The 72,089-nt window shown below is 37.0% G+C and overlaps 1 protein-coding gene and 1 long non-coding RNA gene across 3 annotated transcripts; one reads left to right on the top strand and one right to left on the bottom strand.

The window, feature by feature from the left end:
- Positions 1 to 533: 533 nt before the first annotated feature.
- LOC140149698 (uncharacterized) lies at positions 534 to 4,073 on the bottom strand. The gene is made up of 3 exons (XR_011858704.1): positions 3,881 to 4,073; positions 1,820 to 1,907; positions 534 to 1,283 (listed from the first exon to the last, which is right to left on the bottom strand). It is a non-coding gene; the product is annotated as an uncharacterized lncRNA (long non-coding RNA).
- A 20,886-nt stretch (positions 4,074 to 24,959) lies between these two features.
- On the top strand, positions 24,960 to 67,400 carry LOC140150614 (uncharacterized). Of its 2 annotated transcripts, XM_072172665.1 has the most exons (8): positions 24,960 to 25,100; positions 34,441 to 34,545; positions 51,221 to 51,340; positions 52,841 to 52,954; positions 54,893 to 55,012; positions 58,124 to 58,243; positions 62,045 to 62,173; positions 63,976 to 67,400. In XM_072172665.1, the coding sequence occupies exons 2-8, from the start codon at positions 34,464 to 34,466 to the stop codon at positions 64,014 to 64,016; spliced, it is 726 nt and encodes a 241-aa protein (XP_072028766.1). In that variant the 5' UTR covers positions 24,960 to 25,100; positions 34,441 to 34,463; the 3' UTR covers positions 64,017 to 67,400. The 2 variants fall into 2 exon arrangements, with proteins under 2 accessions (XP_072028766.1, XP_072028767.1); XM_072172666.1 differs by lacking the exon at positions 52,841 to 52,954.
- The last annotated feature ends 4,689 nt before the right edge of the window (positions 67,401 to 72,089 follow it).

Genomic DNA, 72,089 nt, shown 5'->3' with positions numbered 1-72,089 from the left:
CCGTTCACATGGCTAGTAAAAACAACAATTCATTAAAAAGCTATTCAATTTTCAAAATAATACTGAGTGCCATTCTTTTACTCATAGAAAAGATAGGAGTGAAAATAAAATAGAAATCATGGTGTTGCTGTCTAAAGTGGACAAATTTGCATATTTAAGTGTTTCCGTACTATTTTTAGGGGCTGTGCAATAATTATGAGCCTTGGTGGGAGGGTAAAATGGGAGGGGCAACACATTTTTGGCCAGCTGAAAGGGAGGGATACATTGTGGTTTTTAGCAAGATTTGACCAAATTTGAAATTTCACCCCCATTCTTTTACTCATAGAAAAGATAGGAGTGAAAATAAAATAGAAATCATGGTGTTGCTGTCTAAAGTGGACAAATTTGCATATTTAAGTGTTTCCGTACTATTTTTAGGGGCTGTGCAATAATTATGAGCCTTGGTGGGTGGGGGTAAAATGGGAGGGCAACACATTTTGGCCAGCTGAAAGGGAGGGTGCGTGCATATTTTGACAAGCGGAGTGAGCGGTAGTAAGCGATTTTTGGCTTACATTCATGGGGCACCAAAAAAGGAAATGGTTCGGAAATGCTTAAATATGCAAATTTTCCTGCTCGCTGCGATCGCAACATGTATCTAGACCAATGAAGGTTTGAACAAGGGGGGAGAGGGCAAAGATTTTTGGCAGGCTGAGAGGGCAAGCGATTTTTGGCAGGCCGTGAGGGGGGGGGGCAAGTGATTTTTGTAGAGCCGTTCAGAAATTTCATTGCACATGCACAGCCCCCATGAATGTCAAAATCCCCCCCTTGGCTTGTCAGAAATGTCTACCCCCCTGGCTCGCCAAAAATATCCCCCCCAAAAAAAAAAATTACCCTCCCACCAGTGCTCATAATTATTGCACAGCCCCTAATTGCTCTGCCACTTGAGAGAATATCACAACACTTTTTTCATGTAACCATGGACATGAACAGTGTTATTGCACTTACCTGTAGGTGCATTTTGCAAAATTTGTAAATTATATAACATTTGTAACTTTAAGTTCTAGTCCATCTTAAAGATAGTCAGGTAATATGTATTGCCATTTACTTCCAATTTTAGAGATAAACTTATCCAATCCTTATACTGATATTTATAGTGTCATTTAAGAATTTACTTTGTACCAGTCATGTAGCCAGGACATGTAGATTGCATAATCATCAAGAATATGATCAGTCTCTTGAGTCACCTATTGTGTTGTTTTTCCTGCAACCATGGCAGCCGTAAGGTTGATTTTTAAATCATGCCCCTGTAAAATAAGACAAAAATAGTAAGAACATATTAAAAAGTGTGAATTAAATGGAAAACGTTTTGACATATGTTTCTAAATAGGTTAGGTCTCAGCTAGCTAGCTATTATGCAATTTGCAATGAATTCTGCCAACATGAATTTCAATTTATTGAATGAAATTAGTCAATTACCATCTAAAATTATTTTCCAACGCCTAATCTGTGAAACGTACCGCTTAAAATATAACCGACCAACTTTCTAAGTCATGACACAGACACATATTATTACATAATTTGTACTGAAGTCTGTTTACCTTTAAAAGATCCCAATTAATTTTATTTTGAATTTCTTTAAATTTTAAAAATAATTTTGATTTAAATCATGGACCTGATACTGAAAAGAAATACAAGGTAAATTTTTACAAGAGATTTTACCCCAATTCTCCAACATCCTTCATATTGTGGATTTCATCATTACATGTAAATAAAGAGTTCTAAATTCTCTGTTATCTTTTATCTGCATGGGTTTGCTGTTTGCATTCATTATTCTACTTACCATTGATAGATCCACTGACCACTGCGTCTTCACAGACTCTTCATAGAAATCAAACCAATCCACTTAACACATTGATAACCAGCATCAACTGCAAATCAAACACACAATTAAGCATTATGATCAGTTAATTTAAAAAAAATCAAACTTTATAAGGGGCAGCATCAAAACTCGACTGCCAGTTGCCCACTGGGTCATTGGGTTCAGCTTCTAATCGCTAGTGTTCACTCATGTGCTGATGTCCACACAAGCACATTTAAAATCAACGGCACATTGACATCAAGGATTTTTCAAGATTTTAGGCCTAGTAAAGCTTTACGAGGGCCTAAAATCTCGATAAAATCTTGATTTTACTGTTCCGTAAACGCTACGGCACATTGAAATCAAGGATTTTTCAAGATTTTAGGCCTCCTAAAGCTTTGCGTAAAAGCTACGGAACATTGGAATCAATTAAAATTCTCAATTTCAATTTTATTGAGATTTTAGGCCTGATAAAGATTTACGAGGCCTAAAATCTCGATACAATTCTTGATTTTACTGTTCCGGAAAAGCTACGGCACATTGAAATCAAGGATTTTATCGAGATTTTAGGCCTCCTAAAGCTTTGCATAAAAGCTACGCAACATTGGAATCAACTCTCAATTTCAATTTTATCAAGATTTTAGGCCTTGTAAACCTTTACAAGTTTAAAATTCTTGATTCTACTGTTGAAAAACATTTAAGTTTAAGAGGCCTAAAAATCTTGATAAAATCCTTGATTTAAATGTGCCGTAGCTTTTAATTTATGGAACATTGAAATATAAAATCTTATCAAGATTTTTAGGCCTCTTTACACCCGTTGGCGTTGGGTGTTTTTGACAGCATGAAATAAACCAAACAATTATTATTGCAAAATTTCTCCAAATCTATGCTAAGGCTACGCATGAAATAGAACCGAGAACAATATTGATCACGGGATGAGTACGAACAATATTGATCACGGGATGAGTACGAAGTAGGAAACCAAATTTATTCCTGTGATTTATTTATCTGGCCAGCTATCTACTGGATCGGGAGAAAATAATAAGAAGCCCTTTATTTCAATTTCGCTGACATTTGTGTGCTAAAACACCCCTATTTTTCCAATTTCACAGACAATTTTGTGCGCGGACAAGCCCTAAAAATGACCCCTTTTTCCTCGATTTTGGTAACGATCGTGCGGTCAGTATTGCAAGTTGAGTGACCCCACCGGGGGTTTACAAAGCCTAAACTAAACTCTCAATAAAATTGAAGTTGAGAATTTTAATTGATTTCAATGTTCTGTTGCTTTACGAGGGTTAAACGAGGCCTAAAATCTCGATAACAGTTCTCATTGTACATGTGAACGCTATCGGTGGAACAATAATCGGGACATGGCAGTACATGCATGATTGAAAAAGGAATTTGGTACTCCCTACAAGTACAAAATTATAGTCTGTCCACATAGAAGTACAAACCAAATTTTGTGGCATCGGGGGTCGATGGCGGGGACGTCGATGCTTTGCGTCACACGCGAATGTGACGCGACGCGTAAATAATGAGCGTGGTGCGCTCGGCAAGTACAAATCGTGCAGCAGTTAGCGCGCCAAGAAGCATTGCACTGAAATAATTATTCTCATACCTCCAGTTTCCGAGGTCTATTTACTTTGTACTTCTGTGGACAGACTGTATGCATGACGTGCCTAGCCTATAAATAATATTTTAAATTACTCCCCCCTATTCCCTATCGCAATTTACTGCCTGAAAACTTCACAATTCCTGACCGCGATGTGTATGGTAAACTGTCCAGGCAAAAATAAAGGCATATTCAATAAATACGAGTCAGCCGTGAAGACATTAAAAAGCTTAAGTTTACCCCTATACATTTGCATAGGGTTTTGTGTGCCTCCACAGACGCCGATTTACTTCCTTAAAAATGTCACGTTTTCTGACATTTTTATGGCCAGACAAAAGCACATAGGTAAAATAATGTCATTTACTAGCAGAAAAAAGAAGAAAAATCCTCAAATCATACATATAAGCCATGATTTGAGGCAATTTACTCACCATTTCACTTTTGTGTGCACATTGAAAAAGCGGCCATCTTGGTTTCTTCTCTGGATAAGCAAACTCATGAATATGCAAATTAGCTTCTTCCACAAATACATGGCATACTGTTGAACTATTTAGGAAGAATCAAAATAGGATTCTTCCTATCCTAAGATCAATCATAAGTCCTGACTTAGGATGAATTGCATTGGAACTCTTCCTAAATAAGTTAGGAAGAGTTACTTAGGATGAATCCTAAGTCTAGCTTTATGAAATAGGACCCTGGTTTCAAACTAGCGATCCAATGACAAAACCAAGGCAGCTTACATAATTCATTTTACCCACTGGCGAAGGTCAAACTGCTGAGTTTGAGGCGCACCCAAGTGTGAATGGAATTAAAGTACGAATTAATGCTGGTGAAAAAGGTAAAAAATTTTAAGGTAACACTAAATGCAAAAAGAAATATTATATGGTGGAACAATTCACCCTTTGCACGGATCCGCCATCTTGCTACCAAAACGAGGTTCTCCCTCTAACGCGCCAGAAGGCTTTTGCAAAACGTACACGGTAGCTTAAGCATGCGTTTGACAGGCGTACGCACACACAGCACCCACTTTGTGGATAGAACCTTGTTTTGAAATACACTTGCGATCGGCGAATGCATAAAAGATACTCGATTATTGTCCTATATTTGAGACCGTTTTCTGCGCAGTATCGCAGCGTATGCGACACTGTACAAATCTACTTGCATTTCCGGATGCAGATAACAAGTCAAAATCTAATGTCGGAACAAATGACCGATTTTTAAGTTAATAATCCCTCATTTATTGATGCTTGATTTGGTTTAGTGTTCCGATCTAAACCCCGGGATTTGAATGCCTTCTTGCGAGATGCATTCTTTGGGTTGCAAACGTTCCCCTTTTGAGATGATTAATTTGGGATTTCAAATGTTCTCCTATTGGGATGCATGACGCCCCTAAAAGGATGTTCAAGTAGGAACTTCGTCGACATATGTGATTTAAAAAATAATTAATATATAGCATAATATAGTAGCCTGTGCCCATAAGGAAGCTTAATGCTGGTCTTAACACTGGAATTATTGCAAACTTACACAAGTATACACATTTAGAATAGCAAAGATTTAATGAATCCATATGCGAGGTCAAATTTGCTAAGTTTTGAAGAAAATACTCCTTAAAGCGTTTTCTTTTTGTCCAATAAAAAAAAAGAGAAACGAAATAAATAGATAAATATGAAATGCAAAAAAGAAATTAATAATAATATAACAAAATTCTGCTTGTAGCATGCGATTTTAATATGATGCTATTAGTTTCAAAGTTCGGCACCACATGACGTAAACATTGTCGTGTATAATTAAACATGTTTTTTGAATGTGTTCTAAATGGTATATCAAGTCAAATGATATACCATTTTAAAGCTTATGATATATATTTTCTAAACACAAAATTGACCGGGCCGACTTAACGGCTGATTCCTGGTGTACAATCACATATATCCTACTGTTATGTTTAATATTGGTAAAGGGTCTGTGTCTGTGTTTAAAACTTTAAACTTCAAAAAAAATATTTGCGAACCCTCTATAAAACATCAACAAAGTTTTGCAGCATCTGTTTTTTAAATGTAATGAAAATGTGTATGCCGTTTTATAACACGACAAATTTTAACGCAAGCTTTTCTAGCGTTTTGCGAATAATTCCAAAAACGTGTTTGTTTGCTGGGATGTTCGTTACCTCTATATCCATGGCAGGTAACCACATTTCACTCCTTCGTAAATGTTCTTTCTTAAAGATTTAAAACCTATTCTCATTTTACTGTTATAATGCCAGTCAGCAACTGTGCCACTCTATTTGAGTGTATCTCACTTTGTGTCGATTGGAAGTTAGTCTGTGATGGATATGCGTCGTGTTCTGATGGCTCAGATGAGGAACACTGTGATAAGGGTAAGAGCAAAACATGTTCCCGGATTCGTTAGGATCGGGACACATTATTTACCCTATGATTTAATCATGAGGTCGCCTTAGTTTCATGGTCCCCCGGAAGGGCACTCAACACAAATGACCATACGGGTATGTTCCCCGGAAAGACGCCCCCTTTTTGGATCTCGCAGCTCCGAAAGACCTCTATCCCTGGAGGGGATTCTACATGGTTGAAGGTATACGGAGATGTGCCACGGTTTTGGGTTACCTTTTCAGCGATGTTGGTATATTGATGGGTGGTTTTTCAGTGGAGACCAATGCGCCCAATTGGGCGTATTTTAGCAAAGTGCCCCTAAAAGTGTCCAATTAGGGCAAATTTGGGTGCTTTTTGGGTGTTTTGGTGAACAATTGGTATACTGATGGGTGGGAAAAACAGGAAAAAGTAGAAACCCGTGTGTGCAGCTACAAATATGGGTGGTTTTATTCGAATGAGTATAGCTTGGGTTTGCTGTGAGCAATTACAACAAATAATTTAGTTATTTAGACGTGTAGACTCTTTCTAATGCTCTTTTTATTTACAAAGGATTCCTTATAGATCAGTAATTGAAGACTTGAGCGCAAGAAGACCGTAAGTCCACTTGGGCCCTCAAGATGTATACATTTTTTGCTTGCTTCTGTAAGGTATCATTGCATTTGCTCACACTTGTAAAAGGGTTAGACACGAAACGTCGTGTAATTTAATGTATTTTACATTATTATCAGGCGCTGTGCCAAACTTTGTTTACCCAACTGTCGACCATATATATATGTATATATATATTTCTATTTGACTTGTGCATTAACTCTGAAGGGGGACTTGACAATACACGTTGCACCAAAATTGCGAATTAAGCATATTGTTTGAGATTTCTTTGAGACCAGTTTGGATGAATTCAAACCATTTTTAAAATTTGACCTCTGTGTATGACACTTCTATAACCTTACTCGACTTTATAACCCCTGAACTATGCACCATAGAACAATTCTTAGCGATGAGAGGAACAATTTGAGATATATTTCAACATGATAGGACCATTTTGGAGTTTTGGCCCCATTATGAACTTCGAGGTTTCGATCCCTCGTGGGAGTCATAGGGGGCATATAGAAAAATGGAACTTATTATAGTTTTCTTATTAGAGGTGTAGTAATGCCAAAAACATATGTTCTACTAATGTATAAAACCCCAAACACATAGCGACATGTACTACACAGTCTGCCGGTTGCGAAGAACATTTCCTATTGTGTAGGTCGTTTTTATTTTGAATGGCAATCAGCAAGAATGACGGTTACGAGATGTAAACATGATCCAAATCGCTTTCGTTTTTTTTTTAAATGCAAATCACACATTATGGCTTTAACCAACCACAACCCTTGACCCATCATGACAACCAGCCTCGGTCCACGAAAATTCTTGTGTGTTTTCGCCCTTTCTCAAAATGGCAGCGAAACTTCTTCTTGCCACATATAAGTTATCATATCGTGCAGAGTGTAAATGCCGCGTAGACACCCACAAGACGCACGGCAGAAACTACCGAACTTGAGGTGAACTGAAGAGTAAGTGCTGTAAAGGTTTTAGGGGCTGTAGAATTCATATTTACCTTTAGCTAAAACATCAAAACTCACTATTTATTGAAATCCAAGATGGCCGCCAAAATACCTGTCATATAAAGTATAATAGCATTTAGAAAAGTCAAATCGGTATAAATGACAAGGTTTTAAGGGCCAAACATTTCATTTCTGTCTTTAACTAAAACATTGATGCCTTTCTGCCACCCAAACACCCTAACCATGTTTAAGTTTTACAGCACTTACTCTTCAGTTCACCTCAAGTTCGGTTGTGATGTAAAGGCGGTTTCTGCCGTGCGTCTTGTGGGTGCCTACGCGGCATTTACACTCTGCACGATTCACACTGGAATTATTGAAACTTATGGTCTAACGTATATAAAAGTATACATATTTAGAATGGCAAAGATTTGATGAATCCATCTCTGAGGTCAAATTTGAGCAAAATGCTCACTTCATGGGGGGGTGGGGGGGGTGGGGGGGGGTGACCGCAGACCAGGCATGTGCCCTGAATGGGGGTGACCTGCAGAGGGGGCATGTTCCCTGAAGACAAGAACGAAGCGCATAAACCAACACAAAGAAAAGTAAACCAGTAATCTCAGAGCATAAAATAACAAAATTATAACATAGAATAATATGAAGAATATAAAACAAAGTAAATTACAATTTATATAACTGCTTTTTCAATTTTATATTTTTTGAAATCGTTAGGAGATTGCGATAACGGGATATTCTGTAGGTCATCAATAAAGATTACACTTTTGTTTTTAATGTAATCTGATCTATTATTTTATGAAATAAACTTTGGGGTGACGAGGAATGCTTGTGTGAACATGGTGAAGTGCAAAATTCCCGATTTGAGGAGCATAATATGAGAAAGTGCGATTAGAGGTTGATATGATTAGAGATATTCAAGTCACAACATGTTTTTGACATAAATGAAAAATATTAAAACATTAAAAGACAAAAGAGTCTCGTAAATTGGCATACGCTATGTTATAGAAATCCAGAGTACTAGTATGCAGAAATCATGACATTATGTTTGGATCCCAAATGTCACCACATGTTTTCGACATAAATGAAAAACATAAAACAAATACGTATGGAATGGTCGATCAATATCCATTAATAGACAAACGAGTCTCGTTAATTGGTATAAGCTATGCTATAGAAATCCAAAGTATGCAGAAATCATGACATATGTTCTGCTATAAAAAAGTACTTTGAATGTTTCGTTAATGTCTTGTAATAAAACATTTTGTTAATATTCATCTTGCATGTAGTACATTTGCGATCATGTTGTACTGAGTTCACGGATCATAGTAACATTCGTCGATGTTACAAAACAAATATGTAATTATAAATCTTGAAAGCACTAGCGATATACTGTTGTTGAGCGATTTAAAACATCTGTTTATAGTTTTGCACTTTCGGGTTACAAAACGGATTAAAAGTTATGTTAAACATTGTTTAAGCATTATGAAACTTTCTTTGTCGAAGACTGTCAATATGCCTAGAATGTTTTTTTATTTAGTTTTTGGCTTTTTAAAGGTCTACATGGTGTCCCTGAAAGAACTGTATAGTCGGAAACTTAATATTTGGGTATTTTACCTCATAAACCAAACATAACTAAATAACCGACGTGGTTGAGAAATATATCAGCTATCACATACTTTTTGAATTTTGACAATTGACCGCTTTGTTTTTGAAATAAAAGAATTTTACGAAACTACCTCATTTTCAGCTCGTTCCACGGAGTCATATATCTATCATTGACAATAGACGCCTCATGCACTGATGATGCGCAGTGATTACCACTACGAAAACAGATCATCGATTGATATTTGAATCCGTGGAAAGGTTCAAAACTAAGAGAGTTTCGTAAAATTCTTTTATTTCACGAACGGTGTGTTCATGTGATTTAGCTGATTTATTCTTCAACCATACCAGTTATTTGGTTATGTTTAGTTGTGGCGTCAGAATACATAAAGTTCTTTCAGGGACACCCTGCAGGAACTAAATACCACCAATTACTAAAATGTTTACACTAGAATTTGGGCAGGTAACCTTGTCCTTACATATCACAATGTTCTTTGAGATGGTCAAGACCTTTGCGAGTTGGACACTTTCATTATCATGGATTATGTTCTGCCATAAAATGCTGAGTTTGTGTAACACTTTATGAATAAATCCAAATGTGTTGGTAACTCTTTAACGACCATCATCCGCCATTTGTTTATATATTTCGTTATTGTATCACGAAGAGGTTTCTTTTAACGTTTTATTTTGCGTTAAATTCGAATTGGCTTTCAGGAATTACCAATATATCTAGCTCGAAATGGTCAATTGCCATGTACTAATAGTGTAGCATCACATTTCTATTCGGTAACCTAATTTGAATACTACTAAGGACTTGGCAATGAAGCCATATTGTATCAAAATTCTCACGCAAGGCAATCCATTTTACATCAGTGATATTGATTTACCTCAGCAAGAGCAAAGAAACTTCAAACTTCAAGTGCACTAACTACATGGATTTAGTAACATCTGAGAGTAAGTATTGAGATAATCTGACCGGTCTCTCCACCGCGTGCTGGTTTGTTACGAGCCGTAAGACCGAAATCACACTTTTCTCAAGTTCACACTAATGCACAACAATAATTAATACACTGTTTGATTAAGTTAACAATATATCTGTTCGTTGATTAAAAGTAAAATATGATTGGTACATGAACAATAAATGCACATGCAATATAATCACGCAATCACAATTTTCATATTAATTAGTACTTAATCAGCAGTCTTCTTCTTGATGATTATAGTGTTCTGGTAGAATGTTCTGGCTGGCTGATGTATATATCCTTGTTCGCTTATCCTACGAAAATCACTGTTCAGCGAAGTCCATTGTACACTTGCATATAGACATCGTTTGCGTAAAATCCTCGCACAGAAATGATGATGCTGCTTTCTCCAAACGCGCAAGTCCTTGCACAATTGACACTTTCTCCAGCTAAGATGCTTCTTTCGCCAATCACTCTCTTTCTTCAGGAAACAGGTTTCTTTCTGTAATGATTCTTTTTTATTGACAGATGTTGTTTTATTGTAGTTATTCCAGTAAGTCGACAGAAGAACTTTGCACCTCTATGTACTCAAAATCTCCTTCGTTGCTGTATTAAAATAGCACATTATTGGCAATGCAAACTGATACAAATGTACCTCCGTTTGAAGCACAACGACGACCAACACATTATAGAGAATCTTCAATCTCCCTTCATATTCTGCCAAGAGCAAACTAAATTGCTTTCACCTTTTATACTCACAATCTATTAATAGACCATTCTGTCACATTCAGCTTATGTTAGAAATGGGAATTTCCAATTAGCATTAGGCAATGTACTTAGATAAGCAATCTGGGAATTCCTAAGATTAATTTTTAAACATTAACCTTTCTTTTTACATCACTTCCTGGGGTTTCCCAACATGATGTCATATTCACTTTACATTATCGGGGATTCCCTAATGGTGCAATACATTGAACATTTTAGAGAGAAGGGGAATTCCCAACAATCCAAAATTCAACGTGATGAATCATCATCATCATCATCATTATCATCAGCATCATCATCCTAAGCCATCGTCGACCCACTGCAGGGTGAAGGCCTATCCAAGGTGACGCCACTCTGATTTATTCCACATGTTTCTCATCCAGGTTACATCAAGAATCTTTGTAATTTCATCTCTCCATCTAACTTCTGTCTTCCTGGGTGCCTAGTACCATTTCTAGGTATCCATTCTGTAACCAGTTTGGTCCATCGTCAATCTGATGTTCTAGCTAGGTGACCAGCCCAAGACCACATATTTTGTTTCACAGTCTGGATGACATTGGTGACCTGCGTCCTGCTTCTGATCCACTCATTTGTTTTTCTGCCTCTTTTTGTGATCCTTTCCATACTGTGTTGAGCCACTCTTAACTTCTGCTCCATTCTCTGAGTCATGGCACAAGTTTCTGAGCCATATGTCATGGCTGAGAGGACACACTGGTTGTAGACTTTCCTTTTAAGACATAACGGCATACTGCTCTGCATCACCTCATTCAAGTTTCCAAAAGCACCCCATCCTGCTCTTACTCTTCTTCTAACTTCGTCAAAGTGGTTGTAGCTCAATTTAACAACTTGACCCAAATACAAATGCTGTTTGGTGAATGTAGATTTGGTTCTTGATGACAAATCTGTTAAACATACTTTTGGTCTTGCTCATGTTGATCTTCAGCCCCACTTAGTTACTTCCATTGTTGAGGCATAGACATAGCATAGACTCCAGATCATCAGAGTTTTCTGCAAAGATTACAATATCATCTCAAATCTCAGGTGGCTTATCCTCTACTCATTGATGTTGATCCCCTTCTTTTCCCAGTCAAGCTTTTGTATGATGGCTTCCATTTCTGCGTTGAAAAGTTTTGGTGACATGGTATCTCCCTGTCGAACCCCTCGGTGAATGTTGATTTGGTTGCTCTCAGAGTGTAGCCGGATGGTAGCTGTTCCTTTGCTGTATATGTCCTTGATTATGTTGACATATGTGCTCTCGATTCCTTGGTCAACCAGTGCCTGTAGTACAGCTGGAATTTCAATGCTGTAGAAAGCCTTCTGAGAGTCTACGAAAGCCAAACACAATGGTTGCTGATATTCATTTGCTTTCTCTATGATCTGGTTAACTACATGCAGGTGATCTGTGGTAGAGAATCCGCTTCTAAATCCGGCTTGTTCTTGGGGCTGGTTGAAGTCCAAGGTAGCAGTGAACCTATCAGTGGTGTAGCTGCCGGGGGGGGGGGGGCACCTGGTAAAAATTGTCTATTTGGGCCCCCGGCCCCTAGTGCAAGGGAAAAAAGAGGGAAAAGGAGGGAGAGAGAGAAAAAAAAGAGAGGAGAGTAGAGAGAGAGAGAGTCCATACGATATGCAATACCATACGATTATTATCAATAAGCCTGGCAAAATTGTCTATTTGGGCCCCCGCCCCCCTAGTGCAGGGAAAAAAGTGAAAGAAGGGAGCGAGAGAGAGGAAAAGAGGGGAAAGAGAGGGGGGGGAGAAGGAAAGAGAAAGAGGGAATCCATATGATATGTAGTTCCATACGATTATTATCAATATACTCGACAATATACTTGACTTCTTGAAGACAAAGAAATAGAAAGCTTTTGAAATGCTAATTGCACAAAAGCACCTATAGGAGAAGTATATTGACTAATAAAAATAAAACAATAAAAGGGCCAACCCAAGAAGAAAAGTCGAAAAAGGTGGTTAAGAAGGCTGTGTTTCTTGAATTGCATGCCCCAACCCAAAATTGTCAGTATCAACACAAAATTGGCCGATTTAGTATTTGCCATTAAGCATTGAGTTTTTCAAACTTATGGCCGGATTTACCATTAGACCAGATGGGTCCGGGCCCAGGCCCCTAAAATTGCCTAATGTATGTTCCCCAACACACCATGTTTTGGAATGAAATATGGTAAAATGTACCTTCATTTTGAGCTAAAATTGTCTGAAATTGGAAATTTTTAGTAAGTATTATGGTCAAAATTCATTTCTATTAAGACCAAGTTAGTAATAAAAAAGCAAATTTTTCTCGTGGAGCGCGCAATATCTTTGAAAAAGTAATAACCCAGTTTACAATTTTCACTCTATTGCAAAATTTAAACTTATTTCCTTTGTTTTTTTTAATTTTCCTTTGATATTTTTACTCTGAAAGTACACTTTCTTTTCGATGGGGGTACGACGCACCACCTGCACCTACCTCCATTTTTTTGGTGGATTTGGGCCCTCGCCCCATACATTCTTGCCCCCCTGGAAAAAATCCCAGCTACGCCACTGGAGCCTATTGGTGATGCTTTTGGTGAAAAGCTTATAAACATTTAATAGAAGACTGATTGGACGATACTTTCCTAGATCTGTGATGTTGCCGTTTTTATGAAGAAGGATGATAATGGCATTACTCTAATTGTCTGATATTTTGCCTTCTCGGATACACTGTGTGAAGAGATCAGCTAGCTTACTAATTACAACTTTTAAATGTTTTAAATTTTTTGAATGTTGGTTTGCTATTTCATTTCCCTCCTCTTCTTGAGAAGCTTTAGAGTGGTTTCTGTGGTTTGTCTTCTTTTTTACTTCCTTTCCAGCTACTTCCCTGGCACAGCTATTGATTGTTTCTACTATTTGTTTGTTTGTTTGTTTGTTTGTTTTTGTTTTGTTTTTTTATTTCTTCTTTAACCTGGGACACTCAATCAGTTGAAAACACAATTAATCATCTGTTCTTCCTTGAGGCCCAGGGAAACTATGATTCTAAATCCTTTGTTGACAGCAAAGTCTAGATGTTTTTCTCCTCGGTCAATCCTTTCGCCAATGCCAAACTTGCCAATTACCTGCTCTCCAGCTCTCTGGATTCCCACCTTGGCATTAAAATCTCCCATTATGATTGTATGGCTTGCTTTGTCTTGGTTGAGAAGGCCAATATATACTGTATCAAACACAAAATATACTCTGACTTCCTTCAATCAATGCCATAGAGAAAATTGTACTGGTCAGGAAATATATCAAAAAGTTGTTTGGTCATCTTTTACTCTTTGGACTAAGTTCATTCCATCGAACACAAAAGCATAGTCTTCTGGGAACTGGCAAAGCACTGTCACATTCTTCTGCAAATTTGTGGTTAAGGCAGCTTTGTTAATCTTCCTGTGTCATCTGTCTGGTGTTGACAGGGAGCAAGGCAATGGCCCCAGTAGATGACAGAGAATTCCCCCATTTGCAAATTGCGCCGTTGTGCTGTCTTGCGGCCAAACGGAGATCTACCTGCTTTCAAGATGATCTCCTTCCCACGTGATTTAACAACTTTCTTCTTACTCATACTGGGGAAAGTCTTCTTGGCTGGTGGATATTTCGCTACTCTCTCCTCCTTGAAGGTAGAATATCGTTGCTCTCCAATCTCATACGCCTTTATCAGATCATAGTCAAGTATCTGGGGGCTTTTTTGCTGTAGAGATCCTTGTGAGGTCCTCCTTCTCTGAGAATGGCTTGATCCAATCTTGGACGAGGCCGATGACAGGCGAATGACAAAGCACCATGAGATAAGAGTTCTTATGGCAGTGAGATGCAAATCCCAGTTGCCCTCTCGAGAAGAACACAGACGACCAAGCATTTGACGAAGGTGTTCCAGGAAGTCTCTCCGTAGAATCATCAACTCATTTTAGAGTGGACTTTGCAGGAGACTGATAAAGGTTTCTAGATCAAAATCATCAACCATGTTGCTCACCTGCTCTAAAACAAACTTGATTACAGCGATCTCGTCCTGTGTGGTGTCAACCCATAGCCTGAACGCTGCCATCAAGGACCCCGATAATGGCTCCTCACACAGTGTCATCGCCCCGATATCTTCATGGCAGAAATCGCCATGGTAGGTTGAATCCACCGCCACGCATGGCCATTTTGTATCGACCTGTTTAATAGTTTTGAGTCGCATAATGGGCCGAAGGTCATCTGACTAAGGCTACTGACAATAGCCCCGATTAGCTCGGTGACTAACCTCGCTGTGTGTGAGTCGAGCATGGTACGCCATAGGTCATATGCTTTTAGACTACCTCCACGATTGGTCTATACACTGCGCTATATAATTCGGCACATATAAATCAGAAGTATTGTCAGTTTTTGACTCAAGACGCAAGCTACTTTCTCAAGACGCAAGCTAACGACTATCATATCTGTTCAAAATATATATTCAAGTGCAAGGAACCACATCTGGTTTCTTAATACGAAATCATTTACGGGAGATATTCATCATTTTCTACCCCGGTATCCAAAGATTTTCTTCTCATATCAAACTCGTGCATAGCAAATTCACGTGTATCGATCCCGGGTATTTATTTTAGTATCTCTGCTGACAAAGTAATTATTAGCCAGGCGATGTCGGTGTGCCTCAGCAAGGTATACACCCACAGAAATAAGCCTACTGTTTACTTCTATAATTGTCTCTATCTTGTGTGACCCACAAATGTGACCTAAAGCAGCGTTACATATGTGTAAGTTTTGGCGGCCGGCTATGTAGAATTTTAATATAAAGGAATAGTTATCTCACAATAAAAACTTAGGTTTCAATGTTTCAGGTGAAGGCAAATGAAATCTTTGGTCCCTTACACTTTGTCATAGGCAGTGAATTCACTCTAAGTAAGGTTTCGATTATGTTAGATAAAGGTAGAAATGAATCAACCTGCTAGCCCCTGATCATACACACCACTCTAACTGTTCTGGGAGCTAGGATGTGGCTACTTATTATGTTAAAAGAGGCAATTTGGCGGTCATTTTGCAATACTATCACATATTCGTCAACTCGAGGGTCGCATACCTTACCAAAATCACTATAAGCATCATTCCATTGATACCTACCAACCCCCAGGCTAATGGGCTATAAAAGTGTCTTCTTAAAAATTGTGCAAAAATTATCAAAATCCGTTCACGTGTCACTGAGATAATTTGGAAACTACAAATAGACTTATTTTGAATTTTTTTGACCTTTTCACATTAACAACAATATGCTGCATTGTATATAGATTAGAATGGAAGTAATGAAGTAACCTCCCAGTATTCCACAGGCGGTCATGTTCAAAGTTACTCAAACTTGCTGTTAACCAACACCATCGTCATCCTCTGGCCGTAAGGATTCAGACACAGTATACCTTGATCTATCTGTTACGTACAGTTATGGAGTTAAAATGGGGCAAAATTGTAAGATTGTGACGTCATATGTCTAATTTTGGCTCCGCATGGAGCGAAAATGAAAATTGCTCTGATTTTATTGAAAATGGTCTCAAATTATTCATCTTGTTATAACACTCAGAACGCTACTGACCATCCTCTAATGTTATGCATAGTCGTGCTAAAGGTCGATCGATACATGTTGAAATCAGCACAATTCAGAGATATACCTTTTTTTTTTTAAATTACTTTTCTCGGTCAAATAAAAAACTTTTTTCCAGTAATGTCGGATAAAAATCCTGGTGTTAAAATTAGGAATGAAATTGTGTCTTTTAGTGTAAGATTTTTGATTTTTATAGTCCTCAACTTCGCCCGTGAGCTTTATTTTTAAATTAACTTTTTAGCGTTTCAAGCTTAAGAAATGTTTTACCCACCTCTATAAGCCACATCGTGGGGGGTCTAGACATTATAGTTTGTCAGAATATCCGTTTTGATATCACCTTTTTTCACTTGTGACTGCTAAAATGTCCAACTCAGTACTTCATTTCGAATATAACCAGCAGAAATAATCGATATTTCTATTGTTGCTTGCAAAATCATCCATCCATGGCTACAGTCGCGAGATGATTTTGACAAAATTGAAATTCAAAACCGAAATTCTGACAAAACTATGATATATACTGCAGGGGCTATTCTAACGTGCCTCCTGGCACGTTCGTGCAGTGTGAATAGAAATCCGTGCAGCTAGAATTAAAAATCCGTGCTTAAAATATTTCTATACTAGTTTCAGCCCGAAAAATGACTAAGAAATTAAAGAAGTTTCTCCACAAAGTAAGACTGATCTAGTCAAGAAATCCTATATCCTATATTGTACAGTTTGTGGTGTTCAGTCAAACATTCAATTGACAGGGGAAATCAAGCAAATATTGCCTCACAACGCCTCTGGTAACGCCCTTTCCTCCCAATTTTTCGGTCACTCGTGGGGGAAAGCCTCTGGACGAGAAAATCCGCAACAGGCGTGGGGGCAGCTCCATCTACCGGACAGAAATCGTCCAGAATTGCCATGTGCATCTTCATTTTGTAGACCGTTAAACACCTTAATTTGGGGGCAAAATAGTGTAATGTTGGAAATTACCACAACTTTGTTTGTGCTACAAGGTTTTGTGCGTTTCGTGTGCAATTGTCCCAGTAAAACAGGCCAAAAATTATGACCATTAGGAACATTTTCATCGCCGCTCACCGCTGATATGCCCTGGTAACGGGGCAGCTTCATAATCCCTCTTTCTCAATATCGGGACTTTTTTTATAATCAAAATTTACAATACTTATGGCCAAATTAGTGTGAAAAAGGCTAAAAGCGCGGCTTTCCTCAACATGCTCAAGGAAACCTTTAAATTACCATATAATTTATTTATTTGCGATATATTAGGCCTAAAATATTATTTGATTGGCGTAACATAAAACACAAATTAGGGTAGGTAGGTAGGGATTTTTTTTTAAATTTTTATTTCTTTAGTATATTCAAGGACATTCTCTGTGATAAAAAGTTACTAATGTAACTTCTAAAGCTGTAAATTGCGTTTGACAAAGGCCTTGGATCTTTTTTTCTTCTTCTTTTTGTAAAATTAAATTTTGTATTTCTTTTTTTTTTTAAATTTCTTTCTTTCTTTTTTTTGCAAAAATAAAAGAAAAAGTCTAGGGTCGGGCCTAATTTTAGGGTAGGTCGGGTTACGCCAATCAAACAATTTTTTTAGGCCTTAGTAGAGAGGAGTCCCGATCAGTGAAAAAAAGCGCTGCTTAACCATATGATAATTATTAAAAAATTGATTTTTTTTTTCATTTGCTAAATGCATGTGAAATCAGCCGGTTTAAACTCTTCTAGGTGCTTACAAGGTAAAGGTATAGAGGTAAATACTAAATTGAACACTTTCAATGCTAAACTAAAAACTAATCACTTAATGATGAGCACATCAAATCATTTGGGTATTAAACGTATATACAGGGTGTCGAGTAAAAAGTGCAATAGGTCAACGAATCAATATTCAAGTAAGAACCAAGTTGAACTTTCCCATTATTGAAACTTTTTTTTATAAATGCCACACTCAATATTCACCTTTTGTGAAAAGAGAAAGTGAACTCTTTAACTTTTATGAGTCATTTTAGGGCGAAACCAATTTTAACTCTTTGTCCACGAGGCACCATGTAATTTGAATGAGAGCACACCAGATCTGAAACTGGCTTTAACTTAAATAAGGTTGATTTTTGTATTCTTTTTGTATTCTTTCAATTCCCTTTTCGGTTCAAACTAACTTTCTAATATTACTTAAGTCCTTCATACCTTACCCAACTCCAACTCCAACTGGATATTTTGTAATTCACACCACTTCAATTTTCACGCATTCCTTTCGACATTTGAAAAACCCGCCCATAAATTTGTATGTTTCTTTTAAGGAGAATGAACATTTTTAATGTACGGGTAAATATGAAAATAACAACAAATAAAAGTAATGTTTCCTCTACTTGTACAAGACCAGGGACAATAAAACTTTGGGTGCTCCATTCTACTTCAGTGCCAACGAGATTAAGGGGGAATATGTTTTAGTTCATTCTATAGCCTAACTAATATGTTTTAATTTGCTTTTTATCCCATCTCCATAGGGCATATCGTTTTTGAGAAATCCTGCGCGCAGCAATGTCGCGTTGTTAAAATTCACTTCTGAGATATCGGTAATTATGTATAGAAACACCGTTTTTTAATTATCTATATAGTTTAAAAACGCTATTTTATTTTAATATTTTGTGAAAAATAAGTACTTGAATTTTCATAAATATTTCTGAAAACTTGAAACTAAAAGCTTGATTAGTTTTTGAGATAAACATTTTTAAGGTGGAAACATTAATTATCGCAGCTTGAAAAAACAATAGAATACATACGAAATATCACATGTTGAAAAACAATAAAATACATAAGAGATTCTAATTCACGAAGTTACATTTTTGACCATAACTTTTGAACCGAAGCTCCGATTGATGTCAAACAAAAAGCGGAAGAAAGGTAATTTTCCCCTGTCTGTTAATGTATCATTTCTAATTTAAGCACTTGCAAAGGCATATTCCCCCTTAAGAAAAAGGCAGTTGTTCCAAATCTACCTTACAAAGAGTGTGCTGACATTCAAACTTTATATGTCTCGTGGACAAGCATTAAAATTGGGTATCGCTGTAAAATGTGTCATAACAACAGAACGATAAGTGCTAATTACTTCGTTTTTTCACACAAGGCCACTAATGAATATATCATGTGTTTTAAATCCTAAAAGTTCAACCTGGTTATAAAGTAAGATGGATTCTTTGCACTATTGCACTTTTTTGACTCACCCTGTATATTGCTTGTAGAAAATAAACACACTGTTTATGGACTGAACATCTTAGTGTTTTAAGTTGAGCACTATAGACATTTAGTTCATGAAGAGTGTGTTTAATCTTTTGTAATGCAATTTGTATGCACATTTTTTATGCAATTTGCCGACAACTTATGCACCTTTGCATCACTTAAGTTGCAGAAATCTTATCACATTTTGAGAACTTAATAATAATAACAATAATAATAATAAAACAGCATTTACGTAGCGCGTTGTGATCGCAGATTCCTCAATGCGCTTTACAGTAAAAACGAAATATTCACATAATGATACATCGAGATATAATGAAATCAGTATAAAAATCTAAAAGGCTTAAAAATAAACTGCTCAAATAAAGAAAGTCCGCAGTCATGTAACCCGTCCTACACCAAAACTTGATCTTGTTATGAAAATTTGATTGATACGGTTGTTTGCAGAATCTTGTTAGCTCTAATTTGATACCAAATTTGATACCAAACACTCAAAAGTGACAAAGACTGATACCAGTTTATGGCATTTGGTGCATTTTCAAAAGTTGCAAATCAAAACGATAAGGCGGTCGAAATTGCTTAGCGTGGAAATGTGGTCAAGCTTGCTTGCCCACGATGAACCCATGTCGACTATCCCAAGTGCGCGCTTTATTCAATTGTTAATTTAAAACGCATGGGTTGTTACAGTGCTTTACTGATGAATACTAGGGCACGATGCGATCGATATGACCTAGCGGTTGTTTCGGGCTCTGTCAATGGTCGCACTGTGCCATTCACCTCTACAGCTCCGCGTGGTCCATTTTTAATTTGCAACTTTTGAAAATGCACCAAATTTCATATACTGGTCTCAATCTCTCTGAATTTAGAGTTTTTGGTGGCAAATTTGGTATCAAGTTGGAGCTAACAAGATTCTGCACACGACTTTATCAATTAAATGTTCATAACACGATCAGGTTTTGGTGTAGGACGGGTTACATGACTGCGGACTTTCTTTATTTGAGCAGTTTACTACACCTATATACATCATCAGCACAATAAAATATATATTTTAAAAACCAGAACCAGCTGTGAATACAATTAAATAATTACAGATTTAAATAGCATACTAGTACAGAATTGCACAACAAGCAAATAAACATGATAAAATAGCACAACATTCATAAATAACAAAGTAAATTTCAGACAATAATAAGACGGCTAGACTGAGTGCACACAGCCACTTCCCACACGGAGAAGTGACTGTGTGCAGACATATCAAGAGAGATGTGAGGTCCACCGACCTGGCTCAAAAGGGCCAGTCGATTCACCTCACATGGAACAAAAGCAGAAAACAAAATATCTCAATACTCTAATATAAAAATAACATAGCACAACTATCATTCAGCCAATAATTAAATGGAATGACATTTTAAATGAAACCTACCCTTCTTCTTTTTATTATTATTACATTTTACAGATATTAATTTCGTGCAATTGTAGGCACCTGTGTGCATTTTAAGCATTTTTGCAGAGTTTGTATTCGTTTTTGCATATCAATAGCATAAACTTAATGACATTAGTGATCCTAGTGTGTACTTTCAAGGTAATTAAAAGTTATGACAAGTCAATTAAATGAATTTGTGAAAATACATTAGTGAACCAGACATGTATCATCAGATTGAAAAGGTTTACTTCGAGGGCTGTTAAATGTCAAATTTTTTTTAATAAATTGTCATAAAATTTGTATTAGATCGCAAATTTCACAAATTCATAATTATTTGATATCAGTTAATATGGCTATTCCTCGTATTCAGAATGTAATTTGGTATGTCCGAGTGATGTGCTCTCAGCTCTAAGCCCTTAACGTCAAAAATGAGTCAGTAAAAGCGTGATTTAACGCGTGATTTGTAAAGTTTACAGAACTCGAGGGAGACAACCCTCTACCAGCAACCCCTTCCCTCAAGCTTGTCTCCGCTAGCTGATCTTTTAGATATTGTTATCTATTTAAAAAAAAAAAAAAAAAATCGTTTTTGGGATTTTCTCAAAAAAAAAAAAAGCTTCTTGGCCCAAATTTGACTTCACAGATGAATTAACCAAGTCTTTATCATTCTAAATATGTATACTTTTATATACTTTCCCAGCAAACACAAAACGTTTTCGACATCATTCGCAAAAGGTTATACAAGGTTGTCAGAAAACGTTTAAATGTTGGGTTATATAAAGGGTACATTAGTGGTATAAAACGTTTTCATAACATTAAATAACATTTGTTGGTAATTTACTGCACAGCAAACACAAATGTTTTACAGAAAACATTTAAATATCGGGTTATATAAATGGTATAAAAACGTTTTAATAACATTCCAAAATCATTTTTGAAAACTTGGTACAAATCATTCTAAACAGAATGTTATTTTGGGGTTGAAAAAATATTTTGCAAAAAATTTTTGCCCACAATATTTACAATAACGTTTTTAAAATGTTTTCACGACCTTTATATAACCCGACATTTAAATGTTATTTAAGTGTTGACAAAATATTTGGCCAAAAATGTTTGCAAAAATAGTTTACAATGACCTTTCGAAAACATTTTTAAAATATTGTTGTAGTGTGTTTTCATAGAAAACGTTTTAAAACGATTTCATGACCTTTAGGGAACAACCCAAAAGTTCGATGAAGCCCTAAAAACGAAAGTCCTTTCGTTAGTGGGGGAGGGGGTCAGAAAGTCCGATTACGTTAGTAAGAAAGTAGTTAAAACATCGGTCAATATTGATCTTTTTTTAAGGAATTAATATATCATTTTCCAAATTTTAGTATTTTCCGAAGTACGATATTGACAGTGGTTTCTTCAAAATGATTTCAAATCAATACTCGCAACCATCAACGTCATTAAAGTTCATTTTTAAAGCAGCTGTACCAGCAAACACAAGACGTTTTTCAAACGTTTTAAACATGTTATATTGTGGGGTTTTGGTTTTGGGATGAAAAACGTTTTAATAACATTAAAATGTCGGGTTATATCAGGGAACTTTGATATCTGGGAATTGCGACTGAAGGTTACGATTCACACAAGTGGTATATCATCGCTACGAACTGATATGACATAGGTCAGTTTATTTCCCGGCATTTGATCACATTAATCAATAGGATAAAATATTTTAAATATATTTTATGGTATAAGAACTATAGGGTCCACAACTTTCCTATAGTGGATGTATACTTTTCTCACTATTGTTCAATAGTGAGAAAAGTATACATGTATAGGAAACTTCCAATTATTTATTTATATCATTAGTGATGTAAACTTGTAATAGGGAGGAAACAATATTTGCTATATATTTTAATTGTTATTGTCATACAGGGTCAAAGATGTCTGAAGTTTGACTTTATATTTGACTGAATAAGCATTAGTATTTGAGAATTTTTCGTCATTTTTAGTATTGGTGCCAATTTCGGTGGCCATTTTAGGTGCTATCACAGAAGGACACTGATGTCCGGGATGCTTTTTTCCTTTATCTTATCTTAGAAGTATATTAGGCCCTAAATCAGACCAAACAGTTATAGTTTGGTTCAGAAAAATCCTCTTATATGCTAACTTATAGTCTTTTTCAGTATTTGGCGGCCATTTTGGGCGCCATTTTGAAATTATACTGACGGTTGGGAATTCTTTTTCTTTATATCAACTTGAGTTTAAACTTGGCTCTTTAATTAAGCTAAAAACGTTAGTTTGATTCAGAAATAGTATTCATATTTGGTCATTTATAGTGATTACCTGCATTTGGGACCATTTTGGACGCCATCTTGGAAAAACCCACTTGGGGCCAGTTTATATTTTTGGGAACATCCTGATTATGTTTTGGGGTCATCTCAGGAACCTAAAAAAGTTGGTTTGGTTTAGTCCTGGGGGATGCACAGGATGTACCTCTGGCTCTCCGAGTACAATGTTTACAAAATGTTATTGTAAAATAATTTTTAAGAACATTATGTTAGAATATTTGCAGGAGGTTATCAAAAAATGTTTTAAAATGTTTGATATGAAAACGTTTTTTACCCTTTATATACCCTTTACATAACCCGACATTTAAACATTTATACCCTTTATATAACCCGACATTTAAACGTATCCTATAATATAGGCCTACGGTATACGATATTTGTCACTTACGTTAGAGGGGAGGGGGGAGGGGGTTAGCCTTCTAACGAAAGGACTTTCGTTTATAGGGCTTCATCGAACTTTTGGGTTGTTCCCTTATGGAGCTACGGGTAAAATTGTAACATTGTGACGTCATTATGTATATAATTTTGCATAGGCGTAGAACCCGGCGGGGGATGGGGGATAAATCACCCCCCCCCCAATATTTTGATAGGGGGATGGCCCATACAATCAACCCCCATGTTGGCGCCTGTATGTGGGTTTCTGACCAAAATTAACCACATACCATTTTATGATAAGACCCTCCACTTTCTTTGAGTTTCTTCACTGTGGCCGCATCATCCATAAGTGATGGACGTCCACTTCTTGGCTCATCTGTGAGGGACATGCGGCCAGTTTGGAAATTCCTTTTTCAAAAAGCAACAGTGCCATATGATGGGCAATCATCACCGAGGATAGCTTTCATTTCATCATAGATTTTCTGAGCATTGTAGGCCTAACCCTTCAAATGCAGGAACTGAATCATGCTGCGTGCCTCAATTTTCACCATCTTGCAGGTTATGCGCCTACTGCCCATCTAGCGCCACCTGTAAAGAAAGTAAACATACTTATGAGACCATTTTTGGACCATAATATACATAAGGACCAGTAATTACACTGACAAAATGTCATTGATATAGCTCCTTCACTTCTGGGTGATGTCAAAAACTTTTGGATACCCCCTCGTATTTGGCCATTTTAGCCTAAAAAATCACCACTTTTTGCGCACCATCTTTCACCAGTTTTGCTTTAATATGTCAATATTATGTCAACTTATTCTGTTACCAAAAGGGCCTGCATTTCACTATACTCACTAATTGTTGTTATGAAAAAATCTACGCCACTGTAATTTTGGCTAGTTTAATGAGCTTGACTCACATAACACGGTGGCATACAAAACTTGTATAAGATGGTGTATAAGGAAATGGTAAATTATTTACAAGAATTGTATATTTGTGAATTTTATCTCTTTTAAAGAAAATCACACGTCGCGAGACCATTCCCCTTTAAGGGGAATTTTAGACCTCTGCAGATTTCACGTGTACGTTATTGCCACCTGTAATTAACGTGGGTGTCGGTGTTCAAATTGACGTTGCGTTTGCGCTGTAACGATGGGCGTATCCAAAAGTTTGAGACCTGACATAATGCGGTGGTTCGTTTCTTGTAGGCAGTTTGTTAGGAAAGAACGATGCATCTGATTGGTCAAAAATGAAGTGCTGTATACATTTTGTTTATAATTTACATGTCAGTTTTATTTCTCATAAATATAACTGCATATCAGTTATTTCAATCACTTACAACTACCGACACAACCTGCATCGGTTCAGCTATAGAGTAGGCTATCTCGGTTTTTGACGAAGCATCTGAATTGGCTCTATAGAACGACTTATACAATTCTTTGTTACGGTGAGTGTTTATTGCATTACTTGCATTAGGCCATCTTAATTTAATACATTTAGTTCGTCTCATCCCAAGTTAAAAACCTAATGCGGAATCCGGTTTTTTTATAGGTTTTTTTTTACTTTAACTTTTTTTTATCTGTGGGACTTTTCATCTCTAGCTATCTCTGAAGGCGGTTTCATTGTCAGTGGTCAAGATAAAGAATTGTATTGAGATTTACGATTTATAGTAGGCTATTTTGACGTCTGGCGATGTCAGACGTGAGATTTTTGTGTGGTGGATTTAGAAGAAAAAAATAGCGGAAAAAACACTGAATAACGCGCAACAAGCGGGCGATTTTACTAATGCGCGTGTGGGCTTTGACACGAACTATTAAATTAAGATGGCCTTACTCTATTAAACATAACCGCCTTGAATGCTAAAAAATATACAACACCGGGAAGCGACTGTGAGCAAAAGTATCTCGTAATTGCGCAATAATCCGAGCACATTATATAGGCACACACACACACACACATATGACGTTGCTATCACGTTCAATGTGCTCCAAAACCGAGGGTGGTTCAAAACCAGGTATAAAAGACAAAAATAAATTTACTCTTTAATTGCATTAATTCTTCCGTCTCCCTCCGCCCACAAAAGCCATTAGGTGTGATGTCTAATAACAGTTTCTTGCCTTAAGGGGTGTAAAGAGGGCGGGAACCTGGTTTGGATTCCAGAGGGAGTGTGCCTGTAAGAGACACAACACAGCTCTGATCGCGCGCCAAATAAGTTAGCAGTTCAGAAATTGCAATTTTTCCAGCCTTGAAACCTCCCGTTTCCCGTAACCACCCGGTTGTAAAACTCAGTGCATTACCACTGAGCCAATTTACTAGTTAGCTGTGAGAAGTTTGAAATGAAATAAACTACTTAAAGGAGGATTTCGTGATCCTAGCATCCTCTTTTTATGACATGTTTCAGTACATATCCACGAAAAAAGCCTATTCCCAAAATGTCAGTTGATTCCGATTTTGCGTTTGCGAGTTATGCATGATTATGTGTATTACACTGCTCCATAGACAATGCGTTGTAATTTCGTTCTGGTGCACCAGAACGAAATTCAAATTTCACGATATCTTAGCTAAACGAATTAATGTCCAAGAGATATTTTGTACATAAACATTATGTAGCCAGAGGTTTCCAGTGATATAAAAATCTCAACTTTTTTTGAGAAAAGTGGGGGGATGAGGCTGTGGATCACGAAATGCCCCTTTAAATAAAGAAAGTCCGCACTTATGTAACCCATCCTACAACAAAACCTGATCTTTTTACGACAATTTGATTGATAAGGTCGTGTGCAGAATCTTGTTAGCTCCAATTTGATACCAAATTTGGTACCAAACACTCTAAATTCACAGCGATTGATACCAGTATATATGAATTTTGGTGCATTTTTGTAAAAGTTGCAAATTAAAAACGGACCAAGCAGACCTGCAGATGTGAATGGCAAAGCGCGACCATTGACATAGCCCGATACAACCGCAAGGTCATATTAATCGCATCATGCCCTAGTATTCATCAGTAACGCATTGTAACAATCCATGGGTTTTAAATTAACAATTGAATAAAGCGTGCACTTGAATAGTCGACAAGGGCCCATCGTGGCAGTGATGTATCGTTCGAGTCCGGACTCGAGTCCGGACTCGAGTCCACTTTTTGTCGGACTCGGACTCGGCTCGGACTCGGACACAAAAAGACTCGGCTCGGCTCGGACTCGGACACAAAAGGACTCGGACTCGAAGCCGAGTCCGGTCCGAGTCCGTGCAATTAATTCCATGTTAAATGTGAACTGATTATACCTAAAAATGTCAAAATAGATCTAAAATTTGATTTAAAATTGGTTGACTTCACTTTATTTGCCCTTTTTCCTACTAAATTGGGGGCTGTCAAATCAGTCATCTGTCATGTATCCTACATATCCACCATATTATTTGGGTTAATATCTGTGAATTAGCATAATTTTTATTAATTGTTAGCATTGATGAAATAAACAGGTCTTGATAATTAATTATGCATGATTTTAATAAATACTGTATCTAAAACTTCTTTCATGAAACTTTCTAATTCATGAAACTCAATGAAAAAAATAGAAAAAGTGCACACTGGACCATACAGTATGCATGGCAGCTCATCCTAGTGTATAGTAACTTTGTGCTCCACATGTATGGGTATGGTTATTACTGTATTTTATATCTGCCGGTCGCTCGCGATAGATTTGGCTGTTCCATCTTGCGCCCTCAGACACAGGGGACACTTACCGTTGTACTCACTGGGGGAAATCACAAAACATGTCATATGATAATATACCTCTTTGTGAAACAATTTAAAAAGTTTGATTTCTTATCAGGGGAATACGCTCCCAATAAATTACAAAAGGAAAATTAATGCACATTGATGTGTTCTATGCGGAGAAAATTGACTGGAAATGAAAGGCCCTGTACATTGTACAATCCAATAGGGATGTCGTGAGGGTGTCCTCTTTGACAGATTTGAGAAATGGGTAAACGCACTAGATGGAACAACCTGACCGAGAGAATACATGTGTAGTTTGTATGTGTTCACTATTCGCTGTACATATTTTGTTCAGTTTTGAAAAGATATTTGGAATTAATATCACAGGTTCAAAGCATACCACATGCGTGAACTTTTGCTTGGTAACAGCATAATCCCCCAGACTGACTGATAAAAGTGGGGGGATATGGGTCCCACCCCTAACTGATTTGTATACATGTGTAGTTATTCCAAATTCAGTTCTGCTTTAATGAATGTGGTAAAAAGTAAAGAGCTCTGTTTGCATACTGGTAACAAGATGGCAAACTGGGAAAACATTTCAACACATTTTCTTCTTGATATTTCTGAAGGGTGAATTTCTATATATGATTATCATTATCATTTATTTTATTATTTATCATTATTATATTTTTTGTATAATTTATCCCACCCCCATTGAATACATTGCTCTCCGTGTACATGTATGCTGCACACAGCCTGGTGCCCCTTCCCTAGTCTCCGTGGCCTGTGTACATCTGTGAGTTACATGCCACTAATGTGACACACACACGCCAACACCTCCACATGTACATGTACTGCTGTCCTGATACATGTAGATACATGTAGTTTTTAGAGAACTTTTAATACCTGTGACCCCCATCGCTTAAAATGTTTACCCAATGACCCCATTTTTCATTTTTTATACCCTATGACCCCCACCCCCACTTTTTAGGCCCCTACTTCACTGATAGACACATACATGTCAGATATAAAGTTCAGCGCCCCACCCCAGGCATGGACTCTGACCGAGTCCGGACTCGAGCCGGACTCGAGTCCGGACTCGGGTCGTATTTTTGTTGGACTCGGACTTGGCTCGGACTCGGCACCCCTGGACTTGGACTCAAGTCCGGACTCGGACACAAAAGGACTCGGACTTGGCTCGGACTCGGGTTCAACTGGACTCGGCTCGGCTCGGACTCGGACGAGCTGGACTCGGGTACAAGTCTGCATCGTGGGCAAGCAAGCTTGACCACATTGCCACGCTAAGCAATTGTGATGCGATCAAGCAAAATCAGTCGGAACTCGGAAATATTGATTTTGAGATATAGCCCAACAAAAGATATATTTCCTTTTGTTTCCTCTTGTTTTGGAAACTCTTTAATTGCTCATATCTTTGGAACTGGTTGCTCAATTTCAATGGGGTTTTCTGCAACATCCAGCTTTGTAAATGCTTTTTACTATCCTATAGGAAACTGAAAATGTATTATTGCCGAGTTCCGACTGATTTTGCTTGATCGCATCACAATTGCGACCGCATGCATCGTTTTGATTTGCAATTTTGAAAATGCACCAAAATTTGTATACTGGTACCAATCTTTGTCAATTTTGAGTGTTTGGTAGTAAATTTGGTATCAAATTGGAGCTAACAAAATTCTACACACGACCTTATCAATCAAATTGTCATAACACGATCAGGTATTGGCGTAGGACGGGTTACATAAGTGCGGACTTTCTTTATGTGAGTAGTTTATTACTAATTACTTACTACCAAATAAATAAATAAGTCAGTAAACAAACAAATAAATAGGCATAAATAAATAAATACATAATGCAGAATGCAGTTATATTAGTATTTTAGTTACAAAGTTCCAAACATTGTATTATTTATATTTTTTGCTATACATGCAAAGGAGCTGTGCTTTTAATATCCGTGCATGGTAATATCTTAAAATTGTACATGAAATTGGTTCAATATTGTTATTATAATATACAAAACTTGACTCATCCAATATAACTTGGAATTTAGAGAAAATTTGCAGTAAAATGAAATTTTGATGCAGATAAGCTGTAGCTTTCATTTCAGCTAGCGGTCATTAACAGTCACATAGTTCAGTGATATGCCTATAAACACTCCATGGGAAATTGAGCACATGGATGAGTCTCACCAAATCACCAAATTTTGACAACTTGTTATTTAAGTAAAAAAACATGTAATTAAGTTGATCTGTAGCGATCTGACTTTACAGCCGTTTCGTGGTGGACGGTCACATATGTTCATTAACATATTAAATCGTTTATCATTGTTCATCCCTTCTGTCAACATCGAATTGGTTTGTGGCTGACTTAGCCTGGGCCAAATGGCATATGTCCAAGTCAACTGTAGCCGAATTGGTTTGGGTCCGAATCGACCTGCTTCCATGCTGAATAGCAGAAAATGGCGAAAAATTACGCACTTTTTCAAGGCAAAAAGCAACTTTTCTGAGCATTGTTGACATGGTGCCTTGGCAAAAGAAAGTTTCCTACTATAAAGACCTAACTTTTGAGATGGTTTGTATGTTTGAAGTTGCAAAATTAACTAGAGCGGTTCTCGGCTTTCGCGGTTCTCGGCATTCGCGGTTCTCGGTAGTGTGGGTTGGTCCGTATGTGACGTTTCTGTTCAGAACCTTGTGTGACCCTCCCCCAAAAAAAAAAAATCATCCGCCACCTCTGGTTATATCAAGGGCCTTGTAAATGCAACTGGTGAGACAGAGCCTCGAATGACGTTTGTGTTTTCAGTCTGATTTCAGTTCCCTAACAGGTACAAAGTTTACGCATTATCATTAGGCCTACCAAGTATTGTATGTCCTATAATCTCTTATGTATGACATGGATCTTTACCATGATTGTGCAAGCCAAAAAATATCATTTCAATACCCCAAACATGCGTTAAAAAGACCATGTTTTACACATGCAACCTCAAGTTTAGACATATAATTTAATTTTCCCTAAACCCTCATGCACGGGAAAAATCATGCCGCCACCATTGGTTATGACAAGGGCCTTTTAGGGTGCACACCAGTAAATAACCCTCACTGACTTTCTGTACAGACAGGGGCCGGGAAAACAACTCAGTTCTTCAAAAATTGCAAGCAGACGGTCAGATGACGACATCCATTGTAAAAATTAATATATGGATTTCAGGATTTTTTTCCAGAAATATTGTAAAAAGTTCAACCTATAACCCATACAGCTAACGCCACCTCACAAACAGCTTGGTGTTTCTGAAATGTAACACATTTTGAAAGTCGTCATAAAAAGTCGGATCCTGCTAAATTTACACAGACAATCTAATTTACAGGCCTAAATGATGATTAAATATGAATCAGGGCCTAATAGTTGCCTTTTAAGCCTTTTCTAATGTATTACATTAAGTCATATTGCACATTTCCTCGTTTCAAATACTGTTTTTTTCCCTTCCAGGGTGTAGCTAGACTTCTCCGTACTCCACTTGCCAATTGTGCTTCTGGCTATTGCATTTAAGCTTAAAACTCTGATTATTATTTGTGCACAATTGATAGATTTTCACATCTAATCTTTTCAGTCACCGTACGCCCTCTGTTTGTTAGCTTCCCAAGTGGACTACTGACTTTGGATTGCGGATAACTTTTTAACACGGGATTCTATGGAGAGTTAGGCCAATTTCTGGCCTAACTAAAATTGGTCATGATGTAATGCATCTTTAAATGAATCTGGCTTGTGATTGGTCCCCCAGATATCGTTATTGATTGAACAAATTCATCAGGACCGGTAGAGTAAACTAGTAAACCAGAGTTCGTAGTATCTGATCCAAGAAAATGCACTTACTGTGTACGTTTCAACAACCACTGTTGTCTTTGTCAACACTTGATGAGGAGTGACTGCAATCTACTGACAACCATTGTCCAATGCTAGAGGGATATGTAAAATCAGGCGGTTTTTGGCGATTTTAGCCATTAAGCCCCCCCCCCACCGCATAAATCTGAAAGCCCCTCTGAGCCCCCCTCCTGGAGACGCTATTGCAAAATCAATGGAGAGAAACTATACTACCTTGTTTCTTAATAAAATGTAACATGGTACATCAGGCAACTATGAGAGCCAAAAAGGCCTCAAATTGAGCAAAGAAAGACATTAATTTTCACGTGCATTTCAACCAAGACGCTTCATTAGTGGTGTTCGCCCTTAATGTCATATTATCATGACCGTTTTATTTTGTTTTATGTCAAGGGCTGGGGTATGAACGTTTGGACAGTATTTATTGTGGGACATTAGAGCACATCAGACATATCGAATTGCATTCTGAATACTAAGAATGTCCTGATATCAAATAATTTTGATTTTTTAAAATTCGCAATGTAATACACATTTTATGACAAATCATTAAAAATTGATATTTTTGATATATAACAGTCCTCGAAGTAAATTTTATAAATTTAATGATACATTCTTTAAGTATATGTAGCTGGGAGGAAAGGCCGACGATCAATTGAAAATTTTGAGCTTTCGTATTGAAGATATGGATTCCCCCAAAAAAAATAGGTCTTTTTGGGAAATAAAATCCATATCGTCAATATGAAAGGTCAAAATTTTCAATTGATCGTCGGCTTTTCCTCCCAGCTACATACACTTTAAGAATATGTCATTAGATTTATAAAATTTACTTCGAGGACTGTTATATATCAAAAATTTGAAAAATATCAAATTTTAATAATTTGTCATAAAATTTGCATTATATCGTGAATTTCAAAAAATGAAAATTATTTGATATGAGAAAGACATTCTTCGTATTCAGAATGCAATTCGATATGTCTGATGTGCTCATTTCCACAAAAATACTGTCGAAACGCTCAAAACGCTCATTCCAGATCCCTTAACATAAAGTCACAGTGACGTTTAATGGAGAATTTTGATGCTTATTTTGAAGAACATAGTATAATGATCATGATGATAATTTGGTCCCAAAACAAAATAGGACATGTTAACATGTCACAGTAAAACATGTTTGTTCAAGTTGTTTATTTGGCAAATTGTATGTCATATTACATGTTTCACATTTGTACGATTTTAAATAATTCTTTATCATGTTTATAGGACATGCTCTGTTATATTTTTATATCCTCTTTTCATTCTTGAAAAGATAGATCATGCTTTTATTTCACCCATTGGGTATTTCTTTATTAATTTGTGTTTATATGGCGATTTCAAGTGGGATAATAACTCCTGGATGACGTAAGCATAATGTTGATAGATTTAAATATCATTATAAATAGGCACTGAATAATAATGATATTGAAATAAATTGATAAATAGATAAATTAATAGATAAATAAATAAAAGATATATAAGCCTAGATAAATAATAAATAAATGATAAACTAGGAGTAAATTGCAAACATTAAATATCTTAGAGCAAATGAGCATTTAATAAGTTTTTGCGACAAATATTTTGCCCCTTCTTGTACGTTTTATCATTATTTTATCTTTTACTAATTTTTTTTGGGACATGCTCGCTTATTTATTTTTTATGTGTTCCTCTTATCATTTGTGAAGTATTTCTTTATTTTTGTTTTAGTACAAGTGATCACTGAGTATGTTTAACTGTGGAAATATCGGTAGATAAGGTGTTTTTTATTTCACCCTTGAGTATTATTTATAAGTGTATCAACATACATTTCACATGTCATGGTTTTTCATTGTTTTATTTTAAAGCAATTCTTTATTGGGGTGCATGCTCTCATATATTAGGTGTTTTTTTTTCATGTTCCTCTTGTCATTCTTGATAGATGGCTGTTTATTTATGTCGCGTGTTAAGTATTTTTTTAATTTTTGGTCGAAGTGTATAATTATCATCACATGCTGTACGCTGTTTATTTATTTCGCCCTCATTTTCTTTACTTTTGTTTTTAGATCTTTAGTTCTTTATTTTTGTTTCTGTGAATATCATCCGAAAAGTAGGCCTTCTGCACATTATGATTTTTCCTTGCTTTATTTAACTCTTTACTGGGGTGCATGCTCTCTGCTGGTTTTTTCATGTTCCTCTTATCATTATTGACAAGATAGCACCTGCTGTACGCTGTTTATTTATTTCGCCCTAAATTATTTCTTTACTTTTGTTTTTAGATTTTGAAGATGATATCATGATATCACACGCTATGTTTTATACCAACCGCATTGTCTGGTTAAAGACAGTTCTTGTTTTAAATCCTGAATACAATGTCAACATTCAGTTCGTTCACCTCACAATGCGGTGAATAGTCATAGGCGCTCTCCTCCATTTTGAGAAATATACTTTTACACACACACTACATTTATAATTAAAATGATCAGCCTTAAAGTTTTACCTTTTAGTGGGTTAAGCCAAACCTAAGTGGATGAAATATAAATCAACACTTCTGGCACTGATTGGTTTCCGTAGTTGTTATATGGAATACGAGCTGTCTGTAGCTACAAAATTGTCTGCAAATCGGCTTTTGCCGGGCCTCTCTTTTCGGCGTTTTTCTCATTAAATTAGGGTCCCGTTCAAATAAAAAATAAACTGGTGTCTAGATGTAATCACAGTTAACACACCAGGAAAATTATAGAATATACAACAACCTAGTTACACCTGTAGACTGCGAACAAACATGCACCTGGCCAGACCTGGCCGTAAAACAAAGTGTTCTCCCTACGGATACCCTTAAGGGTCACACAACAATCAGGCGCCAGGTTTATATAAGCTTTATACCGCCGCGTTCAGACAGTCATCATCATGAGGACAATCACACTACGTGCTCTATATTATTAGTCCATGATAAATATCGAATGATCTTGAAGCCTGACGTTGCGCCAAAACAGGCTTATGTAGGCCTAAGTGTAATGATAAATGAATTACGGTACCACGGCACTAAATGTTCCTGTCAGTCCTGCAGTGCAAAACTTCTCATGCAATTCCATCTTTAACATTACATTCAAATTATAATTACATTGTAAATTGGAACTGACACCAATTTTTTCAGGAATATCTTGTTTCTTTTTCAATCCAGGTTTCGCAATCTTCAACAGAGCAATGTTCCTCAGATTCCTAACTGCACTACTTGTGAGCATCTTGTTCTTCAGTGGCACTTTCATAACCGTCGCTCATGCGACCGGTAAGTTATTTTCGAATTAAGCCTTCAGGGATTGCGATTGTCTCGGTCCCAGCCTGTTTGTGTTCCTCCGTCACTAAACAAACCATCTCGCGACAACCCGTGAAATTACGATCGCTGATTGGTGAATGAATTTCCAAATAAAACTGTTTTCAATTGGCTATAGAACAAGCCTTCCACTATTTGTAGATATCGGAAACGCAAAATGTACGCTCGCTTAGCAGCCACTGAGGCGCCAATCGTCTGATATCGCCTTTCATGTCAGCGACTAGCAGCACGTATTCACGTACATTGTGTGGATTTATGTAACCGCATAGCTGTCCATCAACCGCTGCATGCGCTGAAGCCCAGCGCTGATTGACAGCCAATTTTTAACTCAGGTTTTGAGTGAGTTGATGTTCAGCCAATCAGAAAAGACGTACTATGAGGTTGTCGTTGTCGCCAGACGGTTTGTTTAGTGACGAAGGAGCATAAATCGGCTGGGACCGAGACTAGGATTGCGACTTCCCAAATACGCGACTAACGTGTATTGCGGCAGTATTGAACCATAGTAGAGAGAAGAGACCCACATCCAAGCCGGTATCTTTTGATCCCACGATGGTTGCGCTCTTAAAAGTAGGATAGAGTTACGCAAAAAGTCGACATATGGTTGCATTTATCAAATGATAAATACTTTTTATTTCATCACATAATATCTTGTGAATAGTAATAAACTAGATCGGTTCTTTAGTTTGTTTTTGTTATCCATATAAATAGTTTTTAGACATTGTCAATATATGCCTGAAACGTACTTCTCGCATAGTAGCTACCGTATATACATGTATTACAAAAGAAAGCTTTATGAATAAAATCCGATAGTAAATATAAGTCATTTAGCACGCCTCTTCAAAAATATAACCAGTTGGATTATATATGTTATTCACAAATAAAATTAACACAATTATGTTTAAATATTTCAATCTTCAACTTCCAGTCGCACTTGGTTCTTTCCAGAAATTACGTGGTATATCAAACAAAAAAACAAAAACATAAACAATTTCGCCTTAAAATGTCAAAATTACAGGACCAGAACCAGTGCAATTTGTTGGAAAAACCATATGAAACGTTCTAAAAAAGTAAAGCCATTTAGAATTATTTTAAAAGCAGTAAAAATTCAAGGTTATTGTTTTTTTGTCAGATAATAACTTCTAAAATAAAGTCATAAAGGAACTAGAGCGGTTCTCGGGTTGCGCTTTTTTCGGCATTCGCGGTTCGTGTGTAAGGTTCTTGGTTCTTGGGTGATGGTATGGTAGTGGGTGAAACGTTGCGTGGTTGTGTTTAGATGTTTGTTTCTTTTTAGAACCCTGTATAGGCGTAGCTAGGATGGTGGTTGGGGAGTGTGGAGTGCCAGGGGTTTATTTTATTATTTTGTAACGTTGGTATCTCGCGGTTAGGCTTCAAGTAGGGGTACACTATGATGTATACAATAATACTGTGTAACAATAAGAAGGCGGAACTGTGGGTTTACTGTTGCGTTATTTTGTAAATTTATTAGGGGATATTTTACATAGACTGGTGGACTATGGGAAATGTTATATGTACTTGTTCGAAGTGAGGCGGGCGTGTACCACTTATCTGGTGCGTACCCTTCTTGTGTTAACTTTTTTTATGATTAGCCTAGTAGGTATTTTGGTACTGGTTCTTTTGTTCGAGGGTCTGGATATTCGCCTGTCTCCGGAGCTAGAATTAGACTGTACTGAGTTGCAAAACGTGAATGCATGCTAGTTTGCAATGTCTGCCCCTATTTATACACTTTTATGGATGCATTTCACAAGCGCAGAATGATGTACTCATTATCCCAAAGTACCAGATACATTGCTTTTGTGATTGGTCTATTGGCTGTAGTATTTTTCCGGTAGTTTGTAATAATAAGCATGCACAGGTCATGTTCTTGGGAGTTGACATAGGATCATAAGTTAAGTAATATTGACCCTTAGATGCATTGTAGTTAATTTGACCGTGCATCATAACGATGTGCTTAACGTGAACAGTTAACTACCATGGGTATGAACAATATTTAAATAAATATTATGTTGAACATAGGCTGAAATAGGTTGAATATTATAGAAAACTTAGTCGATCGTTAGAAGTTGTTGGCACACTTCGCAGTGATGTGCATGGTTATCTGGGTGTTTCAAATACCTTTGGTTGGGCTACCATTATCTTTATTTGTGGTTTAATGAATAGTGTCAATTCTGTGTATTGCTTTTATATCATTATTCTGTTGTTTTAGGGATTGCACTTGGAGTTTTGTTCTGGAGGTATCTGTTGTGAAGTTCTTTATTTATCCTGCTTGGCTGGGTCGTTTGAATACCTCTAGTTGGGTTTGATGCCTTCATTTGTGATTTCATGAATTGGTTGATTAGATCTTCAGGAGATGTGAACATGACTTGGATTTGATTTGGAGCCTGGTGGACTATATAATATCTTGTCTTTTGTTGGTAGCTGGTATATAGTGTATACTTTGGAATAGGTGATAATTTGTGACTTCATGAATAGTCAAAATTCTTTTGATAGATTCATCATCATCCTGTTATGTTAAGGATTCCCAAGCATTATCTGGTGGCCACTCTTGTTGTAGTTTTTGGTATGCTTCATGCAATACATGCCAACTTTGAAATCCAGATTTCCGTACTCAGAAGAAAAAAAATCCGTATTTTGCACCCTAAAACCGTATTTTTAAATATGAACCTTTTGCATACCTGCCAACCCCAGAAACCCCAAAAGTGGAACACATAATTGCGAGGGAGCACTTGTGCAACCGAGCACGTAACGGCGGGGATCCAGCAAACAGAAAGATGCTGCTCCCTTTTACGAGTTGTCACTCATTGAAAGTGCCATCTTAAAGTGGTCATATTTCCTTAATTAGGCCTACATATCTGATCAAGCTGTTGTTCGGATATGTGATGCACAGTTAATAATTAATTATTAAAAGTTTTGGTGACCTCAGACGACCTTTGACCTTGTATGTGACCTTTGACCTCACGAAATTGGATAAGTCTATGACAAAACAAATTGATAATTTGATATATTTCTCGAAGCGTTGGGTTTTGTTACTTCTAATGTTGTTAGAAGCATGCTTTGTTAAAACTTTTCAAGTTCAGAAAATCATCATCATCATCATCATCATCATCATCATCATCATCATCATCATCAACATCATCATCATATAGTATCAGTCGGCTGCTGTAGGCCTAACATCGGGGTTTGTTCATGTTTTCCAAAAAAATTAAAACAGTCTAATGTCAATTAGAAGACTGTAGTGGGTATGTATATATAGCAGTTGTCTATGCATGGTTAAAGAAAAATATTAACGTGCCACTGTATGCAAACAGATGCACGATGGGAAAGTCATGAGAAAACAAAGTCGGAAAGCATCTTGCAGGCTTAAATTCTTTTGCAGACCCAAATAGTTAACTAAATACCGCCAGGTATTTAGTATATTTAGCTCTATTGGTGCAAAAGACTATAAGCCTCAGTACAAGACGGGTTCCTGACTTCGTTTTTCTCCGACTTTCGCATGATGCATGCACATTAAAAAAAAATTATGCCTACAAGATGGTTTCCGAAATAATTTTCTCCTCGGACTTGCGGATTTTTCATGCACATTAATATTGGTTTATTAACTATCTGACTGCTATGTCTTCTGAAGGTGTTTAGTAACTATTTAGCTCTATTGGCCAAAAGAATTAAGCCTACCAGATGGTTTCCGACCTTCTTTTACTTCCAACTTTCGCACGATGCATGCACATTAAAGAAATATTTAATAGGTCTACAAGTTAAAAAATGTTGGTGGGTTGGTACAATTTGTGACCCTACTTTGGTGGGTTGGTACAATTTGTAGTTAATTTGACCGTGCATCATAACGATGTGCTTAACGTGAACAGTTAACTACCATGGGTATGAACAATATTTAAATAAATATTATGTTGAACATAGGCTGAAATAGGTTGAATATTATAGAAAACTTAGTCGATCGTTAGAAGTTGTTGGCACACTTCGCAGTGATGTGCATGGTTATCTGGGTGTTTCAAATACCTTTGGTTGGGCTACCATTATCTTTATTTGTGGTTTAATGAATAGTGTCAATTCTGTGTATTGCTTTTATATCATTATTCTGTTGTGTTAGGGATTGCACTTGGAGTTTTGTTCTGGAGGTATCTGTTGTGAAGTTCTTTATTTATCATGCTTGGCTGGGTCGTTTGAATACCTCTAGAGCCCTGTGCAATACAAATCGCCCGGACTATTTGCTCAAGCCAATCAATAAGTGTTTGCTTATTGAACCTGGTGGTGTGGTACGTTGAAGTCAATGTTCAATAAATGCCAAATGTTGCTAGCAGTAAAAGAGCTAAATAGCATGCTTTTAATTTTTTGTTAGATATTCTCTTATAAAAGAGAATTAGAAAGAGAATTGAAAATATCAGACGCGTTTCTGGAATGAAATCCTTCATCAGTTACCCTGCTACTTGGTCATGTTGGTCGTGGTAAACCCGGACCTATGTTATTATATGCTCTTAAAAGTCGCGTTTCACCGAGTATGATGGTGTGACTTTGTGAGAGCAAGAGAACCAGAAATGTAGGAGACTGGTTAGTGGTTTGCAGGACCAAGAACGAGTCCTGATTAAAAGTTAAGCTGCTTGGAGTTTAATTTTTGTGTAAATCTTTGCCTTTAGGGAAAGATTTGTTAGCTCTGAAAAGAGCTGTTGTGGTTTTTGTTTATATAAAATGTGAAAGGTGTGAGGTGTGTGTCATTTTTACAACGTGCTTTAACTCTGTCGAATACACCGCATATCTTGTCTCTTTTCAAAACTCGATATCTGAGTCGTCCCCGGGATACCTTTCGGTGTTATCTTCAGGTGAGAAGAAGTAATCGTTGAAACCTCTGCTTTCTAAAGCTAGATCATATAGCATGTTGAGAGTTGGGGAGCCTGGACGTGTCTCTTCGAAAAGAATGCTTTCGTCTGTGACTAGATTCTTTGGAGAGTTCAATCTGGCTCTGACAAGTGTGTCGCTCAAGTTTTGAGCTCTGCTGAATGCTATAATTGGGACCTTCGGAAAGATCCTTTTCAAAGTTGGATTATCTTTAACGATGTCCCAATGCTTCAGTATGGCATGTTTGATGTGGTTCCCACTTATCTGAGGGAAGAATTGTGACTTGAAGACCAAAGGGATCTTGTTCGATCTTTTCGGTTTCTCTGTCAAATGTGACTCCTCGCCACAACTGAGCCCGGATGTCGCCAGTGCCACTATTGAGATATGCTCCATCGAACTTAACAATAAACAATAGGAAAGAAAGGATTATTGACTGTTTTATTGATTTTCACTACTTAAATGTCAAGTACTATAGACATGATATACATCATTTTAAAGCTAATTTCAAGCAGAATATTTTGGTTGAATATCTCAAAAATGATGATTGGCGACATCCGGGCTCAGTTGTGGCGAGGAGTCACAAATATGCCTGTCTATTTTCAAAGAACACTTCTTTCGAAGCTGTATTGATTTCTTTGAGGTTATAACCTCTGCTTAGAAGTTTTTCTGTGAAGATTGTTTTTCTGTCATCATAAGACTTTTTGTCACTGGAGTTCCTGACTAGTCTTATTAGTTCTCCTTTGATGAACCCTTTGAAAACTGAGGGGTTGTGACATGAGCTTCTGTCCAGGTAACCCCACGTCTCTGTGGGTTTAGTGAAGCATTTTATGTCGAGGATATTTGACGATTGAAAACGATCTCCTTTGTAGATGGTGAGATCTAGGAATTGGATTTCGTTTTCTGATGCTACGTGTGTGAACTTGAGAGATGGGTGGAGATCGTTTATTTTGGACACAAAAATCTCAAGTTGTTCCACTGATCCTGACCACATCATTAGAGAGTCATCCATGTAGACATGGAAAGATATGATGTGTTCGTCCATATGTAATATTTTCTGGACCAACCTAGGCAACTGAGAGATACGCTGGATCTTAGGCCCATAGGGGTTCCTGAGATTTGAAGAAAATGATGACCATTAAATTCGAAGGCGTTCCTGAAAAGAACGAGTGTCAAAAGCTTTCTCATGTATTGCAAATTAGGCATGGGAGGGTCGAAGGATAACGGGTCGACCCCTTCCAATCCTTCTATGGCTACCTCTAGAGGAACTGAGGTGAACATGCTAACTATATCTATGCTCGCAAGAATTATATTGCTCGGAAGGACCAGTTGTTCGATTTTACGAATGGTGTCCGCTGTATCTTTAAGATACGTGGGTGCTTTCTGGACTTCCGGTAAGAGGTAATGGTCAAGAAATTCTGAGATTCTGTTGAGTGGTGATCCGCAGTGTGACGTCACCGGGCGACCTATAAAAGTGCCGCTTTTTGGTGTTTTATGTACTTTTGGTAACATGAAAAACACTGGTGTTTTTGTTTGTGCACTGTCTACCGGATCTAAGTAATCTGCTAATGCCTTGTCGATCTCTTTTGATTGACACATCTCGTTAATTAGGTCACTAACCAAATCAGTGGTAGAAGTTGTCATGTCATAGTCTAGTTTGAGATATGATTTTTTGTCCAAACGTTGTCTATGACCCTCGGATACGTAATCCTTTTTTGACAAAATGCAAATTCCTCTCCCTTTATCGAACTTTTTCAGGACGACATCAGGGTTATTTTTCAATTTCTTTACAGCTTGGATTTCAACCTTACTCATGTTGGGTTGTGCATTTTTGATCGGAATATCTGCTAATTCCGTTCTCATTCCTTCCAGATAGTCTTCTAAGCCTATACTGGGGGCCAGACCAGGAATCCATGTTAATGGGTTTCAGAATCTGTGCCTGGAGTTCCAGCCTCTCATTGCTGCATGGAATCGAATCCTCATGTTCCTCGCTAAACCGTCTGCAGCTTCCACCAGGAAGCGTTTTGTGGGTTTGCTTGGTGTGGGTATAAAGGATAACCCTTTAGAAAGCGCAATTGTTTCCGAGTCTGAAAGTTCGTAGTCAGAAAGGTTCTTAACGAATTGTTTTGCTTTATTTACCATACGTTCCTTTTAGAACTTCTGGTTTGTGTTCTACTTAATAAGTTAGACTTCCTTTTCTTACGTCTAATATGAGTAGATTCCCTGTGTTGGTGCTTGCGGAAGTGGCGTCCCATGTTTGAATATAAAAAAGGGGTTAGGTTGTACACAATTTATTGTGCTTGCTACCCTATTCTTATATATAAGTATAAATATATTATATGAATATATTTAGTATATAAGTGAAAAGGAATACTTGAAAGCTGGTGTCTCGAGAATGACGAGTGATAAAGCAAAACGTATGATAAGTGTCTGACTATCAGCGTTCTCTTTCTGAAGACCGGCTGGCACCGTGTTCACCCATTGAGCTGCATTGGCTCAAATGGTGAGGAAACGGGCTGAATTTTGCTTTTGTTAGAAAGCAGGGATCCTAAAGCGGATCCTAGCAGGTCCTGCGTTCTGATTGGCTCCCTGAGCGTATGCAGTGGCCAATCCTGTCGTGAAACTGATAGTAAAATTGTCTGATTGGTTGTTCAGAATGGCGCTAAAAGGCGGGGCCTAGGGGGGGGGGGGGGGGGGGGGGCGGGGGTGTGGGGGTTGCTTCCTGCCGCCAAGTAAATGTTCCCATTTTTATGGTGTGACGACATTGATAATTCTGAGTCCAAGGGTGGAAGTCAAATGGATTTTTTATGAAAAAATGTTTTACTAAAGCATTGGGCGCTTTATTTTTTTCATCTAAAGTATATTCATACCCTATGGTGGTGCCTACGCGTTTGTTGGCCCTTGTTTAATATTATTATAGGATGTCACACAATTTATTGTGTTGATCAATCTGTTTATATAATATATTTATAGCATAGGGAGATATTGTATTGCTAATCTTTATTAAGATTAGGGGTGGATGGAAAACGAGGGATACTCAGGTGGAAAATGTGGTGGCTCTGAAAAGAGCCGTTGGGTTTTTGTGGTGGCTCTGAAAAGAGCCGTTTGGATCTCGGTCTTTCACCGGCTACCGTGACCCACCTCGGTGTTGCTTGCCTCTTATCGGGCCATTCCAATGGGACCTCTGCATATTTGAGGAGGATAGTAGTGTGCCGGTGGTTGGTAATCGGCACGATGCCTCTTGCCTCCCTGATGCCTCTGGTGTGGCTGCTGGCGTTTCACCGGTAGCTGCGTTTTCTTTTTCGAGATATTCTTGTGCCTGTAGTTATCTCCTCTCTTGTCTCTCTTCTTAGAGATCTCATCTTTGAGCTTGGAAAACGCCTCTCCTAGCTCAAGAGGAAGGCAATCCTCTTTGAGTTTTGCCTCTGCTCTCTGGACCGTGTCTTGGCAGTCTCGTTCGCACTCTGGGATTATTTTAGTAACCAGGTCGTCCCTAAGGCGCCTTACGAATTCTTTGTCGTGTGCCTTTTTCATAGCTTCCAACTCTGTCCTGGCTCTCACTGTAAAGTTATATCCCTGTGCTAGTAGTGGCAATTCTCTCTTACCTGAGAGCCCCGTTGGAAGATCAGATTTGGCTTCGAGCACGTTGGTATACAGCTCACGTTTGGCTTCTAAGCTTGCCAGGGCGTGATACGACCTGTCTACCGTTTTAACTAGCTCGAAAACGAAAGAATTGGTGACTTTTGAAAGTGCCTTTTCTTCCGATGAGGGTTTTTCAACCCTGTTTTCCTTGTTTTCTGCCTCTTTCGGAGTTGCTGAGTCTAAACTTGGTTCTTTAGAACCTTGTCTAGGGGCGGAGTTGACTTTGGCATTGTCTTCCTGTGTCTCCGGTATTACCAATACTTTATTCTGGTCCTTCGATGAGTCTTTATTGGTGGTGCTAAGTTTATTTTTCCTAGCCGTGAAAGGTTTGAATTGCTTAAGAGACATGATGAATATGACTGATTCCGGTGAGTAGCTGAGCAATGAGCAATGAAATATAAATCCATAAAACCCGCTCAGATAAGGAGAAATGGTGTTAGCGCTGATTGGTTGTAAAAGCGGACATTTTGATTGGATGTGTGAAAGGTGAAGTATCGTGTGATTGGATGCAGGACTTGGCGCTGAGACCGGAATGGGATTTGAATCCCATTCCGGTCGTAAAAAAGATCCTACTGAGTCGGGTTGCTGTGATAGGCTCCTCGGTGGAGGGGGTAGGCTAATCGGTGTGGACACTATCAGCTAATTTTTTTCATTGGTTGATAGCTGTGCGTCGAGGAAGAGAAAAATATGACATGATCCCGCCAATATGATCTTTCTCTAAATTGTGTTGAAAAACAACAGAAAGAGAAAAGATACCTTGCTGTAACGAAAAGTGAACCAGGTAAATTAGGCTAATAATGTAAAGCCATGGTTCCGTTTCCAGAAAAAAGAAAGGAGGGGGGGGGGTGAAATTATATAGAAAAAAATATATATAAAAAAATTATATATATCACCCTGAACCATAAAGAAAATGATTTCTTCTTTACAAATATAAAAAAGAAAAGGGAATGAGGTGCTTTGCCCCTGTTGATGCTTTTTAATATGATATAATACTGTTGCCAGACTATATATAATATAGATCTGTAAGAAAAAGCCTCAGGTGGCAGTCGACAGAATATAAAAATAGCTCTTTTCAGTGCTAATAGTATAGGAAGAGGCCTAAGAGTGGGATACCAAACCTGTTGGTAAGTTTCCATCAAAATGGAAGAAATTATTTGAGTTTCTTTCCTGTGATGGCTTTATAGAAGCCAAGAAGGGAGTGATGGAAATTATTATGATTGTGTGAATGTCTAAGAAGTACGGTGTCCTCCTTACAAAGGGGTCCGTGGCCCTCCTCGGGAGGTTACTCAACGAGGGATACTCAGACCAGTAACCCAAAGGAGCTACTGCGAGTATACTACCGATTCGCCGGCCGTCACCCACTCGAGCTTTTAGAAAACATTAATGAGTTCTAGAGCCCGGGGGTAGTGACAAATTTTTTGAAAGAAAAGACGGGGATAGAACCGAACCTGTTAAGAAACAACCCAAGACTGGTGTCTGGTGGTATTTTTATACCTTATAGGCTTCCCTCCCTCTTCGGGGGTGGGATAAAAAGATCTATTCTTGTGGCTTCTTCGTGAGAGATTATAGCATTTTCTTCATTAAACTAAGATTCAGATGTGAGCGATTCTTGAGGCAGAAACTTGTCCAAAGTGGAAAAATTGGTCTTTCAAAAACCTATTTTCAAACAGGATTTATAGTGAATTGTTCGATATTTCACCATGTAGTAGGTGTATGGAAAAAGGTAGTAAAGGCGGGAAAAGTCCTTTTTAGAGAGGTTTAGCATGGTGTCAGCCTGTCCTCAAAGGAGCGTTATAATTTTTCTTTATGCTTTTCTTTATGGGAGACGCTTACTTTTACGTCCGGAAAGAAAGCACCGTGTAGTGAAAATATATGTAGCTTCAGATCTTATATTTCGCGCCATCAATCTTGACCGTACGATGACATCGTAGGCGGAAAGGACGTCGACCCCGCTTTGAAGCGGTGCTGTACTGAGGAAAATGCAAGCCCGGCCATGTGTAGGTACGATTTCTAGTCTTCTTTATAGTTTGTTGTGCTATCTGTTAAAGATAACGTGATTAAAAAAGGAAAGAATAGAAATCGGATTTCTTCAATTTCATGAATTAAGACCGATAAAGTGGTCTTTATGTGTGAGTGGTACTGATTTTTGAAAAGAAAAGACTGGGGTAGAACCAAACCTGTTGCGAAACAACCAAAGACGGGTGTCTGGTGGTATTTTTTATACCTTTTAGGCAAATATAAAATAATATTTGGCTCGTTCTGTAAATGGCGATTTTACAGAGGGAATAAAACGATGAAAAATAATTTCTGTGTGGAAAATATTACCTCAAAGGATAAATTCCCGTACCAGGAGTCGTGAGGAAGAACTGATATCCTCATGAAGTAGTTCACTTAGTGATATCATTCAATATTCTTCCTTTGCGTTTTTAGATAACGCATCTTAAACATCTCCGTGGAGGCTCGCTATCTGAGGAAGATAGTTAGATTGGAGATATCGTCAACAATAAAAATGGCTTTGGATATAAGCCTAAAAATGATGCGGGTAATCGGTCTTTTGCTATTTGTTTTGGTTATGGAATAGCTTTAGGCCTGTACAATGTATACGTGCGTTTCTTTAAACATGTTAGGCGTTGTGCTTAACAGGTACCATCTCGCTTCATATATATTTGAATCGAGATTAATTTGTCATGATAAAGATGACTTTCTTTATTTATTATGCTTTATGTATAATTTTCCTTATTTGGAAAAGTAGCATTAATTTGTAGACTCCTGGCTATACGCTAGGAAGTATACTAACAAAAACATTTCTTAAAATTATTGAGAAATGTCGATGCGAGAAAGTGCAAGCAGTTTACTAACTAACCGGTAAAAGATCACTGTCTTTACAAATTACATAGCAGAGAGTCGCCATTAGCACAAATGCATCATTACTAGCCAGGGTCTTTAGGATGCCTACAGTTTTGGGGTCAATGGTCATTAAAGGGTTACTTCCGGTCAAAAACCAAAATTATCAAAAATGTTAAAAAAATTTTTATCTCAAAATGTATACAGACCAGAGTAATATAACCATCCATACATGAATTAGTGTTACCTGATGTATGCATGGTATTTTTATTTTGGGGGTCAAAGGTCATTAAGGGGTCACTTCCTGTTTTAGCTAAATAACTTCAAGAATTTTTATCTCAACAACTAAACATAGTAGAATTTTTTAATTAAAATTGGAACAATGCATTTTGTCGGTGTACATAAAGTTTTTTTTTATTGAGGTCAAATGTCATTAAGGGGGTCAAAAGGTCAATCAAAAATTTAAAAAAAAATCAAAATCCATGTATAAGTTCCGATTAAGCTGAAATTCACCAGGAATATTCCTTATGACATCCTAAGCACTATGTAATATTTTTGCGGGGTCAAAGGTAATTATAGGGATCACTTCCGGTTATCAACAAAACCGCCTGGTGGCTGTGCTCGCGGTCACAAGTGACCGCAACCGATCGTACATCTAGTTATTCTTCTTTCTTTCTGTCAACATTTGACATAATTGACTCTAGCTCCCTAATTATTTGACCGATTATAACCAAACTTAGGCAAAGGCTCCACTACCCCAGCCTTTACATTTGACATGACCCATTTGGGGTCAAATGTCACACATGAGTAATTTTGGCTAAAACTGCGATTTTTATCAAAAATGCTTCTTCTTTTACAGATTACATGGTATCGTAATGAGAATCGGTCATCGGCATCGACTATAGTTGGGGTCTATGGGGTAAACCAAGATTTGGGGTCAAAGGTCATTGAGGGGATTTTTTCTGCACATAACGAAATACTTTCAAAATGCTTCTTTTCCTACAGATTACATAGTACAGAGATGAGATTGACACATATACAAAGACATTAGCTGGTGTCTCTAGGGTAAATACTAATTTTGAGTTCAAGGTCATGAAGGGGTAAAATAGGGTTGATTACTGAAAATCACCTTAAAGTTCACTTTTTCCTGCATATTAAGTGCTGTGATCATCAGAATAATGCCAAAATGACTATAGCATTGGGTGCATAATAGGGTTATAATCAGATTTGGCTTGAACATGGGGAGGGGTCTGTTTTGGGGTCAAAAGGGGTAAAGTTCTAAAATTTGTCCAATTCGAATAAAAATTAGTATATGTGATCACGATATGATTCAAAATATGATGGAGGTCATTTCAAGGTCACCAGAGGTCAACCAAAGGTCAAAAGGGTTAAAATTCCAAAATTCGTCCAAATTAACTTTAAATTAGAATATATAATATTTATATGATTTAAAACAAAATGGAGGTCATTTCAAGGTCATTAGAGGTCAACAAAGGTCAAATTATTTTATTAGCTAGATTGTTATTAAACTTAATGCCTACATCTTTCACGAAAATGCAATTGTGTTCCAAATCTTTTCAAGGTCATCAGAGATCACTTCAAGGTCACGGCTGGACTTCGTAGCCTTCGTAGGCTGCAATATATCTAGTTTCTTTCTTTCTTCTGTCAACCTTGACATAATTGGTTCTAGCTCCTTCATTATTTGACCGATTATAACCAAACTTGGGCAAAAGCTCCACTACCCCAGTCTTTACATGTGACCTGACCCATTTGGGGTCAAATGTCACGCATGAGTAATTTTGGCTAAAAATGCGATTTTTACCAAAAATGCTTCTTCTTCTACAGATTACATGGTAGCGCAATGAGACTTGGTCATCGGCATGGACTATAGTTGGGGTCTATGGGGTAAACACAGATTTGGGGTCAAAGGTCATTAAGGGGATTTTTTCTGCACATAACCAAATACTTTCAAAATGCTTCCTTTTGTACAGATTTCATAGTGCAGAGATGAGATTGACACATATGCACTGACATTAGCTGGTGTCTATAGGGTAAACACGGATTTTGAATTCAATATCATGAAGGGGTAAAATAGGGTTGATTACTGAAAATCACCTTAAAATTCACCTTTTCCTGCATATTAAGTGCTGTGATCATCAGAATAATGCCAAAATGACTATAGCATTGGGTGCATATAGGGTTATAATCAGATTTGGCTTGAACATGGGGAGGGGTCTGTTTTGGGGTCAAAAGGGGTAAAATTTTGAAATTTGCTCAATTCAAATGAAAATTGGTATATGTAATCACGGTAGAATTAAAAAATCCTATTTTTAGTGTTGTTCAAAACATTAAAATACAAAGGAGGATGAATACTACTATTGATTATATCTCAAAATCAATATTTACGACATCCGACTCATTTTGCTTGATTGCATCACATATAGGGTTATAATCAGATTTGGCTTGAACATGGGGAGGGGTCTGTTTTGGGGTCAAAAGGGGTAAAGTTCTAAAATTTGTCCAATTCGAATAAAAATTAGTATATGTGATCACGATATGATTCAAAATATGATGGAGGTCATTTCAAGGTCACCAGAGGTCAACCAAAGGTCAAAATGGGTCAAATTCCAAAATTCGACCAATTTAAATCTAAATTAGAATATGTAATATTGATATAATTTAAAACAAAATGGAGGTCATTTCAAGGTCATCAGAGGTCAACAAAGGTCAAATTAATTTATTAGATAGATTGTTATCAAACGTATACGCATACAAACAACATTTCCCTATTTATAGTAAGATACAAATATTGACTGCTATGAGGGGCATGGTTAAAATTATAGGCCCGCGTTGATCTCAAAACTATATAGGCCCGCAATGATCTTAAAACCATGACTATGCCCCGAGGCGTAGCCGAAAAAAGCAGTCAATATTTGTTTTATATACCAAATCTTAAGATTCTTGTCATCTGTTTGGTTAAAAACATCGATTTGGGGAAGAGAAATTATTAGTTTCTATGCGAACGGCACAGATTACAATCTGCGGTTTCCGCGTAATTATAGCGCGCGAAAACATTAACGCGTGCGTAATATCATTTTACGCTGCGGGGAACAACGCACACGCAGAACTATGCCCGGGGAATAGTCAAAACTATGCCCGCGCTTTTAACCAATCAGATGACGGGAATCTTTAGATGAGGTATATAATCAAAACTATGCCCGCGCCTTTAACCAATCAGATGGTGGGAATCTTTATATGAGGTATATAATTAGATATATTGGCACAGCGAGGAAATGAAGAGAGGTATTTACGGTGGGGTATCTATTCTAAGCTATTATGCATATAGTATATCTTCCCGCGAATGACCAGATATGTCAAGCAGATGCATGCATAAGGCTGCGATCACATAGAAGTATACTATTCGGGTATACGATGCACGTTTTGCAGGTGCACGCGTATAGCTTAAATCGAGCAAGGTAATGTCACAGTATCGGGTCACATAAGAGTGCACTATTCGAAAAGGCCGTATACCTGCGTATAGTATAGTATAGTGGGAATCGTGCGTGTTCGATTTTAGGGCAGCGTATTACGTATACCGTCCGAATTTTAAAACTAAACCATATGTGGGTAAATTCATTTTTTTAAATAGATGCACTATCTAATTCTGCACATTATGACACCTCATTGAATTCAATGTGACCTCAAGAAGTAAAGTTACAAGCATTTGATTAGACGAAGAAAATTGGTAACTGACCTATACTCGCTATTCGCTATACGAAATACGCTCATTCGATCAGGCTGAGTTCACATAGTATACTCCTTATATGAACTCAGCCTGATCGAATGAGCGTATTTCGTATAGCGAATACCATAATACCGTATACTTCTATGTGATCGCAGCCTAAGTGTGGTATATTCAAATACTAGTGTCTGGATCATTGAGTATCGATCGCGCAAGTAGGCCTATATACGTATGTGTGCGTTGTCGCTCCCCGGGATTACAATGACGTCGTGAATGACCCAGCGTTTTTTATTTTATTATTAGAAAATTAATCGTCGTTTATTACGAGTCCTAAGAGTCATACCAGTTCAATTCATCAAAATTAATTTGTATTAAAAAAAAAACAAACAGACAAGTAGAGTCCTATGTCTTACTATGACTGTATTCCTACCAAAATCTGCTTTTCAATACACTTGAAACGTATTGATATATATATATATCTTTGAAATCGCCAGACATTAACCACAGGCACCATGGCATCGTCGCCTGTCACTCTTTAGCATTCATAGTACCGTGGCAGTGGTTCGAACCCTGGTACGGTGTGAATTTTTTATTCTTTTTACTACTGCGCTGTGCCGTTTTTCAAACACGCCCCTGAATGAAATTGAAGGCCAAGTATCCTTAAAACAAACATTAATACAATAATAGTGAAAACCTTTCAATGGCTTTAATTAAGGTGGTACTACACCCCCTAATAAATTTTGTTTCTAATTTTGCATTTTTTCTCAAAAAATAACAACACATTGGTAACAAACGTTATGTATATTATAGGGGTAAGGAATTCAATTACCTCACTGAAATTACAGTGATTCAAGACAAGTGGTTCATTATATATGTTAAGAAATAAGGTACATTCTAGCAGTATGTCTTTTCTTATCATAAATAACGTACCGCTTGTCTTGAGTCACTGAAATTCCAATGTAGTAACTGGATTCCTTGCCATTATGAACTTTTGTAATACCAGTGTGTTATTATTTTTTGAAAAAAAAAAAAAAAATAGTCACAAATTAAGGTGTAGTACCACCTTAAGCCTTCATTTCACCAAAATTGTACCCAATAATAGTGCCAAAATGGTACATAAATGGCTTCATTTGGGCAAAAGTTTCTCACCTCTGAGGGGCCACATCCCTTCTCAGACCCCCCCCCCCCACGTTTCTAATAGGATCGACGTCCCTGCTGGATTCGCCGATCATAACGTTGAACGATCGGATATAAGACGCCTGCAGGATTAATACCGGCCACACCGCATAGAGAAACGAACGGAAATCGGACCCCAAATCCCACCAAATCTTCTGCCGGACTGGTAATTTTGAGCTATTTTGCCACCGGATGAAATATTTTTGTATACGGCAATATACGTTGACCCAGTCCGTCTAAGTGTGACTGACACATAAGCATGATATTAGATTCAATGCTTATACAATCTAGATATCGACATTTTGGCCTATATCTCAATAGTAAAAAATTCAAAAAATTGGTCATTACTTCCTTTTGTCATGGTAGGGGAGGTAAATTGCGATCTTGTCCCGTGTGAGAATGGTGGTCAATGTGTGCATGATGATTCATTAGACGTCAGCCATTGCCAATGTGAACAGGGATACACCGGAACCAAATGTGAGACAGGTAAGTGACCATGCCAATAGGAGTGGGCTATAGATGGCTCATACTTTGTTTTGCTTGGTAAACAGTTTTAAGAAAAAAGTGTGCAGCGCCCTCTTGTGTCACCATACCTTATCTTTGTGGAGGAGTGAATTTGAGTACAAAATCCTTCAAAATACTCCTTTTCTGGCATATTGCAATGATTTTGGTGTCTAAATATATGTAAATGAGCTAAAGATACCGAATTTTGAAAGTTTCATGAAAATCGGACATTCCGTTTTCTTAAAAATTACCATTTCGGGACAAAATTGAGCGTGAGGGCGCTTTTCAAGATTTTGATCTGCTCGAGAAATTTGAGCTTTTTAGCAGAAGTAGTTTGTCCGCAACGCTCATCAGAGCATTCATTTGCATGCCACCATTGGATTGTACATGATAAAAGGTCGTTGACCCCCATGTATTTGTATAGCAGTAATGAAGGAACATCCAAACGAGTGCTACGGACAAACTAATTGTGATAAAATGCTCAAATTTCTTGAGCAGTTTGAACTAATGATCATCTTCATAGCTAGGTTAACTTTAAAACAGCGAATGGACGTTAACTTTCGAAAAATCATGAAAACCAAAATGTCCATTTTTAAGAAAACGCAATGTCTAATTTTCATGCAACTTTTATATTTAGGTATTTTGAGCTCATTTACATATATTTAGACACCAAAATCATAGCAACATGCCAGAAAAGGACTACTTTGAAGGATTTTGTACTCGAATTCACTCCCTCCACAATGATAAGGTATGGTGACACACTTTTTCTCGGACACCAGGCCAAAAATTTTGTCATTTTATGTTGAGATATATAGAACCAAAAAACAACTGTTTAGAAATTAAAATAACCCAAAAAAAGTCATTTTGGCTTCGATATAGCCCACTGCTAATGCCAATTTTTTTACGTAACTATCAACATATTTCATCGCTGCTAATTTATGTTTATACAGGTAATTGGGATATCCAAATGATTCTTCAAGTTGTCTCTTTTCAAATATATCGTTTAGATTAGGAAAACTAGCAAAACTGGTCAACTGGTACTGTTCAAATAAAAACATCTGCAAATCTTGCTGCAATTTCCAAATAGTATTTCTATTACTTAAATAATTATTTTTGTTATTTCTTTTAATACAAACACATTACTACCTATGACGACTTTATCTTATTGCTTAAATATCAAAATCAAGTATTAATAATTACAAAACTCACCGTAAACTATCACCTCTGTGGGTGTTTGGGTATATAACCGGCACGAATATTTTCGCAACACTGCATGTGTCAAAAAGTAGGTCAATATACTAATATAGGGCGGGTGCGGCACGCCGCACCCGCCCAAAAAGCCTCAACAACAACATCAGGAAACAATCTATCATAGTAACACAGTTGTGCATTATGTAGTTAATTGCTAATAATGACTTCACAATGGAGAAATGTTATGTTCCTACTAAGCATGATATAAGGTTCAATTCTTATACACACCAGATATCAACGAATGTTCAAGTATCCCGTGTTTGAACGGGGGTACATGTACAGATCAGGTCAATGGCTACACGTGCACATGTGATGCGGGTTACACGGGAACCAATTGTGAGACAGGTAAGTAATATTAATAAAGTTATACTGTCAAATGTATGGTAATACGTAATCTGTCCAAATATTTTGTCAAAGCTCATTATTTTACCTTTATAGGCCCAACATTAAAGGTTCTTTCTTTTGCTTTTTTTTAAGACATTAATTTTCAGGCCTTACAAATAATTTATGGTAACATCGTGCACCTAGACGACTTGTGAAATATTTTTTTAATTATTGTCTCAAAGTGACTGCCAAAATGATATTTTCTCAAACTTACTAAATTTTCTACTCAGTGTGATATTTCAGACTCACTGACTAGGCCCCCTCTTTGAGTACGCCAATATGTTTATCAAATTATCCGACCGGGAATGCGCAGAAGTCGACATGATAAATGCATTATTTTTTAATTTTATCACATAATATTCCGGTGAATAGTAATAATAAACGCGCAACTAGAGTGGTTCTCTTTCTGCGCGACATGATTTTCGGCATACGCTGGTGGGTGGGGTTTTTAGATGATGGTATGGTAGTGGGTAAAAACCTTGTTTGGTCGTGCTCATAAAATTATGTGATGCGATCAAACAAAATCAGTCGGAACTCAAAAATATTGATTTTGAGATATAGCCAAACAAAGGAAATATTTCCTTTTCTTTCCTTATGCTTTGGAAGCTTTTAAATTGCTTATATCTTTCGAACTTGTTGTTCAATTTCAATGGGGCTTGCTGCATAATGCAGCTCCTAAGAGTCCTAAGAGTCATACCAGTTCAATTCATCAAAATTAATTTGTATTAAATGAAAAACAAACAGACAAGTAGAGTCCTATGTCTTACTATGACTGTATTCCTACCAAAATCTGCTTTTCAATACACTTGAAACGTATTGATATATATATATCTTTGAAATCGCCAGACATTAACCACAGGCACCATGGCATCGTCGCCTGTCACTCTTTAGCATTCATAGTACCGTGGCAGTGGTTCGAACCCTGGTACGGTGTGAATTTTTTATTCTTTTTACTAATGCGCTGTGCCGTTTTTCAAACACGCCCCTGAATGAAATTGAAGGCCAAGTATCCTTAAAACAAACATTAATACTATAATAGTGAAAACCTTTCAATGGCTTTAATTAGGTGGTACTACACCCCTAATAAATTTTGTTTCTAATTTTGCATTTTTTCTCAAAAAATAACAACACATTGGTAACAAACGTTTTGTATATTATAGGGGTAAGGAATTCAATTACCTCACTGAAATTACAGTGATTCAAGACAAGTGGTTCATTATATATGTTAAGAAATAAGGTACATTCTAGCAGTATGTCTTTTCTTATCATAAATAACGTACCGATTGTCTTGAGTCACTGAAATTCCAATGTAGTAACTGGATTCCTTGCCATTATGAACTTTTGTAATACCAGTGTGTTATTATTTTTTGTGAAAAATGCAAAAAATAGTCACAAATTTATCAAGGGGTGTAGTACCACCTTAAGCCTTCATTTCACCAAAATTGTACCCAATAATAGTGCCAAAATGGTACATAAATGGCTTCATTTGGGCAAAAGTTTCTCACCTCTGAGGGGGTCACATCCCTTCTCAGACCCCCCCCCCCCACGTTTCTAATAGGATCGACGTCCCTGCTGGATTCGCCGATCATAACGTTGAACGATCGGATATAAGACGCCTGCAGGATTAATACCGGCCACACCGCATAGAGAAACGAACGGAAATCGGACCCCAAATCCCACCAAATCTTCTGCCGGACTGGTAATTTTGAGCTATTTTGCCACCGGATGAAATATTTTTGTATACGGCAATATACGTTGACCCAGTCCGTCTAAGTGTGACTGACACATAAGCATGATATTAGATTCAATGCTTATACAATCTAGATATCGACATTTTGGCTTATATCTCAATAGTAAAAAATTCAAAAAATTGGTCATTACTTCCTTTTGTCATGGTAGGGGAGGTAAATTGCGATCTTGTCCCGTGTGAGAATGGTGGTCAATGTGTGCATGATGATTCATTAGACGTCAGCCATTGCCAATGTGAACAGGGATACACCGGAACCAAATGTGAGACAGGTAAGTGACCATGCCAATAGGAGTGGGCTATAGATGGCTCATACTTTGTTTTGCTTGGTAAACAGTTTTAAGAAAAAAGTGTGCAGCGCCCTCTTGTGTCACCATACCTTATCTTTGTGGAGGAGTGAATTTGAGTACAAAATCCTTCAAAATACTCCTTTTCTGGCATATTGCAATGATTTTGGTGTCTAAATATATGTAAATGAGCTAAAGATACCTAATTTTGAAAGTTTCATGAAAATCGGACATTCCGTTTTCTTAAAAATTACCATTTCGGGACAAAATTGAGCGTGAGGGCGCTTTTCAAGATTTTGATCTGCTCGAGAAATTTGAGCTTTTTAGCAGAAGTAGTTTGTCCGCAACGCTCATCAGAACATTCATTTGCATGCCACCATTGGATTGTACATGATAAAAGGTCGTTGACCCCCATGTATTTGTATAGCAGTAATGAAGGAACATCCAAACGAGTGCTACGGACAAACTAATTGTGATAAAATGCTCAAATTTCTTGAGCAGTTTGAACTAATGATCATCTTCATAGCTATGTTAACTTTAAAACAGCGAATGGACGTTAACTTTCGAAAAATCATGAAAACCAAAATGTCCATTTTTAAGAAAACGCAATGTCTAATTTTCATGCAACTTTTATAATTAGGTATTTTGAGCTCATTTACATATATTTAGACACCAAAATCATAGCAACATGCCAGAAAAGGACTACTTTGAAGGATTTTGTACTCGAATTCACTCCCTCCACAATGATAAGGTATGGTGATACACTTTTTTCTCGGACACCAGGCCAAAAATTTTGTCATTTTATGTTGAGATATATAGAACCAAAAAAACAACTGTTTAGAAATTAAAATAACCCAAAAAGTCATTTTGGCTTCGATATAGCCCACTGCTAATGCCAATTTTTTTACGTAACTATCAACATATTTCATCGCTGCTAATTTATGTTTATACAGGTAATTGGGATATCCAAATGATTCTTCAAGTTGTCTCTTTTCAAATATATCGTTTTATTTTTTTAATGGGTCAGTGCTTTTGCTTGGTTTGTTGTCGATTTTGTTTCTTTTCTGATTTCTTTAACTCTAACGCCATAGCTGCTTTTTGGCGAGGGGAAGAAAAGAAGGAAGGATAAAAGAAAGAAGAAGAGAAAACATTTTTTCTCGGGTGTGGTATTGAACCACCGACCCCTGGGTTGCCAGACACGTGCAAGCTTTCCGTGACCATCTGACTGTTCGCATAATGACGTAATCACATCACATAGGATACCTACCCATGTATGCTTTTATATGAAGAGTGGTTTTTATGTTTGGTACGGTTAGGCAACGAAAAAAAACCCTGTTCTACGGGCGGACGGACCTTTCAAGTAGGGTCGGTCGGTCGGTTTTTTTTTGGAAATGAACCACCGACCCAACGCAATTTTGTCCGTCGGCCCAACATTGTCATGATGATGATAATTTGACCTTTAGCCAAACATTTGCCAACGTTGATCCAACCATTGGCAAATAAGCCAAATGCGCAGAAGTCGACATGATAAATGCATTATTTTTTAATTTTATCACATAATATTCCGGTGAATAGTAATAATAAACGCGCAACTAGAGTGGTTCTCTTTCTGCGCGACATGATTTTCGGCATACGCTGGTGGGTGGGGTTTTTAGATGATGGTATGGTAGTGAGTAAAAACCTTGTTTGGTCGTGCTCATAAAATTATGTGATGCGATCAAACAAAATCAGTCGGAACTCAAAATATTGATTTTGAGATATAGCCAAACAAAGGAAATATTTCCTTTTCTTTCCTTATGCTTTGGAAGCTTTTAAATTGCTTATATCTTTCGAACTTGTTGTTCAATTTCAATGGGGCTTGCTGCATAATGCAGCTCCTAAGAGTCCTAAGAGTCATACCAGTTCAATTCATCAAAATTAATTTGTATTAAATGAAAAACAAACAGACAAGTAGAGTCCTATGTCTTACTATGACTGTATTCCTACCAAAATCTGCTTTTCAATACACTTGAAACGTATTGATATATATATATCTTTGAAATCGCCAGACATTAACCACAGGCACCATGGCATCGTCGCCTGTCACTCTTTAGCATTCATAGTACCGTGGCAGTGGTTCGAACCCTGGTACGGTGTGAATTTTTAATCTTTTTACTAATGCGCTGTGCCGTTTTTCAAACACGCCCCTGAATGAAATTGAAGGCCAAGTATCCTTAAAACAAACATTAATACAATAATAGTGAAAACCTTTCAATGGCTTTAATTAAGGTGGTACTACACCCCCTAATAAATTTTGTTTCTAATTTTGCATTTTTTCTCAAAAAATAACAACACATTGGTAACAAACGTTTTGTATATTATAGGGGTAAGGAATTCAATTACCTCACTGAAATTACAGTGATTCAAGACAAGTGGTTCATTATATATGTTAAGAAATAAGGTACATTCTAGCAGTATGTCTTTTCTTATCATAAATAACGTACCGCTTGTCTTGAGTCACTGAAATTCCAATGTAGTAACTGGATTCCTTGCAATTATCAACTTTTGAAATACCAGTGTGTTATTATTTTTTGTGAAAAATGCAAAAAATAGTCACAAATTTATCAAGGGGTGTAGTACCACCTTAAGCCTTCATTTCACCAAAATTGTACCCAATAATAGTGCCAAAATGGTATATAAATGGCTTCATTTGGGCAAAAGTTTCTCACCTCTGAGGGGGTCACATCCTTCTCAGACCCCCCCACGTTTCTAATAGGATCGACGTCCCTGCTGGATTCGCCGATCATAACGTTGAACGATCGGATATAAGACGCCTGCAGGATTAATACCGGCCACACCGCATAGAGAAACGAACGGAAATCGGACCCCAAATCCCACCAAATCTTCTGCCGGACTGGTAATTTTGAGCTATTTTGCCACCGGATGAAATATTTTTGTATACGGCAATATACGTTGACCCAGTCCGTCTAAGTGTGACTGACACATAAGCATGATATTAGATTCAATGCTTATACAATCTAGATATCGACATTTTGGCCTATATCTCAATAGTAAAAAATTCAAAAAATTGGTCATTACTTCCTTTTGTCATGGTAGGGGAGGTAAATTGCGATCTTGTCCCCTGTGAGAATGGTGGTCAATGTGTGCATGATGATTCATTAGACGTCAGCCATTGCCAATGTGAACAGGGATACACCGGAACCAAATGTGAGACAGGTAAGTGACCATGCCAATAGGAGTGGGCTATAGATGGCTCATACTTTGTTTTGCTTGGTAAACAGTTTTAAGAAAAAAGTGTGCAGCGCCCTCTTGTGTCACCATACCTTATCTTTGTGGAGGAGTGATTTGAGTACAAAATCCTTCAAAATACTCCTTTTCTGGCATATTGCAATGATTTTGGTGTCTAAATATATGTAAATGAGCTAAAGATACCTAATTTTGAAAGTTTCATGAAAATCGGACATTCCGTTTTCTTAAAAATTACCATTTCGGGACAAAATTGAGCGTGAGGGCGCTTTTCAAGATTTTGATCTGCTCGAGAAATTTGAGCTTTTTAGCAGAAGTAGTTTGTCCGCAACGCTCATCAGAACATTCATTTGCATGCCACCATTGGATTGTACATGATAAAAGGTCGTTGACCCCATGTATTTGTATAGCAGTAATGAAGGAACATCCAAACGAGTGCTACGGACAAACTAATTGTGATAAAATGCTCAAATTTCTTGAGCAGTTTGAACTAATGATCATCTTCATAGCTATGTTAACTTTAAAACAACGAATGGACGTTAACTTTCGAAAAATCATGAAAACCAAAATGTCCATTTTTAAGAAAACGCAATGTCTAATTTTCATGCAACTTTTATAATTAGGTATTTTGAGCTCATTTACATATATTTAGACACCAAAATCATAGCAACATGCCAGAAAAGGACTACTTTGAAGGATTTTGTACTCGAATTCACTCCCTCCACAATGATAAGGTATGGTGACACACTTTTTTCTCGGACACCAGGCCAAAAATTTTGTCATTTTATGTTGAGATATATAGAACCAAAAAAACAACTGTTTAGAAATTAAAATAACCCAAAAAGTCATTTTGGCTTCGATATAGCCCACTGCTAATGCCAATTTTTTACGTAACTATCAACATATTTCATCGCTGCTAATTTATGTTTATACAGGTAATTGGGATATCCAAATGATTCTTCAAGTTGTCTCTTTTCAAATATATCGTTTTATTTTTTTAATGGGTCAGTGCTTTTGCTTGGTTTGTTGTCGATTTTGTTTCTTTTCTGATTTCTTTAACTCTAACGCCATAGCTGCTTTTTGGCGAGGGGAAGAAAAGAAGAAAGGATAAAAGAAAGAAGAAGAGAAAACATTTTTTCTCGGGTGTGGTATTGAACCACCGACCCCTGGGTTGCCAGACACGTGCAAGCTTTCCGTGACCATCTGACTGTTCGCATAATGACGTAATCACATCACATAGGATACCTACCCATGTATGCTTTTATATGAAGAGTGGTTTTTTATGTTTGGTACGGTTAGGCAACGAAAAAAAACCCTGTTCTACGGGCGGACGGACCTTTCAAGTAGGGTCGGTCGGTCGGTTTTTTTTTTGGAAATGAACCACCGACCCAACGCAATTTTGTCCGTCGGCCCAACATTGTCATGATGATGATAATTTGACCTTTAGCCAAACATTTGCCAACGTTGATCCAACCATTGGCAAATAAGCCAAATCAGACGAAAATTATGAAAAAAAAAATCAAGAATATTGAGTCTCATAATACGTGGCTCTCTATTTTACAAGGAACACAAATTTCCTAGGTCATCATCATCATTATTATTATTATTGTTATTATTATTTTGTTGTTGTTGTTGTTGTTGTTGTTGTTGTTGTTAGTTTATCTAGTGGGGCCTTTTATCTTTTATGATGCAAAAGATGCGCTTTAACAGGTCTTTATTCAATATGTCACACTTTAATACGCCAAGTAAATAGAAAATATAAACTTGACCATTCATATGACTTTAAGATAACAGTACTGTTTACCAACGTTGGTCTGATGTCGGCATTCCGACCGCCATATTAAGGTTGGCACAACAACATTGGTTCAACCTTGGTGTATCGACCATCATTTTAAGGTTGGCAAGCTATGGGGTCCACAATTTATAAGTTCCCCTTAAATACTTTTAAAAATAAATCGACAAATATTTGACGAAATGCAAACATGTATAAAAATATAAGTAGCCTTATTTGTTTTACACATATGGATCAAATTATAGCGTCACACGTCATTGCATTCAGTCACAATGGTTCATTACGTAAATAAAGATACCGTTTTAAACAGTGTTAAAGGTGGCATCTGAGTCCATAGGGATCAGATCGCAAACAATACAGTAGGCCAGGCCTATTCATGTGTTTGTTAAAGAAAATCTGACTGCTATATGGACTCAATCTGACTGCTATAGTGCAATTTTTAAAACGGCCTCTTTTCTTACACAATTAACCATGGTGACTGAACGCAATGACGTGTGACGCTATAAATTGGTCCACAGGGGTAAAACAAATAGGGCTATACATATCTTTTTACATTGTTATAACTATATTTTTCGATTTATTTTGAAAAGTATTAGGGGGGACCTATAAGTTGTGGACTGTATGCGTCGGCCCGACGTTAGCATGCCGACCATTATTTAAGGTTTGCACAACAACAATGTCATTTTAAGATTGGCTGGCTAGGTTGGCTTGACGTTGGCATACAAACCTAATGTAAAATTAGAATTTTTTCCAAGTGTAAAGAAGGATACTTTTTGGCGCAAAAGAAGGGTGCTGAATGACTTATCCCAGATAGAAAGACTTCGTTGGTACAACGTTAGCTTGGCGTCGGCTTATCGACCGCGACCATGCCGACCATTGCCAACGTTGGGCCAACGAAGTATTTCTATCTTGGATAAATCATTCAGCACCCTTCGTTTGCGCCAAAAAGTATCCTTCTTTACACTTGGAAAAAATTATAATTTTAAATCTGAACCATATTTGGGTAAATTAACTTTTTTAAATAGATGCACTATATAATCCTGCACATTAGGACACCGTATTAAATACACTGTGACCTCAAGCATTTGACTAGCCGAAGGTCCAGTTTTAAAAGTGACAAACTGGCCTATACGTGTAAACGTCTGATCGGGAGCATGCCGACGACGCACAGCCGTTATGGCCAATAACGATGGCCAGACAAGATATTGATGAGATCAAAAGAATTAAAAAAAGGAACTAAAGAAAACTGATACAAAAGAACTGAAAAATAAAATTACAGTTGTGAAAAATACAGGAGGAAAAAAATGAAATACAAATTTACTGCTTTAAATAAGGCTTGACTGAAGAAACTGGTGGCTCTTTGTTGCGCTTGTTGGAATCTTTTCGCCTTGTATAGGTCAGTTTGTCATTTTTAAGAGTTCTTTTGCTTGCTTTGTTGTCGATGTTGTTTCTTTTATCTTTTCGTAAGAGACATATTAGACCTTTCAATTTGTGTATGTTACACATAGAAAGATTTTTAGACATAGCAGTCAGTATTATGCCTGAAACGTACTCCGCATAGTAGCTTTTTTGTACATGTATTACAAAAAAACCTTTGAGAATGAAATTCGATGGTGAATATAAGTCATTTACCACCCCCTCTTTGAAAATATAAGCAGTTAGATTATATATAATATGATATTCACAAATTAGAAATTAACACAATTATGTTTAAATATTTTAATGTTCAACTTCCAGTCGCACTTGGTTCTTAAACGTAGAAAACCTCGCCTTAAAAATGTCAAAAACACAGGTCCAAAATCAGTCAAATTTGTCGGAAAAAACCATATGAAACATGCTAAATAAGTAAAGCCATTTAGAATTATTTTAATAGCAGTAAGTATTCACGGTTATTGTTTTTGTCAGATAAGAACTTCTAAAATAAAGACATAAAGAAATACTATGTTCCTGCTAAGCATGATATTGCATTCAATGTTTAGTCACTCTAGATACCAACATCAACGGATGCTCAAGCAACCCGTGTAAGAACGGGGGTACATGTACAGATGGGATCAATCAATACACATGCGAATGCGCACCGGGGTACACCGGAACCAACTGTGAGATAGGTAAGTACACATAAAGCAAGTGACCATGCCAAAGTCTATTTTGCTTAATTTTTTGACCGCTTCTGGTATTGCTTTTTTTTAATGGATGTGTGTGATATAAGGTCTTAAAATTAGGTTCTAAGTTTTGCTAAGTTATCTTTTAATCGATTCCACTCCATATAGGTTTAACATTTTGTATTTACCTAGCTAGAGGAATCCCCAGCTAGGGTTTGCAACGCAATTGTTTCCACTTCTTCGTCTGGCAACAAATTGAAAATGCAGATGCTATACGACCAATGTAAGGTGGCATATCCTTTTGTCACCCCCAAACAAGACTGGCCAGTATTTGGACTGTACCAATTTTTTAGGCAAATGTACTCACTGTGTATTTTTGTTTTCTAAACCATCTTATAGAAAGTGAATACAATTTTCTCATTACTTAGCTGGCGGGTTTACAACCCCCGAGCTAGGTACTGTTTTTCTATCCGTTATTTTACTCTTTCTTTCTTATTTCTTTCTTATTTCTGTCAATAAATTCAAAATGCTTCTTCTGTCACAAGCAACATCCTACAATCTTACAATTGCATTATCTGGACATCTGTAACGGGTATGGGGCTAAAACTCGGTGACAACAAATCTCATGACCAGGGGAACGTTTTTCAGGGGTCAGGTCAAAGGTCATACAGAGGTCAAATTTTAGAAATGCATTTCCTAGACAACTGTAAGGGGTACGGGGCTCAAACTTGGTGACAACACACTTAATAATCAAGGGAACATTTTGGAACACTTTACAGGGGTCAGGCCAAAGGTTAACCGGGGTCAAATCTTATAATTTTTTTTCTGGATATCAATAAGGGGTATGGGGATCAAACTCAGTGACAATCAATATCATGAATAGGGGAACATTTTGCAGGGGTCAGGTCAAAGGTCATGCAGAGGTAAATTTTTTGAAATGCATTTTCTTGACATCTGTAAGGGGTACGGGGTTCATTGAACTTGTACACAGAGGTAAAGTTCAAAATTGCTCGGACTTGGTTAAAACACAAGCAATCTGTTTCTCTAGTCATAAGGATTCAGAAAAAGTATAGTTTGACCTATTTACGATGTACGGTTATAGAGGTATGAGCAAAAATGTGACATTGTGACGTCATAGGTCTAATTTTGGCACCACATGGAGCAAAATTGAAAAATGCTCCGATTTTGTTGAAATTATAAGAAAGCACCCAAGACAGTTAAAAGTATTCTTTTTCTGATTTCTTGTAACAAGAGAAATAATTTGAGACCAGTTTCGTCAAAATCAGAGCAAATTTCATTTGCGCCCCAGCGGGGTAAAATTGGACCTATGACGTCACAATGTTACTCTTTTGCCCATAACTCCGCAACCGTACATCGTAGATAGGTCAAAGTTAATTTTTTCTGAATCCTTATTACCAGTGAATCACGATGGTATAAGTCAGGTGAACAGGTCTGAGTAGTTTTGAACTTGACCCTCTGTGCAAAGTTCAATGACCTTTTCTACTAGAATGAGGGTATTGTTAAAATGTCTCCATAGCCTAGATTAATTAGCACTACACTACAAGTACTATTCATCTGCCAAATATGAAACCTTTAACATGATTTGGACAATTGTAGTGCATGTAAACTGAAATCAATTGCACTAACAACAGGCGAGAGGCAAGATACACCGTACAGAGGCGAGATGCGAGCCAGGGTGAGATACGAAATGATAAAGCATCATGCCGTGTACTATATATACAGGCACTTTTTACCTGTTAAGTAGCTATACATACAGGGCCTAAATTTGTTTTCTCTCTTTGTTACAGTGACAGTGCCCCGGGCCATCCTACAAATGCCAATGGTTTAGAAGATTGTACCCACTGGGTAGATGATAAAGCTGCAGGCCTACCGTGGAAATGGAAAAATGTTGCATGTAACTACACAATTCATTTCCCTTTTGTTTGCAAGCTTTGGCTGGACTGATGAGGACTGAACATTGTTATGTACCTCTTGAGCGTCAGTTGGAAACAATAACGAGGCCAACCCACAAATAATATATGGCATATCGTCCACGTGACAGTCTCCATGGTATTTTCCCGGGTATTTTGAAGTTTCAAGAGACCACCATCCACCTTTGCTATATAAAAACCATAATGTACACATTCACAAAATTTTACACAATTTCAATGTACGTATAGAACCTCATAAAAATTGTGTAAATTTTACGTAACGTATGTTTTGTGAAAATAAGCCTAGCTATTGGGGGAAAACAGTTTGTTGCTACTCAGTAAAACATTTACACATTTGCTATGTACAGCATGTCTCAAAAAATTGTGCAAGTAGAAAGCGCCCCCTTTGGCAATTAGAAAATACTGTTGTTACATGATGCTTACATCAACGTCAATGGCGCAGTCGTAGCTTTCAAATGTTTGTTCTGTTCAATTTGCCTGTTTTAATCTCGAGATATGTTTTAGTTAACAACGAAAGGGTAAAATCATAATTCTGCCACTTTTTCTAGAGAAGAGGACTGTACATGTAAATGATAGCATCGAGTTTATCAAGAGTTCCTTCGTGAAATCTAAAAAATGCATTGATTACACAACAATACAAAATTGTTTTTACTGTTTTTCCACTTAAAACAAATTAAAAGATAAATAAATATTTCACAATCGGCTGTAAAATTAAATACATGTACATGTTAATGATTTTAAATACTGTTCTCTTTGTCACTCAAGACATGTTAAAAGACAAACAAATATTGCACACTCTGTTGTAAAACTAAAATCATGTCAACGTAATATTGCATATCGTACACGTCTCCGACAATCATAACATTATGCCTTATATGTTAGAAAAATAATTATGAAGCACGAATCACAAAGCTTTATTTAAAACAAACTCAAATTGACCATCAAAAACGATTAAAAGCAGCCGGTTCTCAACATGCGATATTCAAAATTCCCGCGCCGAAATTGTTGAGTTCAATGACGTAAGCTTTTGTGCGATTTTGGCCCGATTATATGTCCAGGACCATATAGTGCAGGATCATGTTTGACTTATAAATATTTTCAATTTAAGTACGTGTGCCAGGAGCATGTTTAACTTAGAATACTCCAGAAGCATATTTGACAAACATGCTCTTGGAGCATGTTTCTAATTTAGAAATATTTGTAAGTAGTCAAACATGCTCCTGGAGCGTGTACTTAAATTGAAAATATTTATAAGTCAAACATGCTCCTGTACCATATGGTGCAGGACCATATAATCACTAGGATCTGTGACCAGTTGAAAAATCCGTGATTTTTCACGGGATCACGGATTATTGTCTCCTAGTGAATGGTGCAGGACCATATGGTCCTGGACCATATTATCGGCCATAATCGCACTAAAGCACGTAATTCATCAAAATAGGTCAAGGTCAATAGGCCTCAATGGTTCTTGACCTATTTTGCCCTGTTACTTTTACTACCCACTATGTACACATGTGCCAACTTACACCTGAATGGAATCGGCCAAATTCGTTGTTTTTAGGTTAACAGAGCAATCTCTGACATACGAATTTACGATATTTTAAAAGTCCCCAATAGAATTCCACGTTGTAACGGCTAAAATAGCCAGTTCGAGTTTTTTTCACTTTTCCTCGTTATTCGGCTTAAAATGGACAGAAACCCTTCCTGACAGCTATTACTAATAAAGTAAATTGAATAAAGACTTAAAATGACGGAAAGTGTACATTATGGCTTTGACTTTAGATTGCAAATATAGGTGTAGAAATACGTGGCTAACTTTCAATTATAAGTTGTGGCATGTGATATTTTAACCTGCTAAAAGATTAGAGATACACTTGGTAATGATTATTAAAAGGGTAATAAAAACTTTCTAGTAATTTAAGTAAAAGGTGTTATTAAGAAAAACTGATGTAATGTTCTGTATAATTATACATGTAGAAAAGGTGAGAAAAACAGCAATGATATGGTTTGTAGAATTGTATTTTCGCGTAAGGATTTAAAAACAAAATGAGAGACGATTGAGGTTAATTAAAGACAAAAGGTTCATGTATAAAACATGTGATATACGGTGTATATATAATTAGATTATTGTGGTGTAAGTGAAAACAGGTTCCTTTAAAAAGAGAATTAATGGTTGTTTCAACAGTAATGTTTTTCGATGAAATCATCCGTGAAACCATTTCTACTCTACAGGGTAACTCTGACTTGACAATGGCGATAATCTTGATGCACGGGTCTTGATGCTGCGGTCGCCATCTTGAGTCAAGGGTATTATTGGTTTTTCTTGTATCTTAAGTAAAAGGTATTATTACGAAAAACTGGTGTAATGTTCTGTACAAGTATATACGTATAAACATGGTGAGAAAAGAGCAATGATATAGTTTGTAGAATTGTATTTTCGCTTAAGGACTTGAAACAAAAGGAGAGACGATTGAGATTAATTAAAGACAAAAGGTTAATGTATAAACATGTGATATACTTTATATATAATAAGATTATTGTGGTGTAAGTGAAAACAAATTCCTTTAAAAAGAGAATTAATGGTTGTTTCAAAACATGTTTTTCAATGAAATCACCCGGGAAACCATTCCTACTCTACAGGGTAACCCTGATTTGACAATGGCGATAATCTTGATAATGAGATCGCCATCTTGAGTCAAGGGTATTATTGGGTTCTTTCTCGTATTTTAAGTAAAAGGTGTTATTTTTGAAGAAAAACTGGTGTAATGTTCTGTATAATTATATACATGTAGAAACAATGAGAAAAAAAGCAATGATATGATTTGAAGAATTGTATTTTCGTTTACGGACTTGAAACAAAAGTAGATATGATTGAGGTTAATTAAAGACAAAATGTTAATGTATCATAGTAGTGATATACTTTGTATTATATTAAGATTATTGTGGTGTTAGTGAAAACAAATTCCTTTAAAAAGAGAATTAATGGTTGTTTCAAAAGTAACGTTTTTCGATGAAACCATCCGGAAAACCATTCCTACTCTATATAATATCTAAAAGATTAGAGGTGCACTTGGGAGTGATTATTAAAAGAATAATAGAAACTTGTAAAAAGGTGGATAAGAAAAACTGTTGTAATGTTCTGTATAATTATACATGTATAGAAATGGTGAGAAAAAGAACAATGACATGGTTTGTAGAATTGTATTTTCGCTTAAGGACTTGAAACAAAAAGAGAAATGACTGAGGTTAATTAAAGACAAGGGTTTAATGATTGTATAAGAGTAGTGATGTACTTTGCATATTTATTTATTATTGTGGTGTAAGTGAAAACAAATTCCTTAAAAAATTAATGGTTGTTTCAAAAGTAATGTTTTTCGATGAAATCACCCGAGAAACCATTCCTATTCAACAAGGTAGTTACAGTCATGGACAAAAGTTTGTAATATTTTTTTTTTGCATAACCCTGTTTTTAAGTGCAGATTTCTTACCATCAATGACCCGTCAGCCATGCAAAATGGATCGCGGGTATCTGGCAAGGTCTTAGGTACCATTCCATATCACACAATACCTAATGTAGTACAATGGCTTCTCATGCCTGACCAATGAACAATCGGGCATCCTTTTCGCAATTATTTTAGCGATATGGATTCGTAAGATTACATTGGCTTTTGCATTACGGTGTGAGGATACCAGCCTTACTTTGTTGCATCTGTCTGTTGTATACGATATTTCTGATCATGGGGTATGAATTGAGCGTAGATTTATACGCTCGCATGACTTACGTAATCGCGGCTACAAACAGAAGGGTATTGGTGCCTCTTTAGGAATTACATACGGTCCAGTCTCTACAATTTTGAAGAGACATCGAGAGACCGGAACTACTACACCTCGACCAAGATCAGGTCGGCCCCGAAAGACAACCGCCAGGGAAGACCGATCTCTCCTAAGGTCCATAAACGCGCCTGTTACCAGGAAACTTGTGAACAATAGACTGGTTAGCGCAAGACAGTCAATAAGAAAGCCGATGCTTCTGGAAGGACATAGGCATGCGCGCTTGCTTTGGTTACAGAGACATGGGGATTTGACAGTAGGCCACTGGCGTAATGTGATCTTTAGTGAAGAGGCCCGGTTCCTCCTCTACAGACAAGATGACCGATTCAAGGTCCGAAGACAGGTTGGTCAAGCCCTGCTTGAGGATTGTATCCCTCATAAAGTCCATGAAAATGGTAGTAGAATCACAGTATGGGGAGTATATCACAGTAGGTCAAAATCACACCTCTACATGCTAGAAGGACACATGAACCAGGACCAATACCTGTATGTTCTTGATACAGTTATGCTTCCGTTTGCAAGAAGAGACTTCGGGAACAATTTCGTGATCCAAGATGACAATACCACGGCGCACAGAGCCCTACGCGCGAGGGAATTATGGGCAGAAGTATCCTGCGGGATAGGTAACATGGACAACCAACCAATCACCCTGCCGGAACTTAGACACACTCTCATTGCTTGCTGGCGAGATATTCCACAAGGGACCTTGGCAAACCTGGTCGAGGGAATGTCACGTCGCGTAAATGACCTTGAGCTGGAGAGGGGTGGACACACCAAATATTGAGATGTGTTTTCTCAAGCAAGAGACTTATCTGAACATGTCACTGTGAGAGTTAAATTTTTTGTTTAAACAATAAAGTTTGATAGTATCTTTAATCTCATTTTTTGATACAAAGAGACCACCAAAACGTGCTGCGATTGTGTGATCCTTCCATTGTAATGCGCTTCTTCATATAATTCTTAGTTTAATTGACAAACTGTGTGATGTAAACATGACTTTTGTCCATGACTGTAAAAGATCAGAGATGCACTTGGTAGTGATTTAAAGGATAATAGAAACTTTCTAGTATTTTAAGGTTGGACTGAACCCTGGAATTATGGAAACTTTCGGGCCTCTTCTAAATTGTTGGTCTAAAGTATATGAAAGTATACATATTTAGAATGGCAGAGACTTGATAAGTTCATTTGTGAGGTCAAATTTGGCCCAAAATGCCATTTTTGGCCCAAAATCCCAAAAATGACGGTTTTTGGACCACTTCTTTTTCGTGCATCGTAACAAAAAAATTCTTGGGCCATTTTTTTTTTAAATTAATTTTTAAAAAGTAGATAAAAATATCTAGGACCCTTTTTTAATTTTTTTTTTATTTCGACCAACTTTGAGAAATTTGCACCAAAAATGGTAAAAAAATGCTGATTTTTCAAAAAAATCATAAAAAAGCCCTATTTTGGCCCAAATTTCAAATATTTTTGGTGAAATTGTCAAAATTAAAAAAAATGAAAAAACGGGTCCTAAATAGTTTGATCTAGTTTTTAAAAATTAATAAAAAAAAAATTGGCCCAAGAATTACGATGCACGAAAAAGAAGGGGGCCAAAAACCGTTATTTTTGGGATTTTGGGCCAAAAATGGCATTTTGGCATTTTCAAACAAAATAGATTAGCAATTCTTTGCCATAAAATGTTAGCTTTTACTGTCAGATATATCCCCTTTTATTTTTGAGCCGAACAACTTCGGCAAAGCAAAGAAAATTGGAATTTACTACCAGCGCACATGTCGCCAATACGTACCACTCCTTCGGTCATGTTGTGGTACGACCCTTTGTTGTGTATATCACCGTCCCGCACGCCGTGTACGTGTGTGTTATGAACATCGTGTATGCGTTCGACTAATAATTCCATCGTAATAATAAAGCGCCGGTTCCGGCGTTTTATTCAAAATCTCGGATTTTGACAAAACTACAGCACCTAGAGTCTTGATTTTTGCAGGGTATATTGGCTTAATAAAGTACAATTTAATCGTGTAAAAACAGGAATTTTAAAAATTCAGTGAGGGCGTCTTCCTCAGCAAATGTTATAATATGGCTTTAAGTAAAAGGTGTTATTAAGAAAACTGGTGTAATGTTCTGTATAATTATACATGTAGAAAAAGGTGAGAAAAAGAGCAATGAAACAATTGAAATTGTAGAATTTTATTTTCGCTTAAGGACTTCAAACAAAAGGAGAGCTGTTTGAGGTTAATTAATGGGTTAATGTATAACACGGAGAATTAAGTATATTAATTTTAGCTAATTTTGTAGACAGCCCATTGATAAACATATTAAAATATTAATAATTGCATTGATTCTATTCATGTTATCAATAAACATGAATAGTTTGGTATGGTATTTGGATACCTACGCTGGAATAAAAAACAAAAACAAAACAAAAAAAAAAAACAGATAACACAAAACATTTTTACACCACTCTACTGACATGTAAAACAATAAATAAATAAGAGTTGCATAAGTGGTTACGGTTTATCATAAACACGTTGGGTTATTATTATGCAACACTTGAATGTTCATATCGTTGATATTACATGTAATGTTGGAGTATGTTCTATTTATCATCACAAATGCATCCATATTAAAACGTGAACAATGTTAATCATATGCAACACCTCTTATAAGGGCACTATTAAACCCACAATTAATAAAACTTAAATTAATACCCGTCTTTTTATTGTATACAAAAAGAAATTCCGCATAGAAAATATAAATTTGTGGCAAAGACTAACCAAATATATTAGGCTTCTATGGCTTCTAATAAATTCAACTCTACGAAAATATTTTTGTAATGTGCTTTCTGATTGGTTGATTGTCGAGAGGAATGCGGCACAAGCAAAGCCTTTTGCTGTAATAATTCCCTTGTCGATATCTATTATAGCACCGTCTTTTGAAATCCATTCACCGGGTCAAACGAAATAGGCTCGTACCATTCTTTGTGCACAATCGTGTAACCTACCTCCGTATCTAAAGCAGACCCCGATCTTAATCTATTAAATGCCTGTAATTGTATAGGCCTACAATGCTGGCCATAAGTGTTGGGACGGTTTGATAGGGTAATGTAAATAAGCCCCCCACTCCCCGATCAATGTTGAATTCGACTTTTTGGTCACACGAGCCTTGTGGCACCCAACATTGATTGGTGGGGAAGGGGAGGGTTGGGGTGTTAGGAAAGTGTTTAGGCTTGACACCAAAGAAACCTCCACTTTATCACGTTAATAATAACGGAAATAAGGTCATACTATAGTGTACGTTTTCCATAAGTGTCCCAACACATTTTGGCCATGGTTGTATTTGAAAAGTTGAAAAAAAATCATCTAATTTCAGTTTTTTGCTTATAACTCAAAAAGTAAATATGATATTGACACCAAATTTGGTGCAGTTAGAGATCTTATCATGTGGCTTTACCAAAAAAATTTTGGATGGCTACATTTGAAATTTAGGGACTGGTCACTTAAAATGTCTTAAAACGATATTTTGGCCCTGTCTAAGTTCACTATTCGTCACTTTAACTGTCAAAAACTTGGGTTTAAAATGGAAAATTATTGTTTCCACCAATTAAAATGTTACATTACAGCTATAGAAGAAAATAAAAGTTATCACAACATCTCGTGATCAAAAAACAAATAAAGGAATCGAACCCATGCACACTTGTTTTCCCAATTTACCGCAGTCTACCACAAATGAAGCAACAAAATACAGAAAAAAAAGAAGGACGGACATTGGCAAAAATTAATAGAACGACGAATATGATATGATGAAGGATACTGTAAAATAATAACAAAAAAGAAAAGAAAAAGATATATAAATAAATTCAGGGGCTCGAACCCGTGTCCACTGTGCCTGTGGCAGATGCCGTATCCATTGCACCACAGAGCTGTATTACTTTAACAGGCTTAAACTGTAATATAATGCTATTCAAGATGCATGTATATAAATATACGCTCTACGGACGATAAACAGTCAAACAAATCACACTTTTACGGCATTTGTTTCATTAACTGAATATTTATCATATAAAAAAGTTGACGTCATGAAATGAGATGTGTCTGCTTTGAGAAAAGGGACTGTAAACGCTCCCCGCCAATCGGAACAAA

The sequence above is a fragment of the Amphiura filiformis genome, chromosome 4 (assembly GCF_039555335.1).
Source record: "Amphiura filiformis chromosome 4, Afil_fr2py, whole genome shotgun sequence".
Classification (NCBI taxonomy): Eukaryota; Metazoa; Echinodermata; class Ophiuroidea; order Amphilepidida; family Amphiuridae; genus Amphiura; species Amphiura filiformis.
This window is presented reverse-complemented; position numbering and strand designations above follow the sequence as displayed.

Bases quoted from the DNA above. Each gene is read 5' to 3' on its own strand.
- LOC140150614 (XM_072172665.1), top strand. From the start codon at position 34,464: ATGTTCCTCAGATTCCTAACTGCACTACTTGTGAGCATCTTGTTCTTC. The intron at 34,546-51,220 runs GTAAGTTATTTT...TTGTCATGGTAG, and splicing joins AACCGTCGCTCATGCGACCG to GGGAGGTAAATTGCGATCTT. The intron at 52,955-54,892 runs GTAAGTAATATT...TTGTCATGGTAG, and splicing joins GGGAACCAATTGTGAGACAG to GGGAGGTAAATTGCGATCTT.